General features: G+C 42.8%; 3 non-coding genes across 3 annotated transcripts; all 3 read left to right on the top strand.

Moving 5' to 3' along the window:
- The first annotated feature begins 30,456 nt into the window (after window positions 1–30,456).
- Window positions 30,457–30,651, top strand: LOC148647647 (U2 spliceosomal RNA). The gene has a single exon (XR_015927141.1). It is a non-coding gene; the product is annotated as a U2 spliceosomal RNA (small nuclear RNA).
- Window positions 30,652–34,046: 3,395 nt separating this feature from the next.
- On the top strand, window positions 34,047–34,237 carry LOC148647646 (U2 spliceosomal RNA). Its single transcript, XR_015927499.1, has one exon. It is a non-coding gene; the product is annotated as a U2 spliceosomal RNA (small nuclear RNA).
- A 12,362-nt stretch (window positions 34,238–46,599) lies between these two features.
- On the top strand, window positions 46,600–46,786 carry LOC148647645 (U2 spliceosomal RNA). Its single transcript, XR_015927168.1, has one exon. It is a non-coding gene; the product is annotated as a U2 spliceosomal RNA (small nuclear RNA).
- The last annotated feature ends 25,303 nt before the right edge of the window (window positions 46,787–72,089 follow it).

Below are 72,089 nucleotides of genomic sequence, written 5' to 3'. Positions count from 1 at the left end.
TAAGGGGGGAGTGCAGTACAAGGACAAGATTGCCTTGGTTCCCGCAGCAAAAGCCGCCTGTAATAATTTGAAACAAGCTCTCTTACAGGTGCTGAGACTGGGGTTTCCTCAGATGGATCAACCATTCCTTTGTATGTAAGTGTGGACGAAGGGTTACTGTATATGTATATAATGTATGTATTTGTTGCATGTAAGCCACAATTCTGGATGGCTATGGAGAAATAGGATTCTCTCACAACGGCAGGGACTCCAGTTAAGAATACTGGGATTGTCTCTGAACTGATTTGTAGTTTTACAGCTGCCGACAGAAGCAGCTTGAGTAAGGTATAAATAACACAATAAATAAAGAATTCCAGTAACTCAAGGTAACAACCATGCAGATGCAGATGCCAGACGAGCGGCACTGGGAGAGCGGGAGTCTAAGACCCCTGTGAAACCTCTATTGGGGAAAAGGGTGAATTCAGGTTGAGGCCTTTAATAGATGTTTAATAGTGGTTAGAACAAATGTAAAGAATGTGGGGTTGTATGATGATGGGATGTGGGCTGGCACATACCCAAGTGTATGACAAAGATGATCCCATGGTACGGACTGCCCTGCCCCTTGGATACTGATCTAGGGGCAGACTACACTGGGAAGGTGTGCCAGGCTGTAATTGCCTCACTGGGGGTAAGTTGGAAGTCACATTGCCCCCATCACCCACAGTCTGAAAGACCAACTAAGGAAATATCAACTGAAGGAACACCGTGGGTAGATGCTCTACCTGCAGTCCTGTGCGGTTTGCGGGCTGGAGCAAACGGAACTGTGAGACTGAGCCCATTTGAGATCATTACGGGCAGCCAAAGAAACTCCCTGGAGGCCAAGTTTGGCTAACGCACTGATGAATTTACTAACTCTCTTTTAAAGTGTTGTAGGTTTGTTAACTGAAGCGGTGCACAGGGCTCGTGAACAGGTGCTGGACGCTTGGGGACCTCCAGTAGAGGGGAGACACGACCGGATACCTGGCGAGTGGGTGTAGGTGAAGAAGAGATACCCTGCCAGACGTTGCAATCCTGCTGGGAGGGACCATATCAAGTGCCACCAACTACTGATTGTGCCATCTGAGTGACAGGATGAGATCACTGGATCCGCGCATCGCACTTTCACCGACCCACGGCACAAGAGACTGAGTGAACAGAAAGAAGGATGTTGTTACCATTTCTGTGTCTGATGCTTCCTAAGTCCAACAGTGTGCTTGTTAGGCCTGAAGAGCATTACTGGGGATATGGTATCAATACATTCCGGGTGTTGGCATATCTATTCAGCAAAAAAATTATAATCGGAGTTGGGTCAATATTGCTGTTCCAAGATCCTGACGATAGATCTCCACATGGCTTGTACAAAAACATCAATAACATCTTGTTGTAACTGTGGAACGCACAATGTCATGGTAATGCATGTCTGTACATCTAAAAAGGAAATATCTGCCCTGACATTGTATGTGTAAAAATAGGCAATCCTGACGTATGCCATATTTTATAAGGGAGGATTGAAGTAAGAGACAAGATGTTAAAAGGGTTAATAACTTAAGTCAGTTTTGCTTGAAAATTATACTTCTAAGCAACAGAGGTTTATGGCAGGAAAGGGGGTCAACTAATAAGGATTCCAGATGCGAGCAAGGAACCCCCTGGGGGCATAATCTTAAACTGACCATTTGGCCAGGGCCTCTTAACTGGCCAAATACCATGACCCCCCCCCCCTTACCATAACATCGAATGACTTCTGAAGCAGCAAGCAAGGACTATATAACCTAAAAGTTTGTACCGGCACATCGAACAATACTTCCGTTTTGTTGTTTCTTGCGGGAAACAAGACTTCGGTTTTATTGTTCCTTGCATGCAATAAACTCATCTGTTTTACTTCATCTCGGGATCAAGAACCTTATTCGTTCTGTTACAACAGTATGAAAAGCCATTTAGCAAAGAGGGAATGAGAAGAGTGACAAACTAGTATACTTTAGATCTTTTTTTCTGAACCAGGGAAAATCTGATCATGTTTCTCTATAACAATAATAAAAAACTTTATTTTATATATCACCTTTAAAAGTGGCATCTCAAAGCAATACAGCAAACGCGTTTTTAATTAAATGCTTTTATTCGTTCAGCAGAGAGAGAGAGACACATCCAGCAGAGAGAGAGAGACACACACACACCGGTTTTCATTGTCAAAAAGTAATTGTTTTTTTTACATTCCTCTTGTTTAACAGGAATGTTTTGTTTGTGGACAGACTGTTAGACCAGAGGAAAAGAGTGCCTCCTTCTTCGAAGCATTTTGTTGATCCAATCACGAATTCTTTTCCAGTCGCAAGAAGTAAGTGTTGAGACTTTTGCCTCTGAACCCATCGAAATTTACTGATGTGGTCCACCCCCAGTAAATTTCAAAAGTCACAAGATTTCGAAACACGAGGGCGGCATAGCAGTCGGCTCTCGCTTTCCCATCTATACCGATGCACCGCAAGTACAACCCCCCCTCTTTCTCTTGAGTGATGGGCAACAGTTGGATATCTGGGAGAATTGTTCGTCCCACTGGCATCTGTGAATTCTGCTCTGCAAACGATGCTTCCTGAGGGGAGATAGACGGTGGGCATCAGCCAATTCCTGCGCGGTGGTGAGCAGAGAGGCCGGGATGGAGTGTCCTGAGGCGGTGTGTGCTCTGTGGGGGGCAGAGCTTCCACCAGGCATTGCAACCTGCGCAGCGGGGAGAGGCATTTATCGGGAGATTAAGGTCTGTTCGGAGACAGCTGCCCTAACATTTGACTACCGGAACATACTGTCTCCTTCTGCATCTTCAGGAGTGTCTCTTAACTCCCAATCCTCCCCAGTAATGCGTCGTACTGCTCCCGCTGCTGCAGAAAAGTCTCCATACAGGTGCTGCTTCTACAGGTTGGCACCCTGGCCAGTGGCCAAGAGCAGAGACCCACGGTCTGTGGCAAAATAACATAATTCATGTAAGAAATAAAGTCACACAGTAGTATTCATCAGTTGCGGAACAGATGTCAAAAATAAACTTCTTTTTATCCGTCTTACTGCTTTCTTTTTTACTGTCCAGGTGGTAGATTTAGAAGATCGTTTCGCCCGTGCTGTGTTTTCCTGAAGAACAGCTGCGAAGAAATATTTATAATTTAATGTATAATTCAAAACGGCAATAATACCTTGTAATATGTGCTAAAATCGTGTATTTCAGATGAAGCCTGCTGTATTTGCTTACCCTTTGCTCTTTGCAAGCTGGGGCGGCAGAAGCATCTCGTCTCTTCCCGTAAAAGGTCTTGGTCTCCATACTGTACTATGGTCGCTGTAGTGCAGGCTCCCCAGTTTTTTTTGTGATGGGACCTCACCCATTCCCTTGGTGTATTTATGCTATATTCTCATGTACGGCTAGAATGTGTCCATTGTCTTCCAATGAAAGGCAGGTTCCTTTTGCCGAAGTCGGGAGACATTAGAAGCTTGCCACACCCGGACTGTTAAACCAATGCATTAGCACGTCAAAGCTATCCCATTGAGGAGCTGGGCACAATAATTGTTTTGTTCCTTGATTTTCTGATCTGCATTAATTACATCACCACCACTGGCCGTGGAGTCGTGGGGTGAGACAGGGCTGCAGCCTGATCCCAACACAGTTTAATATCTACAGTATATTAACGAATTAGCAGGAATGTTGGAACAGTCTGCGGCTTCGGGTCTTACACTACACGACACAGAAATCAAGTTCCTGCTATATGCAGATGACCTGGTCCTGCTGTCGCCCACAGAACAGGGGCTGTGGCAGAACCTGGCACTGCTGGAGCAGCACTGTCAGACCTGGGCGCTGACAGTCAATCTAGACAAGACCACAGTTATGGTTTTCCAGAAAAAAAGCCAGACCTCAGGGAAACAGGTAGAAATTCACACTTAACAACAACACATTAACACCTAACAACGGGTGCAGGGCCGAAATAGGCCAGTACGCACTATTGTTAATCATACAGAAAAGAATATAAAAGTATTGGCTTTAATAGTAGCCGTACAGAAAATTAAAGTGCCCCTTTCCATTCAGCGGGTGTCTGAGCTGCTGTGTCCTATCTTCTGACAGTCGCTGTTGTGAATGCCTGTAGAGTGTATCTTATTTTTAGTACTATATTTTTATATTTTATTCCTTCTTGATCAAACTCTAAGAGTATGTATCGGCTTGTCCCCGCCTCCTGCCCCTCTCTGTACAGTAGAGCCTCCTGTCCTGGATGGTGGAGCCCATACAGCTGTATCTGGAGAGAATCCAGGGTATCAGCTTCAACCAACTGTCCAGCCAGTACAGGAGGCTCTACTGTACACAGAGAGAGGTGGGAGGGGGGAACAAGCTGTCCAGCCATGTGGAATGCTACAGAACCCTAAACAGACAATACACACTAGCCAAATTTTGACCAAGATATCCAGACACAGTTGGATGAGCTCCACCAGCCAGGACAGGCAAATAAGATACACTCCACAGACATTCACAACAGCTACATATCATAAAACATTTGCATATATTGTTAAATTATTACTTGTTTTTCAGGAAGTTAAAAAAACACTTGAATTACTAATCCAGTCTCTCAAAATAAAATTATTTTTTAAGCAATGTAACTAACGTCGGGCAATGTGTTTTTTTTTTAATCTAACATTGACGGCCACATCTTAAATCTTGTCAGTCAATTTCTCTATTTGAATTGTGGCGATTCAAACAACTTGGGAACACAAGTGGTCTCAAAGTCATCGAGCTCACAGAGCTTCAACAACAGATGACAACTTCCTTAGTCCTTCCTTAGTCTTCCTGAAATTGTCAGATTACGAGTGAATAAAAGCATTTGATTAAAAACACATTTGTGTTTGTTTGGGAGCTATATTATGTATTTTTAATATATAAGATATAATAATGTGTTCCTGCTTACACATTGCACGACTTTAAAAGCTATAAAAACAGGTTTCGATTCATGTCTTTTTCACATTATCTGGCGAGCCTTGTTTTGTCAAAGAACCAGAGATCATCTCGCTTTCAAAGGACAGCACATACTTTGAAGAGACCGGGCAGGAGTGGATCGCAGCTGGCATACTCAGCAAATAAGAAAGCAAAGAACAGGGCAGGTGAGACGAGTATCCAGACAGTGAGTGATCAGAAAAAGGAAAAAATTGTTACAACCGGCTTTTCGACGCAATTTTTTTTAACTTGCTAATGCATCAGACACATTTCCTGGCGTATTGTGTTTTAAATAAAATAGAAGTGCTTTTCCCTGGTATTAGCTCATCGGTATGGTGTAAGTTTTATCTGTACCATACTGTATACAGGTACAGACTTCAAGCTGCACCACTGTGCTTTGGTAAGGAGACGGACTATGGCCAAAATCACTAAGACATTCTCACACCAAATAATGAAGATGAAAAGAAACGGGAAGTCAACATGAGACATTGTACAGCATTTGGCTTGGATGGACATCTCCATTTGTGAAAGCACAGTGAGCCGACATTATAAAGGGGAGAGGAGGCAAAGAGAATCTAAACCGAGGACGATTCAAAGGTAAATAACTTTCTAAAAATACTTTTCTTGCATGTACGCACATTATTTTTATAACTAACTGTTGATCTCTTTTTTTTCCAAGTCCTATTGTGGGAGCCATCGACAGACTGACGGATGAAAATAATGAGCTACAGGCAATGCAAGTTCAAAGACGGCTATGGGCTGACCTCGGTGCGCGCGTTAGTCGGACATTGATTAGAAGAGTGCGCAGAAGGCTTGGATGGAGATACAAAAAAACCAACACATGCCCCATGATAAGGGTTTAAACAAAGGAAAGACTCAAACAAGTGCTGCAATGGATTGAACAGGGGGAGGCATTTCATGATGTACTTTTCACCGACGAAACGGTGGTTCTGGAACAGTTTTCAACAATGTCATTTTGTAAAAAGGGGAGATATGTGGACAAGCCAAAGCCCAAACATCCACTGAAGGTTCACGTCTGGGGGGGTATATCTAGAAGAGGCCCGGGACCACTTCTTATTTTCTAAGGAATTATGGATCGTGAATTCTTCGAGGAAATCGTGGTGAAACAGCATGTCGCCCCATATATCAGGGAGCACTTTGGATCAAGGCACGGTCTCTTTCAAGACAACGATCAGAAACACACAGCAGCAAGGGCGAGGCTTGTAGCAGAAGGAGTGAACTGGGTGAAAAGTCCAGCCGAATCCCCAATTTAAATCTAATAGAGATGGTTTGGCATGTTCGGAAAACTGCTAAACCCAGCACAAAGCAAGAACTGATCAATGCGATCTACAAATTCTGGGAGGAAGAACTGACCAAACAAAGTTGCAACAATTTTATTAACAGGCTGTTTCGTGTTCTTCCTAGGATTGTTGACTGGGGCGGGGGACATTCGGGAATGTGAGTCTGATAAAGAATGAATAAAAGCATTTAATTAAAAACGCGTTTGCGTTTGTCTGGGTATTTACCTTGTAATCTGTGGTCCTTTTAACTGTTTTTACATCTACTGTATTGCTTTTAGATGCCATTTTTAAAGGTGATATGTAAAATAAAGTTTTTTTTATTGTTATAGAGAAACATGATCATATTTCCCTGGTTCAGAAAAAAGATCTAAAGTATACTAGTTTGTCACTCTTCTCATTCCCTCTTTGTTAAATGGCTTTTCATACTAATCTGATCAATCTAACTGCCTATTTTCTGTGCTTTCTCTATCCTGCTAGATTTGCAATTATTCTGAAAATTTTCTTTTTGAATTTACTCATTTCTAAATACCTTTTTTCACTATTAACATCTTGCAGCAACTCTGCGACAAAATATACACTTAGCTCAACCTGACAGTTTATCCTGCTACCAACATTGAAAAAAAATCTTAAGATGTCTATATTTATGTCTTTATTTAGTGGTTTCATTAGTGACAAAGGCTAAGCTTTCTTTGAAAAATGTCTTTTATGTAAACCATGTTTGCTATTAATTCATTTAGGGCTCACTGACAGAATTGCTGTTTTTTATGCATGCCAAAAAATTTCGGTGCCGTCGTCTCCACTTTAAAGGTACCCCTGTGCTGGAAGAGTTTTACCTCTGAATGTTTGCCCAGCGTACTAATATATGCACATCCCAGAAGTTAGACTCCATTGTGTAATGAAGAAATGTTAAATACTACTTCTTAGCGTAGATAAAAAAGCTTTGATTCCCATGAACAGTATCTTATACACATGTCTTTGTTGATCTCTTGAGGATCCTTGTGATATTTTGAGCTCTTGTTGAATGATAAAAGTGTCGCAGTTTAAATAAATTTCATTGTTAGAAATTATTAAATGCTCTGTTAAAAGCAAGGGAGTTTTTATATCTGTTAACCCATGTTAATGATTAACATTACTGAATGTTACTGAAACGAGTTTATGATTTAAATTCTTAACTGGAAAAAGATTGTCCCTCAGCAGTGATCAGGATTTTTAACCAGGCATTTTCTGGCGACAGCTCAAATGATGTACATGAGAGGTTAAGCTCCGTTTGCTCCACCTGGCAGTTTTACAAGATGATTCCAGATACTATTATCATAACCCGCATTGTGATGAGCCATGCCTACCACATTTTAATGCAGCATACTACACATTTTGAATGACTGGATCTGTACTCATATTTAATATTTGTGTGGGGAAATCTCTTGTCAAATATATACCTTATCTTGCAGGCGTTGGATACACAGCAATCAAATAAACCAACACCAGTAGGATATCCACCTTTAATATGAAAACCTTCTCAACAAAGGAAAAGTGTTTATTCTTCCATAACCATACCTTTTCTAATCTCTGTAACCAATTATGTTGAGATGCTCCTTGTCCCTTAAAAAATCTGTATTGAACCTTCACAGTTCTCCAGTCTCAATAGTGCATCTGTCCGTCCTTTCCATAACCCAAAAAACTTCACCATACTTATTATACTTACATACTCCCATAAATAAATATTATCTTATAATCTGTACAAAGCATTGTCAAAGGTCTCCAGTTTCTCAAGTCAGTTGTCTATCCTTTTTTAAAATGCAAGGTAAATACACCTTCACACAGGGTCCCCCATTTTTCTTTTACGAAGAATATGCCCCCATATTTTGCAACAATATCAGTCCCAACACAACCCAGAAAACCTGAAAACTCTGTAGGCAGCCCATCACTTTAAAATCACTTTACCTGAATTTATTCCTAATAGAGCCGCTCTCAGCTCCTCTAAATGAAAAGGTTTCTCAAGTCTCTTTTGTGCTCCTCTGGGATCTGCGTCATGTTTTCCAGAAAACTCCCTCAGTTCCTCATCTACTTTTTTGCTAGAAAAAAGGTCCTGGTAGAAAACAGTTGCTGCTTCCAACATTCCTTTGTTCTCCGTGACCACAACACCGTCCTTATTCTGAACTCCCTCCATCATCCTTCTCCTTTGTTTTTCCTTTATTTGACTGAAAAGAAGGTGGAGCAAGTTATTGAAATAGCTTTTAGAGCTTTTTATTATTTTTCAATACTTTTTACAAAATTTCCAAGTATGTGAGCAATACCATTCCAGGTCCTGCCTTTACAAAAATATGTTGAATTTTTATATATTTGTCTCAATTTTGTATCCAGGCTGGGATACACACAGGGCAAAATCTACAAGTATTTTCATCTTTTTTTCAGGACCACAACATGAAAAATTGATCTTTGAAGAAGAAAAAAAAATCTGTTTCTTGTTGTTTTGTCTTTTTCTTCTGCATATTTCTGTCTGGTGTGTGGAGACATGTTAGAAACGTGGTTTACATTTACTGCCCAAGGGGTAAGCTTCAATTTAAGCCCTAGACTAGATCTCTACTATCTATACAGATGCAGCCATTCAAAGTGTGCGGTACAGACACGTACCGCAGGTAAGATGACACGGGGTACCGCGGTGCGTGATTGGTTGACCGACAGGGGCACTCGTGATCCGTTGGTCTGTCGTAGAAAGACTTACTGTAAACGTCTTTACTGTGCCCGTTGTAGATATTGAATTTTACCACTGAAGGGAAATCTTAGTAGCTGAGCATAAAAAGAATAGGAGCATACTGTAATGCGTGTGAAGGCCATAAACGATATTAATTTTGGAACGTAAACATACAGTATATAGCTGGTCTCGGTACTTTAAAGAAAAAAATACACACCAGTATTCCATTTCTCCCTAAACGTTGTAAGCTTCGAAGTCTTTAACTAACGTGATACCGGAGTCAACAAGCATACTTTTTGAATTTGATTAAAAGGGAATATAATATGGAATCGCGTATCTCAAGAATTTAATAACGGTATGATTATATCCGTGTACTGCGGCAGGGCTGTGTAGGGCTGTTTCGCCTGCCTGTTCATGCGAGCTGTCTTGTAGCCTACTGGTCTAGGTGCGTGACTACCAACTGGCAGGTTGTGTGTTCAAATCCAGCTGGTGCTGGACTTTTCATTTTTATTTATTTATTTTTTAATTGCGTAACATAAACATATTACCGTATGCAAACTGTACTGTATACAGTATGTATATGTATATTTAATGTCTTAACTGTTCCCGTTTAATTGAATTTAAAAAAAATATTTAACACGAACATTAAGCTGTTTACATCTTCCGCCTGAGAACAGTCACCCGTTGCTACCCAACGCAGAATGGTGATTGGCTGACACCATCTGACACCCCTCTGATTGGAGAAAAAAGACGTGCTGGTTTGCTATACATACTGTACCAGGAAGAGGATTTCTTTCTATTCAAAACGTGTATTTTAAAAGTTTAAGAAGTAAAAACCTTACAGCGTACACAGATTTCTAAACTGATCAGGATCGTTATCTTTGTCTTATGCATAATAATGTTCACCGCTCTGTCCAGCAAATTAATAATAAACTTTATTGTATATAGCGTTTTAAACGAATAAGTAATTAGATTGCTCATAAACCTAATCACTTGCTTTTTCTTTTTATTTAGGCTCAGATTTCAACTATAGATCGTATTATTAATAACCATAATAACAACCAACCAACAAAAACAACCATATAAACATAATACCAACCAAAAACATAGATAACAACCACAATACAAAATCAAATAATCAAACCATTTTACTCTCGCAAAGTCCTCCAATTATCATAATCCCACCCCTTATGCAAAACCAAACCTTCCTCCCATCCCAGTTTATCCTGTTTATCATAAACAAAATCCACCTCAATTTTCAACATAAAGCATTACACAAAATCAATACCTCAACACTCCATACTCAACAACGATAATTCACAAACAGCCAGAACATGTAACTACACATTCCCAAACAGACCTAATTTCCATAGCCCCGCCCCTTATGCAAAACCAACATCCCTCCCCTGTTCTCTCTCTCCCCTGGCGGGGGATAAGTAAATAAACATAAACGTTATATTAAATTTATTATATTTATAATAAAATAAATTTATTATTTATTAATACGGGATAAATAAATAAACAACGGGTTTAGAAATGAGTTATTTCAAGATGAAAAAGAAAACATACACGAAACATGGTTTCATTACGACCAGAATCGGTCTTGAGATATTTTTAACTTGATTTACAGTATTTGAGAGGTATGTCTTAACACCGATACTATAGTGCTTAAGTACTGCTCACGTATATGTTTCTAGGTTTATATTATGCATTTCATACGGTCAAATTACTTTTGAGCAACTAATAAGAAGCGCGAAACGGTATGCGTTTTACTTTCGTTTTGTGCTGGGACCCGTGGATTGATTAGAGATATCAAGTACATACAAGTCATTTTTTAAATGTTGTAGTTCGTCTTGAAAAAATGTTACGAGTACATCATCTATCAACAATTACACAGGTTCTGTTTCCATATTGCGGATTTTGGTTAGGTATTATCAAATTCAGTGGCGCTGTGTGTTAGTTTACTGAGTCCCATGTCACATGGTCTGTGATTGAAACCTGTAAAACCGGTTTAATTCGTCACAGCCAGCACTCTTCAGGTGTGAGGGTCTTCTGCTCAGAATGAAACGCTAAAATGTTTGTGTGTATTCTAATGGTAGTGGGGGCAGGGTGTGTGGGAACAGGTTTGGTTGAAATTGCATTGGAGATCTATGTTCTTCACACCTGAAACATTTTCTCTGAAAGCATTTTCTTCGCAGTTTAACCGATCTTGTTACAGCATGTTACAGTTTACTATTATTAACCATATTAATTTTAAGTGCTTAATGTAAAATCTTGTAAAAATATATTTTCATTGTTCAAATATACATTAAGTCTGACTATCATATAATAAGTTAAATACAAAACTAAAGAAAAAATAGGGTTAAATATAATTCAAAATATTTTGCTAACAATGTTAACTGTTTATGAATAATAAAATGTATTAACTAAGGAGTAGGATGGCACAGTTGTTAGTATGTTTTTTGTTTTGTTTCTTTTTCATAAATACAACAGTAGTACCTGATGTCTCAGTGGCTTTCAAAATTAAATTATGCAATAAATAACCACATGTAAGACTCTGATGCTTAAAATGTTTAGGGAGAAAGTGGAATACTGGTGTGTATTTTTTCTTTAAACTACCAATACCAGCCATATACAGTCTGTAACGTAGGGATTTCTATGTCTTTATTTAGTGGTTACATTAGTGACAAAGGCTAAACTTTTAGCTTCAGTAACGTGTACATATCTCCCCTTTTTATAAAACGACATGGTTGAAAACTGTTCCAGAGCCACTGTTGTTTCACCAGTGAAAAGTACATCATGAAATGCCTCTCCCTGTTCAATCCACTGGAAAAAAGAAAAGGAGCATAAAGCTTCTGATGGTCATAAACGATATTCATTTAGGAGCAGCATCAGAGGTATGTTTTTAACTGCACTGCATTGGAGAGAATACCATAGTGTGTTTTTTTTTTTACTCCCTGGCGGAAACTGGCTTCCAGAAGAATCAGTATGGCTCAGAGATTAAATAAAACTTCACTCGCACCAAACAAATGTATATTTCTAAATATCACAACATGATCGAATTTAAGTCATTTTAATAACAATGAATAGTCACCTATGCGTTACAATATAAACATTTATATTGATTAAAATCGCGTTTAAATCACCTTTATTTAAAACCCATAAATAAAGCTGATACTGTTTAGACTTTCAATTATTTAAAACTGTATTAAAGCAGCACGATACACAATGCAACGTAAATCGCTATCTTTGTCTTCTGTGTGATAATGTTCACCTCTCTGTCCAGCAAATTTAAAATAGTAATAATAATGAACTTTATTGTATATTGCGCCTTTAAAGGTGGCTCCTCAAAGCGCTTTACAGGTTAAAAACAATACTGTTAGGCTGGGAAAACGATTTTTTTTTAAGAAATACAAAATGAGATATAATGATATGTTCCGGCTTAGACATTAACGAAGAGCATAACGCGTGTACTGTATACACTGCAAGTACAACCCCCCTCTCTGCAGGAGTGCTGGCTGTGACGAATTGAACCGGTTTCACGGGTATTTTCAAAGTAGGAGGTGAGATTTCCAGCGAAAGACACCTCCCCCCCCTCAAAAACCCAGTAAGTACAGTACTTACTAGTTAAAGGCTAGGCTCCCGACTACGGCGAAAGGAACCCTTCTTTCATTAGAAGACAATGAACATATTTTAGCCCTGAATGAATTAATAGCAAACATGGTTTACATAAAAGACATTTTTCCAAGAAAGTTTAGCCTTTGTCACTAATGAAACCACTAAATAAAGACATCAATCTAAAAATCTTAAGATTTTTAAAAGACATGACTTTGCTAAAATTTATTTGAAAATAAAAACAATTACAACCGCCAGGGGAGAGAGAGAACAGGGGAGGGATGTTGGTTTTGCATAAGGGGCGGGGCTATGGACATTAGGTCTGTTTGGGAATGTGTAGTTACATGTTCTGGCTGTTTGTGAATTATTGTTGTTGAGTATGGAGTGTTGAGGTATTGATTTTGTGTAATGCTTTATGTTGAAAATTGAGGTGGATTTTGTTTATGATAAACAGGATAAACTGGGATGGGAGGAAGGTTTGGTTTTGCATAAGGGGCGGGATTATGTTAATTGGAGGACTTTGCGAGAGTAAAATGGTTTGATTATTTGATTTTGTATTGTGGTTGTTATCTATGTTTTTGGTTGGTATTATGTTTATATGGTTGTTTTTGTTGGTTGGTTGTTATTATGGTTATTAATAATACGATCTATAGTTGAAATCTGAGCCTAAATAAAAAGAAAAAGCAAGTGATTAGGTTTATGAGCAATCTAATTACTTATTCGTTTAAAACGCTATATAAAATAAAGTTTATTATTAATTTGCTGGACAGAGCGGTGAACATTATTATGCATAAGACAAAGATAATGATCCTGATCAGTTTAGAAATCTGTGTACGCTGTAAGGTTTTTACTTCTTAAACTTTTAAAATACACGTTTTGAATAGAAAGAAATCCTCTTCCTGGTACAGTATGTATAGCAAACCAGCACGTCTTTTTTCTCCAATCAGAGGGGTGTCAGATGGTGTCAGCCAATCACCATTCTGCGTTGGGTAGCAACGGGTGACTGTTCTCAGGCGGAAGATGTAAACAGCTTAATGTTCGTGTTAAATATTTTTTTTAAATTCAATTAAACGGGAACAGTTAAGACATTAAATATACATATACATACTGTATACAGTACAGTTTGCATACGGTAATATGTTTATGTTACGCAATTAAAAAATAAATAAATAAAAATGAAAAGTCCAGCACCAGCTGGTTTTGAACACACAACCTGCCAGTTGGTAGTCATGCACCTAGACCAGTAGGCTACAAGACAGCTTGCATGAACAGGCAGGCGAAACAGCCTTACACAGTCCTGCCGCAGTACACGGATATAATCATACCGTTATTAAATTCTTTAGATACGCGATTCCATATTATATTCCCTTTTAATCAAATTCTAAAAGTATGCTTGTTGACGTATCCGGTATCACGTTAGTTAAAGACTTCGAAGCTTACAATGTTTAGGGAGAAATGGAATACCGGTGTGTATTTTTCCTTGTGATATTTTAAGCTCTAGTTGAATGATAGGTGTCGCATTTTAAATCATTTTCGTAGCTAGAAATTATGAAACACCCTGTTAAAAGCAAGGAAGTTTTTATGCCCGTTGAAGTAAAACAAAATGCCTGACAAAGTATGGCTTGGACAGATTCCAAGTGCTTGTACAAATGTGCTAAAGAAATTATACTTTGAGTATACAGCTTGTCCAAAGTCATCCATTATTAATACTATTAGTAATATCTTCAGTAAAGGCTTTGATGCATAAATATTTCTGATAAAGGTAGGTTGTGTACTTTTGTCCAACTGAGCAATCTTGCTTTCATAAAATATACCAACATTTTAATGACTGATGATTAACATGCTGTAATACACAGTTCAAAATTAAAGGCTCAAATGCTGTACATGAGAGGTTAAGCTCCCCCTGGCGGTTTTACAAGGCGACGCCGGATAGTTAGTCACGTGACACACGTGAACTGCGTGATACCGCGTGATACCGCGACATGCCCACCGGGGTATGCCGCGAAATATCTCACCCATTTTGAATGGCTGCATCTGTACTTCCAGCTATATTACAAAATGTTTGATGGAATTCATTCCAGATGGAGATTACCTCTGTGACACTAACAGGTACTAGATATTCAGTCTGTCAGTTAGTAACAGGTAATGCAGTGAGAGTATTAGTGATGCCATGTTCATTTATATCTTTGTTTTAATTTTCTAGTCTGTAAATTTGCAGCTTATTTATTAATCCTGGATGTGGGTGTTTAAGAGTCAAGAGACACTTGTCCAGCCTTCCTCTTACCCCTGCTTCTCATCTTCCTCAGTGGCAAAGCAGCCTCCCAGTGGGCAAAAGACGTATAGTATACGTCTATATAACGTATACCTTAGACGTCTAAATGTGGTCCACAATTCGTCTAGAATGAAATTCTAATATATTGTACGTCTATTGTTATACGTCAATTATACGTCTATGATTAGATGTTCATTATACGTAAATGGTTGGAGTTATATTATACGGATACATTTAGAGGACTATTATACATATATGGTTGGAGTTCCGGATAACTTTAGAGGACTATTATACGTATATGGTTAGAGGTCTATTATACGGATAACTTTAGAGGTCTATTATACGTATATGGTTAGAGGTCTATTATACATCAAAGATAGGTTTTACAGGTGTAGAAACCAGTAAATCAAGCCAATGATTTGGTTTAGAAATTTATTCTGAAAATACACATTCACACCTGAAAAATATGTATTTCAAATTATACATTGTATACAATCAATCAACAATCAACATATGGGCAATAATCATAAAAAACACAACTAGTCTTAAACTTCAACTACAAATTCTGGTAACATGGCAATATACAGTATAGTAATGACAAACACAAACTAATTACATTAACCACATTTTGATTCAAATATAAATTTTAAAATGTACAACTTCTATATTTCCAAGAAAAAAAATATAACAATGGAAGTTAAGACGATTTTTGTCCACTATTTGCAAACCCTGTCTAATTGTCCTAACAGTTAGAACCAGAAACCTATTATTTTCAGTGTCCAGATCTCCTGGCCCCCTGCCTTGCATATGCATTCTTCAAGTAACACATTGCGTGCTCCTTTATTTCTTTTTCTGTTGATGTAGGGTGGGACTTCAGCACCGCAGCTAGGAGAAAATTATATAATATTACTTCCCAAATAAATGATGATTAATATCTTCTTTAGTATAATCTAAAAAATGAACGGTTTACTAAGCTCAAAGCTGAAATAAATGTATAAAATTTGGCTTGCATCATAGCAGTTGAGCAATAAAGTCTGTCCTAATTAAAGAGTACCCAAAGTTTGAAAGTACAACATAGAATAAGAATAATTAGAGAAACGGCAAAATGATTTTGTGTCATCTTCCCCATTCACACTATTTTTATGTGCCATTTTTTGCTTATTCACGTACTATTTTAATCAAAATAATATTAAGAAAGATCTGTATGTATTCAGATAGTATTATTCATACTTACTCGTCAAAAGAGGATTGCTGAGATATTTGTGGATAAATACTTCAATCTTCTACGTTTGAAAACCGTGTCCAAAATGGTGACCAACGAATACTAGCAATGCATTGTGGTATACAGTATTACCGGAAAATATGCTGGGTTAAATATTTTCTCAACGTATGCGTTTATTAATGTTGTCGATATTATGGTTGAAATTTAACATTGATAATACATCGCGGCTATGTGCCCCCTGCTATGTGCTGATGTGCAATTTTAACGCATGCAGTTAGTAAGGATCGTACTGTTGTATGGTTTTATATATAATGACATTATGGAATAGGATGGGGACAGGCCTGGCATCACGGGGGGAGGGAGGAGTGTCGCCTCTTCAGTTTTGGGCAAAAAGATTTACCTAACTTAATTTGCGCCCTAAAAAAATAGTTGTACTTTGTCAATGGTCAGACAACACTAAATGACACTAACAGTCACTCGGACTGTTTGATGTGCAGGAGGGCTATCCGTCCAGGAACTGCACATATTAGTGTCGTTATTGAGTGTCAACATTACGATCCTGTTTGCTCAGGTGGACCGATTCCTAGCAGTAGTTTATCATTATACTTAAAATTGTTATATAACTAGGACTAGTAATAGCAGTCTGTGCTTTTTGTTGGTTTTACAACATTTTTTTCTTAACGATTCAGAACCTCCATGTAGCTGCAAAAATGAACGCTTATGGTCCTTTTCGCTCTAGGCAATACAAACCACGAGAGTAACGAAAAATGTGAAACTGAACTTCATCGCAAATACCAGATTGCTAGTCGTTATCTTCTATCATGAAGCACTAATCAATGGCATAGCTGCGAGATTTCATTTGGGTTGCTGCACCATACAGCTCCGTTTCAACCGAAATATCACCCTCCCCCCTCAGAATTTCAGACAACCCCCTACAGATTTTTCCCCGGGCACCGCGCACTGATGGGGGATGGGATGTCCAGGAAATGGTATCACAGTGTACACAGTGCACAGTGTACGAAGTAAATTATTTTCGCAGTAATTAATTCATTTATTATATTTATTACTATATTTATTATACACGTGTAAATAAATTAATTACTGCGAAAATAATTTACTTCGTACACTGTGCAGAGTGCCGTATACTCCTAGTTGCGGCACACACGATATATACAGTAAAAAGCCTCAGGCACTTTGTTAGATGTGTTTTCGACGTTATATATGCGTTTATTAATGTCATCGATTTTATGGTTGCAATTCGACGTTGATTATACGTCGCGGCGACGTATATATACGTATAGCCGTATTTTCGCAGTGAATATACGTATATTCGACGAATCAATGCCCACTGGGCTATTAGGAAAACATTTCTACAGAACTCACACACACTTTTAATTCATTTGCATAAATTAAGGAATATGAATACAAATGAGCTCTGACTGTTTCACAGTGTTATAAACCATAATCGTTTAAGAAATTTCTATGATGTATAAAATTAAAGTGTGCAGCTGCAATCAAAGAGCTACAGTATTAATAGGGATCAGAGTGGTGCAGCCAGCTTTGAGCACTGAAATAGATGTGTAAAGTGTATCTATGAGGGAAAAACCTTTACACATTAGAATATTTTCTAGAGCTGTGAAAGGTTAGTTCTATTTAATGTTCACATTCCTGTAATTAATTTTAACTTCTCCTCAATTTTAAAGATGCTTTAAATTCTTTGGTTTGAGTGCAGCCTCAGCATATACTGTATTAGACTTCCTGTGCTAAATCATTAATAATCAAGGTTTAAGAATGAACAGGTCTTTTTCAAAATCCACCAACAGAGGCTGAAATTAAACAAAAAAGGGTTTTAAACTGTAATTCCAGTAAAAGATTAAAAGATGATTGACAGGCCATCAGCTGGTCCCCATCAGAGATCAGTGACCAATGTGAGACCGTGAGCAAGACTGAGACACTACAGGCCAGAAACACTAACATGAGATTTTATAATAATTTTATAATAATTTATAATATATTTCTATTTTATAATAATTTCTATAATAATAATAATAATAATAATAATTAGAGCTTTAAATGGTCAATTTTTATCAAGTCAATAACAACAATAATAAATATTGTAATATCGCTCAGCATATGGAATCTCTCTTTGAGGGGTAGGGGTTACTAGGAGATCACAGCTGAACAAAGTTTATGTGTTAAAGAGCTTCAGCTGTGGGAGGGCTTTAAGAGCAGGCTGAGCACTTCCCTTTGTGGAGATTTAGCCTGGATGTCAGTTCTGGTCTTGGTGCAGAGCTGAGTGTGGCTCAGGACGTGAACACACTTCAATACAGCTCAGAGATCTTAGCTTCTTGCACATCTTGTATAATAAAAGACTTTCAAGCTGAATCTTTCCCAGTCCTCTCTGTTACAGCATTATATAAAAGTAGTGAGAGCAAGCAATTACTATGATGAACAGAGAGGGTGTCAGTGATTAAAATGAGCTAATTGTTTTAAAAGGTCCTCAACTGGTTCTAGAATAGTTTTATATTTTTACCAGCACAGCACACAGTGGCATTCAGACCAGTATGATCACTTTATCCAGTTTGTAGGTCTCTATTCCTTTTCAGATCAGCCCAGTGTACGGCAGGGTTAGGTGTTGCCCTGCAGCAGACTGCACAGTTATTCACACAAAAGATGCCTTATGATGTCGGACACATTCAGACACACTTTAATAAGTCTCTCTTATTCTCAAAGTGTCAGCACGAACGGTTGACAAACTGAATTTAGTGGTTGCACCGGAAGGTTTTTTTTTTGGTTACTTAAGGGTATGAGAAGTATATAGAAGTATGATTCTGTATGGTGTAATTCTGCTTCCTGTATGCAGACTTTTGCAATATTAAAAGTTATCTGCCAGGTGTTTGTCCAGTATTGAATTCCATCTACATCTTCTTAATTTCCTTTGCTGCTCGTACCGAATATTTACCATGTCGCTCAGCTCATTTGCTCTGGGGTTTGATTACAGCCTCATGCTCTTGCTGTCATGCAAATTCATTATGTTCTCTATTGCAGATCAGATGTGCAATAAAACCGGAGACAAACTAGGGCAAACAAAAAGATTTATTTTAAAATAACGCAACTTGACAGCACATACATTTACACATCATATGATGTTACACTGCATACAAAAAAATCTCAGAGGCCTACATTCTCCAGCCCTGTAACTCAAAAGCCTGTAGAGATGCAGCCACTCCTTATTACTGCATTAGTGGTACCACACAGCACTGCAGTACGGCAGGGAAGTGTGGTTCACTGGCCAAAGACGATCGATAGATGTCACTTGCGGTACGTTAGGTGTTAGTGAAACGATTACTTCATTTAGTCTTTATCTCTACTGTACATGTTTAAATCCCCTTGGAATATTAATATGGAATTTTACAAATAAAGGGAATTTTTTTGAAGCTGAAAGTAAAAATGTTAGTATAGCATAATATATACCTAAAGTAATGCAAATTTTAGCAACAAGTAATCGGGAAACAATCTAATTAAATATTGATAATAAAAAATATATTTCACACATGCTGTACTGTAGTGGCTTTAAAGCCATTTGGTCTCATAGTCTCATGCATAACATATACCTAATGTATATACAGTAGATGGTAGTGGTGGCTAAATATAAAAACTAAGCACACACAGTATTCCACCATCTCCATAAACATTTTGTGCATCAAAGTCTTCAACTCTGTAACTTACTGTGGATATTTTGGAAATGTTTGTGCTTGTTCTAACTATATAGTCTATAAACCATAAAAACTATAATGTTTTATCCTTTTCTAAGAATACATACTAAAAACGTATTTTTGTAAAAAAATGTGTAATACCGATTTGATACCAAATGATAAGTAATATTAACATTGAACCACACAACTAAAGAATTTTGGCAGTTAAAAATATCAGCAACACTTTATAATAACTTTCATTAATGAGATATTTACAAACATTATATATTGATTAAAAGATCATTAGTTCATGTATATTCACATAATTATAAATGCCATTAAATGATAATTCATGTTTTAGGTATTTTCAAATAAATAATAATAGTTTTATGTTCATGATTTGTAGTCTGTAAAACTGTCTATTTAATGGTTCTGCCTACTTTGTAACATGCAAAGTGTAAAAACCTGTGTACATTCTTTCAATCTTTACATATAATTTATTCAAAGTTGTAGATCTTTTGCAGTACCTAAAGTTGAAAAAGATCACAGAATGAGGGACAGCGTGGATGTAATTTTCATTTAGGAGGATTTTGCTGGTCTACAGCGATCTGCATGGAGTACTGACATACAGAAGACATGATGGATGGATTAATACCCCCATTCATTTCTTTTCTTTGTATAATTCAATTCAACTTTATTGTCATTAACCTTACACAGGTGCATAGTATAATGAGTGTTTCTCATTAGTCACTCAGGTTCAGTATATAAATAGGACAGAAGATAAGACAATAGACAGTAACACAATAGCAATAACAGTAACATGTAATAACATAACATTAATAACATGTAATCAAGTAATCAAAACTGTGCAAAATTCCGCAAACAGAGAAAATATAACAGGACAAAAACAGTGCAAGGTAATTCTTGGAACCGTGCAAATAGTATGGTTAAAAATAGTATGGTTAATTAATAAATATTAAATATTATTACGACCGATACAGTTTTACTGGGCTATCGAGGGGACAGTACAATTTCGGCTTAAGTGTGTGTAGTGGTGTAGGAGTACAGTCATTGTGGGTACAGGAAGACATTAGGAGAGATCATAATATGGTGGGAGGGAGTTGGGGCGTCACCAACTTGACAGCTGTGGTGAAGAAGCTATTTTGGAGTCTAGTTGTGTGCGACTGGAGTGACCAGAACCTTCTGCCAGATGGTAGGGGAACAAACAAGTTATGACTGGGGTGAATGGGGTCAGACATAATTTTGGTGGCTTTTTTCAGACTCCTGGTGTTGTATATTTCCTGGATGGATGGTAAGGCACTGCAGGTGATGTGTTGGGCAGCTTTGACCACCCGCTGTAGTGCCTTACGGTCGGATGCGGTGCAGTTGCCGTACCAGACTGTGATGCAGCTGGTCAGTATGCTCTCCACCGTATACATGTAGAAGTTGGTGAGGATCTGTGGATGTAGGTGTATTTTCTTTAGCCTTCTCAGGAAGAACAGCCACTGTTGTGCCTTCTTGATGAGACTGGAGGTGTTCAGTGTCCATGTAAGGTCCTTAGAGATGTGAACACCTAGGAATTTGAAGTTATTCACCATCTCCACCGCAGACCCTTCTACGTAGATGGGGGAGTGAACTTTTCCTTGTCTTCTGAAGTCAACAATCAGCTCTTTGGTTTCGCTGATGTTGAAACATAGGTTGTTGGTTCGGCACCAGTCTGCGAGTTGTTTTATCTCCTCCCTGTAGGCAGTCTCATCATTGTCAGTGATCAGGCCCACGACTGTGGTATCGTCAGCATACTTGATGATGGTGTTTGTACTGAACTTGGCAGTACAGTTGTGGGTGAACAGGGAGTAAACCAGCGGGCTGAGCACACAGCCTTGAGGGGCACCAGTGTTAAGGGTGAGTGTGTTGGAGGTGAGGTTGCCAATCCTGACAGTCTGGGGTCTGCTGGTGAGGAAGTCTAGGATCCAGCTGCAGAGGGTTGTATCTAAACCTAGAGCCCTGAGTTTCGTAAAAAGTTTTAGGGGTATGATGGTGTTAAATGCTGAGCTAAAGTCAATGAACAGCATTCTTGTATAGGTGTTCCTTTTATCCAGGTGGGTTAGTGTGGTGTGTAAAGCTATAGAGATTGCATCCTCTGTGGAGCGGTTTGTGCGATAGGCAAACTGGAGAGGATCCAGTGTTTTTGGAATGCTGGCTTTAATGTGTGGAATAAGTAGTTTTTCAAAGCACTTCATTATAATGGGGGTGAGTGCAATAGGGCGGTAGTCGTTCAGGTATCTGGGGGCTGATTTTTTCAGTACTGGCACATTTGCTGATGTAGCTAGTGACTGCTGATGCATACATGTCAATATCGGTGTGGGATCCATGGGAGGCTGCATCTTTGAACACACTCCAGTCTGTGCACTCAAAACAGTCCTGAAGCATTGATTCTGCCTCTTTGGTCCATGTTTTTACAGTTATAACTGGAGCCTTGGTGCGTTTGAGAAGTAGGCTGTAGGCTGGGAGTAGGAACAGGGAGATGTGGTCAGATTGTCCAAGAGGGGGGTGAAGTACTGCTTAGTAAGCACCATGTACATTAGTATAAACAAGGTCAAGTGTGTTGTTTGCACTGGTGGGGCAGTCAATGTGTTGGTTGTAGCTAGGCAGGACTGATTTCAGCTTTGTATAATGATTTGTATAATGTTAGTATGCCCAGAGGGGTTGGGCAGCCAGTTGCCCTTGGACTCCTAGAGGTTTATTTTTCTCCTTACTAAGGAGTTTTTGGTTACTCTCCTCCATTGTCTTCTGGCCTTTCTTTGATTGCATTTTTATTTGTGTTTTACAGAGTGTGAGTATAACCGTCATGCTGAAAAATAGCTGGAATAAATCTAGAGGGCTGTATTTTTGGGAAGTGGCCAGCTGACCGCCTGGTGTCCGTGTTCGACTGAAATGAAACTTTTCAGGTCTCATCACATCCTGTTCAGCTTCCGTCTTCCACCTGTCCTCTGTCTCTTCAACTGGGGGGTGTTTTATTCTTTCTAAACCGAACAGGTCTTGTGGGCTGGTGTGTGGTGCTTCTGGAAGGAGGGGTGGGAATCTTTCACCCTCTCTTTGACTGAGGAACCTCAGCACCTGTTGCACTGTTGGGTGGTTCTTCAGTGTCCTCACTGAAAGAAAATGGAAACAAATATTGAAACTAGGAATGAGTTTCATTATTTTATTACTGGCAACAGCCTTTGTTGCTAGGTGACAAAGTTAGGGCAATAGGATCGCACTCCACATGTGTAATGATTGAGCTCCAGACCAAGGCATTGGAGAATGAGCAAACTTTGCCTGGCTGTAATTGCAGACGAGTCTGTTTATTCACACTTTAGTGCCAGGTGACCAAAAACCTCATAAAAATGCATAGAAATATGAAAACACACAAGCAATAGTGATTTCTAAAATCATACATCTAAGACGTTTATGAAGACTGTGAAACGCAAAAAAACAGGAATTTCGGTTGTTTGCAAATAGCGACCAAGGAAACATAAAAGCTTTTAACTCAAAACTATAATAGCCAACTTTATTCCTGTGGAATTTGACTTATCTCTGAAATTTCAAATAGTATGACTTACAGACCCAATATCATGGTTGGAGGACTGGGGTTTCATTTTTATTGGTTAATATATCATATGAATCAGTTTCTGCTTGTATTGTCTTGTATGGGTTTTGGTGGATTTTGTAAAGAAGTGGTTGAAATTGTTGTACACGGGTTGAGCAATCATGAGAATGCTTGGTGTCCTTTGTTGCTATTATTGTATGAATTATATGTGGAATCTTTGGTTTATTCTTTATTGGTATTTCTTGGCAAGGTGCAGGTTTTGAAGTTGGGTGCGCTGCCAATGTTTTAAGCTATCACGTTCTCATTTCAATGGCTATTGACCCATTTGGCGTTTGATTTTATACGAGGGGGTGGAGGACTGTGGGTACATGAGGAGGGAAGTGATGTATAAGGCTGTTGGGGATGGGGGTAGGGGTGTGCCTGACATTCCCTGAAACTGGATTGCCTGCTCTTTACTGTATTATGTAGGACTTTGGATAGTAGTTGTTGTGTGAGGTTTGTATTTTCTCATTTAGTTTAGGGCATAGATGAGGGGAGACTGAGTGGTCCAATTTAATGTTGCATGCTGAGAAAGCCCTGGTGCATTATTTTGGGCTTGAACTTGAGGAAGAAGTGTTCGATGTGTACGAATAAGGCTGTATGTGGCGATCACAGGGAATTGTATGACTTGTATGTCTTGGCAGAGCATGGTGGCTTGATTGTGAAGGTGGAATATAATGCGGGATTGTGCATATTTAGTTTTTGGATAACGGTTTGAAGGATCTCATTAAGTGGATGGTAGCCTGTGCTGGAGGTTTTATATAGGCATAAGTTATTTTTTAGTTTTTGTTAGAGGAACTATGCTGTGGAGACTTTGAGGCATGCATTTTAGGATTGTGTTTTTGTCCATCTATTGTTTTGTCATGTGATTTTGGTGAGGATGAAGGTGGGATGTCAGCCAATGTTACTTGAAGCAGGCTTTGTGGGATGCTAGGCCCAATATGGCTTCTTGGCCGTTTGGCCAAGATAAAATTAATGTGGCTTGAACACAATTCTCTTTCCCGAGGTCTGGAATGCGATTGAAGAGTGCCTGAGCTGAGAGTGCCTGAGCTGGTCTCAATTTGGGTTGAGCCCATCAGGTTAAGACCAAGCAGCAACAGCTGAGCTGGGTGGGAACCAGCAATTTCTTCCTTCCTAGAGGTAAGTGTGTGTGTGTTCTTGCATGCAATACTTACAACTTCCTAAGTCTCGAAGACATAGCATGACTTGCACCTGGCAAAACATGGTGGTTTGATTCTGAAAATAGATTATAGAGTGTGGGGATTATATGCACCATAGGTGTGTTAATAACAGTTTGAATGATCTCAATCAGTGGATGGTTCATGAGAAGTTACCTGTGGAGGAGGTTTTATGTACGCATAAGTTATCTCGACCTTGGGAGCCTGTGGAGACGTTGAGGCATGCTTTTAGGGATTTATCTATTGATTTGGTGGGGTGTTTTAGCTTTGTGGGAAGCTAGGATGACTTGGTGAAGCAGTGGGTTGGGTGTAGGGGGAGGTGCAGTGTAGGGTGTAACAGGATGTACATTAGGTTGTAGGGTTTCTTTGTGGTTGGATGGTTTTATTTTTGTTCTGTTAATTGATTGTTTGGAATAAACGTTTTTTTTAATCTGTTCACAGTATTTCTTCTCGGCCTTTTGGCCAAGATCCTGAGAGTACGTGGCTTGACCGCGGCTCGACGGCTTGCCTGGGGTCGTGAAAGGCGTGGAGGGAGAGTCGGTGGAAGACTACGGGAGAAGACGTTTGCAACATCGAAGAAGGCACTACCGAGGAGTCGGATTTCTGGACATCGGAGGGAGCAGCGGCAGGAAGAAGACCAGAGCCACTGGAATCTCCCTGGGTTGAGCCCAGGGGGTGAAGGTGGGGCTCCCCGATAACGATGACGAGGGGTGAGATGCCTTCTATTGCGGCGGCCGTGCGCCCGATGTCCCGTGAGGGGCAAATGAGGGACACGGTGCGCTTCGTTCTTAAAAATCGAGACGAGAGAGGGGAGTGGATGATTCGAGGAAGGTTTGAGAAGGAAATTGTGGACAAGGTTTTGGAAGTTAAGAAGATTGATGTTTATGGCTATTCAGGATTTCCCGGGGAAGTGTATTTTTGATCTGACAGTTACATCAGGGGAAGAATGTACTAGAGTCTGGTGCAAGGCGCAACTATTGAAGGAGCGGGAGCCATTGTGCCATTTCTACGTGGAACCCTTGTTTGCACGAGAATTACGACCTTTGGTAGTCCACATGTTCAACCCTCATGTGCCGGAAGCGGACATTGTCACCTTTTTACAAAGGTGACATGGATATTCATGGGGAGGGACAGAAGATTAAAGATGAAGAAGGTTATTGGACTTGCAAGCGTTGGTATATGGTGCATTTCCGTGCAAGCGATGTGGAGGTGGGCGGCGTTATGAGCCCCCCGGCTAATTTTAACATTGGGCCAAATAGAGGCTACGTGCTTTACCCCGGGCAGCCGAGAACTTGCCACAGGTGTGGACAACTAGGGCATATCTCAGTAGACTGCACTACTGAGATGTGCAGAGGATGTGGGAGAGCAGGGCATGTGGCAGCAGGTTGCAAGAATCCTTTAGTCTGTAATCTGTGTGGAGAACAAGGCCACACCTACAGAATGTGTCCTAAGAAGGCTAGGAGTTTTGCTTCTGTTGTTTCTGAAAAGGAATTTACGAGTGCAGTTTCCGCGACATCAGTAGTCAAGGGAGGCGAGACAGGAATAGGAGACGATACTCACCGGGAGGATCCTCGGAAGGCGACAGACCAAGATCCTGGGGAGGGCCCATCTACACGGAGGGAAGCGTGAGAACAGCAGGCCCCGGACGGAAGATTGAGCCACGAACATCAAGAACTTTTTACGGCTCTTTTGCCTCCTGTTTCAGCTGTTGCGGATTTGGAAGAGGAGGGACTTTCGACATCCGGATGGACGATCGTGGAAAAAAAGAGGAAACGTAAAAGAAAGGGGAGGCATGCACCAGGAGAGGACAGTCCCAGGAATGAGGAGAAGAGGTCTAAGGAAACCTTCTCAACATCAGGGGAGGAAGGGCCGTTATCGTCAGATATGGAGTATGAAGATCCTAAAATATTGAATGTAGAGGAGGTGGAGTCCGGCTCAGAAGAGGCGCCAGATGGAGAGAAGGGCCTGAGGAGGAAAGGGGAAGAGTCTGAGGTGATTGTGGGAACTGAGTTCAGTCAAGAGATGGAAGACTTGCACGCAGGGGTGGCTGGGATTCAGGAAGAAGTTTTAGAGAGGGATGAAGCAGCAGAACCCGATCCTCCACAAGAGGCAGAAGGGAAACCGCCGGATCCATCTTTAGAGGATCATGAAGGAGTACCACCCCAGGAAGAAAGTCAGGGAGACCCTGAAGGACCCAGTGATTCGGACGAGAGTGGGACTCTACCGCTTAGTGGTGTTCCTGGGGAGAGTGAGGCCTCCCCTCTCGGCCTGGAGGGTATTTTTCATCTGCCGAAGGGAGTGGGGTGGAGAGTCCAGCCTTTCGGGAGTTCCTAGATGCTTGACTTGATTTCTGATTCTTACAGTTCTGAACACTTGTAAGATTGTCTCCAGTAATACACAGGAACTGAGAAATGATGTAAAAAGGCTGGCTGTGTTTACGTATTTATCAGATCTTAACCCTAGCCTTTGCTTTGTACAGGAAGCACACTTGGGGGGTCCCGCTGATGTTCATAAATTTTACCAGGAGTGGAAGAAAGGTCCGTCCTGGTGGAGTACACTCATCAGGGTTAGGTATTTTATGCGGGGACCCTAGTTTTCAAGCCACTGAGGTAGCTTCCGTCGTGCCCGGTCGCCTTTTAGTGGTTGATGGGTGCTGGGGGAAAGCCAGGATGAGGGTTGCCGGGATTTACGCGCCGGCCGAGAGGGCTTTACAGTCCATCTTTTTGAAAGAACTTGAGCCATGGTTGTATACTAACAGGAGGATTTTATTGGGAGGGGATTTTAATATAGACATTTCTGACCTACAAGGGGGGGGTGCATGTCGCTTGAGGGAGTGTATACGGCAGTTTAAATTAAAGGATTGTTTTACTGATTTCAAACAGGGTCCTAGTAATTTTACATGGGAAAACAGCAGGGGCCACAGACGTCGTTTAGACTACATTTTTACCTCTCTGGACTTTAAAATTCAGGACCTGCAAACCACACCAGTATGGTTTTTAGACCATTTGGTTTTAACTGTGTCTTTTGAACCAGTGGGTTTTAATTGCAGGGCCAGTTACTGGAAATTGAATGTGTCTGTCTTAGACGATGCTGCTTATCGCATTTTAATTTCAGATTTTATTGACAGTTTTAAGAACAAGGTTTTAGATTATACATCTAAAACCGTTTGGTGGAAAGCGTGTAAGTGCATCGTGGCCCAACTCACGATTGACTTCTGTAGGAGAAAGAGATACGAGGAACGCAAGGTGCTTGTCACATTGCAAAAAGAACTAGAGGCCGTGTATATTGAATACAACTCCGGAGGCACCTTTCAGGCGGATAAGGCCGCCAGTTTAAAAACAAGGCTAAGAGAGGCTTGGATTAGAGGCCTCTTTAGTGAGATCAGGACTGAGGAAAGGTGCCTCACAGATGATATAAAGGAGATAGAGGTTTCTGTCACCAATTATTATAAGAAGTTATTTGGGGAGGAAACAGTAAGTCGAGAGGGGTGGGACGATCTGTTGGATGGTGTTGAGTGTCTGTCGGAGGTATCCAAGCTGGAGGAGAGTCTTACGATTGTTGAATTGAAAGAAGCAATGCAGGGCTTAAAAAGGGGTAGTGCCCCTGGGGTTGATGGCTTGCCTATTGAGTTTTACTTTACCTTTTGGGAGCAGTTGGAACCCCTGTTACTGGAAGTTTTCCGTGAAATTCTTGCTGGAAACGGGTTGGGTAGCACTATGAAGAGAGGCATCATCACTTTGATTTGCAAAAAAGGGGATAGAAGGGACCTAGACAATTGGAGGCCCATCCAATTGCTCTGCTGTGATTATAAGATCTTAGCTAGAGTACTAGGGTGCCTGTTGAAGAAGGTGATGGGGGCAATGGTGGGTGTGGACCAAACACGTGGGTCCAGCGCGGAGTGAGGCAGGGTTGTCCCCTTTCTCCTCTGCTATATGTCTTATACATTGAGCCACTTCTAAGGAAAATACGGTATGACAGACTGATTGAGGGCGTTCTAGTGCCGGGGAGTAATGGTTTGGTAGTTAAAGTCGCCGCTTATGCAGATGACATATCTTTGTTTTTAAGCTCGGATTTTAGTCTACACAGAGTCTTATCCATTTTCCATGATTTTACGGTGGGGACAGGTGGCTTTTTAAACATCAACAAATGCACCATTAAATATTTTGGGGTATGGAAGGGCCGGAAGGACGGATTTGGTGGGATACTAGTTGTAGAAGGACCTGTTAAGGTACTGGGGATCCATTTCCAATTTACAAATTCTGCAGCAATAAATTGGGAAATCTGCCTTCATAAGATGCATCAGAAGCTGGGCCTGTGGAGACAAAGACCCCTCTCCTTTGTGGGTAAAGTATTAATAATTAAAGTCGACATTCTGCCCCTGTTGTTGTACTTGGCAGAGGTTTTCCTGCTGCCAGTGCATTTCCGGAGAGAGGTTGTGAGAACTGTTTTTAATTTCATTTGGAATGGGAAATATGAATACATCAGAAGAGTAGATATGTATAGGGCTGTAGAAGAAGGGGGCAGGGGGGTCTCGGATATCCCCCTGAAACTAGACTGCCTTTTTGTTGCCCGATTGGGCATTTTATTGCACACCCCTGTGTCCCACCCTTGTCAGTATTTTGTATTGCTATGGTTGTCCCAGACGATGAGGCACTTAGTGCCTTGGTCCAATACAACCCCAAAGGCAGAACAACTGCCTTGGCATTACAAGCACGCTCTAGATTGGATTAAGAAGCATCCGGAGGCCAGAGTTGGGAAAATGGTTATGGACCATAGGTGTATGTATAGAACATTTAGAAAAGACGAGGGTTATGCCGTGCTGGGTGTAACAACTGAGATATGGATGCGATTTCAACCCAAGGGATTAGACAATCGACACAAGGACTTAAATTGGTTGGGAGTTTGGAGCAGGCTGCCAGTTATAATAATAATATAATAATGTTTCTTTATTAGCCCTATACAATTTCTTGCATTAGGAATGCATCTTTTCGCATACCCCAGCTTTGCACAGACACAGACACAGAGACAGGGAGAGAAGCTTGGGGTCAGAGCGCAGGGTCTGCCATTGTACGGCGCCCCTGGAGCAGTTGGGGTTAAGGGCCTTGCTCAGGGGCCCAACGGAGTAGGATTCCTCTGCCGGCCGCGGGATTTGAACTGGCAACCTTCCGGTCACAGGCGCAGATCCTTAGCCACAGAGCCACCCTCCGCCATAGTTAGAGAGACTATGTGCAAGCATGGTCTGTCGCAGCAGCCTTTGTGCCCCAGACAAGGCTGTAAGGAGGTTGAATCGATTAAGCATGCCTTTTGGGAGTGCAGGTTTGCAACGGAGGTGTGGAGTCAGTGCGCCCCCTTGTGTTTTTTGACCACCCAGGAGTTTGTCCTTACTTTTGGTTTAATTATGAAGGGACTGCCACGAATTAAGAGGTGGAGCGCTAACTTCTTGTTTTGGTTTATGATTAGTTTAATTAAGTATCATATTTGGTCATCCAGGGAAGAGGCAGCTAAGCACAACGTTTTTGTTACAAGTAGGGTGGTGGTAGAGAGGATCAGAGTGGATATACGCAGGCGGCTTAAAATGGATGTGGTTCGCTGGGGTTTTTCGGCAGCAAAAGAACGATGGAAGGGGTTGTTTTCTGTGTATTAAGGGCCTATTGCTGAAGGATTGACCTTGGGATTTGCATTGGTTGGTTTAAAAAAGGAATCCAATATGTTTATATACGTATCCAATCTATATTTTCAATGTCGAATTGTTTGCAGAAGGGTGAACTTGTGATGGGGGCGGGTTATGTTTGCATATGGGGTGGGATTATGCTAAGAAGGTGACACTGGGAGGAGAAAGTGTTGATTAAGCCAAGAAAGGGATTGTTTTTTGTTTCTGTTTTTAAATTTGAGAATTTTTGCATTTTTGTAATTAAAAAAAATCTGTTCTTATCAGTTTAATATCTGATACGTCCCCCATCGGGGGATCACATATTAAACGGATATTAAACGGATTTTTGGAACAGGGAGCTGGATCAGGAGCTTGCTCCGTCCTCTCCACGCATCGGCCCGGTATTGCAGCGCCTCCGGGAGCGGTGCACCACCTTCTCTCGGCGGTGAAAAGACAGACGTAGCTAGCGAGCAAGCAAGCAAGCGAGGTGGACTGGAGCTCCTTCTTCTCGGGTCTCGTCTCTCGTCCATCTGTGTGTCTCTGTGTCTCTCTCTCTCTCCCCCTCCCCGTCTCCGTTCCCGTGCTCCCTCTGTGCACTTTCCCGCGTCTCGACTCTCTCGGCAAGCAGGCCGGCCCCCTTTTCGGCTCCCGTGCGTTTTCCCTCCAAAAAACTGTGCGCCAGCGGAACGCCCACGCGTCAGTCCGCGCCTTTAGGGGGCATTGCTTCTCGACCTTTTGGCTAAGATCAAAGTTCAAGTGGCATGACCGCAGCTCCGAGATCTTAGTTCAAGGGGTCGGGCTAGTGACGAAGACGACGACCAAGAAAAGGAGGAAGAACCGAAGACAAAGAAACAGCCACTGGTGGAATCGCTCCAGGTGAAGCCTGGGGGGTGAAGCCAGGGCTGCCGAGAAGGAAGACCAGACGTCGGGCGGTGAGGAGCCTCCTTCGGGAGTGTTTTCCTTATTTTTTTTCCGCGTCAGGATGGACTATTTTTGGAGGTCTAGTCAGCCGGTCAATTTGACTGGGCTGCCGAATACGATTAGGTTTAAGCTGAGGGAGGATTTGAATTTGGAGTTTCCTGATAGGATTTCTTTCATAGAGTCAGTGTTGTGCAAGGGACTTGATCTTTCAGTTAAGGACTTACTTTGTGTTCAAGGATATACCACTTCTAAATCGGTGGAAGTTACTTTTGCAGAGGAATCCTTTTATTTTTCAGTTTTGCGGCGTTGCAGAGAGAGGGAGAAAGTTGTTCCCCTCATACATTATGACATTGAAGGTATCTGGGCTAAAGCACGTCGGGTGATCACGGTGCACGTTTATAACCCCTTGTGAGGAATGATTATATTTTTTTGTTTCTGAGCTGCTATGTGGACAGTTTCTGACTGCACCAGGGTTTTGGACAGGTTGGGAGCGTGGACAGGTCGAAGGCAGTTCGCCGTGATTCTTCGGCCTGATCCCACCTCCTTGGATGGCTTCAAGCACCCTCCTGCATCTTTTGCCTTTGGGTCTGATCGGGGCTACCTCTTTTACGCGGGCCAGCCCAAAACCTGCAGAAGGTGTCTAGAGACTAGCCACACAGCAGACACATGTTCGCAGATAAGATGCCGTAATTGCAATGAACTTGGGCATCTAATGAAAGACTGCAAAAAAGGGGCTATGTGCACTTTTTGTGGTGAAGAGGGCCATGTGTGGAAGAACTGTTACACCCGGACCTTTGACAGAGTCCAGGCAATGAAGACCAACTATGCGAACATAATCGTCGACGGGGAGGTGGAAGACACTTCCGAGGCCGTGGAGGACGCTGTCAAAGAGACGACCGGCACGGCAGATGAAGGGACTTCACTGCAGGAGCCTGGAGGATCTGAGGACGTCAGTCCGGCACCATCTGGAGGCGTGGGAGAGGATCTCCCGGTTGCCTCCGGGCCTGTGGCTGATGGACCTCGGGGCCAAGTGCAAGGTAAGAGGCCGGTTCCCACAGACCCCGCTGCAGACCAGGCTCCCACTGAGGGCAGTGGGGGAGAGCAGCTGGAGTCTAGAAAGAGAAAGAAAAAGGAGATGGAGAAGGAAAGAAGGAGGAGAAAGGGAAGAGGGCAGCAAGAAGAGGCAGGAGCAGGAGACAATCTTTCGGTGGATGATGATGAATCTAAGAGAGCTGGCACCGCTCTCGAGATGGAAACTGAGCAGGGAGGGCCTGATGGGTCTGATGTTGACACTCCTCCTGGCACCAGCTACCAGTGGTCAGAGTGCAGTGGAGGCCAGGTACTGTCTCCAGGACTGCTGCCGGACTCCCTCTTCTCACCGTTGCAAAGTCCTGACTATTACGGCTTGGACTTCTTAATGGACAAACTTCAGAACGAGGTGCCTTTTGCAGGATCCCCGGGTGCTGACAACACTAACATGTACACATGACTCACCGTCTGCTCGGCGAATGTCAGGGGCTTGAGAAAGCACCTTAAGAGATTGGCAATCTTTCAATCTTTACGCAGCCTTCGGTGTTCAGTTTTTTTTCCTACAGGAAGCTCATGTGTGAGACAGTGTGGACTCTAAAAATTTTTCCATTGACTGGCATTGTGGTCAGTCAGTATAGGGAATTAGGAGTGCGCATTCTGCAGGGGTGGGTATCTTACTAAATGACAACAGCCTGTGTGTGGTGAATAGTTTTGTTGGGATACCGGGGAGGGTGTTGGTGCTAGATGCTGATAGGTATGACAAGAAATATAGGTTCATATGTATTTATGCTCCCTCGCAGAGATTAGAGAGGAAAGATTTCTTTGCCTCTCTCGAACCTTTGTGTATTACTAACCGTTTTGTTTTTCTTCGTGGTGATTGTAATGTTGACTTGGACACTGACACTGATTTCAGTGCCACCGCCTTGCGGGATTTGGTGAAGCACTTTTGTTTGGCAGATGGCTTCAGATCCCTTTTTCCCAGGGTTTCTGGGGCAACATGGAGGAATAGCCGAGGGTGTGTGAGATGGCTGGATTATGTGTTTTTGGAGAGCTCTCTAGCCGTGGTAGATGCAGGTATTGTCCCCTCTTTCCTTACTGATCATGACATGCTTTGGGTAAAGGTAAATGATGGTAACCCTTCCTTCGGGCCTGGGTATTAGAAACTAAACGTGTCCATACTGGGAGATGCTAAGTTTTGCTCTGCAGTAAGAGCCCTGATCCAAAGTTGGTTTGATCTGAAACCACTCTATCCGAGTCTGAGAGCATGGTGGGATTACCTCAAGGTAAAGATCAAGACCTTCACCATAGCTTATTGTAAACATAAAAGCAGTCTGAGGAAGAGAGAGCACCGCAGACTGCAGCGTAATTTAGAAGAGTATTATGTTCAGTTTAACAAAGGGAAGGATTTGGTGTAGCGGGTGCGGCTCAGGCAAGAGCCAGGCTGAAAGATTTTTACATTGAAGCAGCGAGGAAGTACCTGATCGGCCTCCAAGATAGGTATACAGAAGAGACAGAGACATGTTCTGCTTACTTCTTTAGCCAGGTGAAGCAGCAGCAGAAATAGAGGGCAATCTCCGAGTTATATGCGGCCGATGGAAAGCTGGTGAGATCACCCAAAGGTTTAATTGACACGGTTGAGTCTTTTTATACTCTGCTGTTTCAGAAGCGTGTGACGAGGTCGGCACCTTCAGCTTTCTGTAGTGGTCTTACCAAGGTGCCAGAGGCTGGAGACTTGTCCGGTCCAGTCTCTTTATCAGAGATGGAGGTAGCCCTTAAAGGTATGAAAAGTGGGAAAGTGCCAGGGATTGATGGATTGTCTAAAGAATTGCGCTACTGTGCGCCAGCGGAACGCCCGCGCGTTGGTCCGCTCCTTTAGGGGCATCGCTTCTCGGCCTTTTGGCTAAGATCAAGTGTTGTATCTGTTCTTATCAGTTTAATATCTGATACGTCCCCCATCGGGGGACCACATATTAAACGGATTTTTGGAACAGGGAGCTGGATCAGGAGCTTGCTCCGTCCTCTCCACGCATCGGCCCGGTATTGCAGCGCCTCCGGGAGCGGTGCACCACCTTCTCTCAGCGGTGAAAAGACAGACGTAGCTAGCTAGCGAGCGAGCAAGCAAGCGAGGTGGACTGGAGCTCTTCTTCTCCGGTCTCGTCTCTCGTCCATCTGTGTGTCTCTGTGTCTGTCTCTCTCTCCCCCTCCCCATCTCCGTCTCCGTTCCCGTGCTCCCTCTGTGCGCTTTCCCGCGTCTCGACTCTCTGGGCAAGCAGGCCGGCCCCCTTTTCGGCTCCCGTGCGTTTTCTCTCCAAAAAACTTAGGTTTTTCCCAGGGAGGCAGGCGTGGCTTGCTTGCGTGTGCGTGTGCGTGTGTTCGTCCCCGTCCCTGCAGACGGGCCCCTTTCGACAGCTGGGCATTTTCCCTCCAAAAAACGTAGTATATCCACCTTATCTTTCTTTTTTTTCGGCAGGCAGGCAGGCGTGTGTGCGTGCGCGCGTCCCCGTCCCTCCCTCCCGAGAGAGAGCTGCCCCTTGCTCCTGCCTGCAGGTGCTGGCGCTCCGCTTTCGCTTGCAGCTGGCTGGGCACAGCTGCTGCCAGTGGGAGGGGCCTAAGCTAAGGAGGCTGGGCGGCTGGCGCCCCCTGCGGCTGCGGTCGTTGTCGGGCCGTTGACAGAAGATCAAAGAGCAGGGCCCCCGCCCGGGACTGGCAGGAAGGCAGGCAGGCAGGCAAGAGAGAGGGGGAGCAGAGTCCGGCGGCAGGCCTCTGGCTGCAGGGAGGCCAGCAGCTGCGCAGGTCCCGGGCTCCAGAGGAGTCGGCCTGCGCCACTGTACGCCCGCGGAACGCCCGCGTGTCAGTCCGCACCTTTAGGGGCATCGCTTCTCGGCCTTTTGGCTAGGATCAAGTGTGTGGCCTGTCCGCAGCTTTGATTCTAGTCAGAAGAAAGAGAGAGGAGGGATCGTCCCCAGGAGTTTTTTCCTGTTTTTTTTTCTTATTTGGCGGAGCTTTCTGGCCAGGACCTTTGCTACTATGGATGGAGCTGCGAGATCTCGAGAGGGGAGAGTCCGGCATTTTGTGAGGTTGGTGCTGCGGAACGAGGGAACGAAGAAGGATTTGGATTCCAGGGACGTCTTCGAGGAGGAGGTGGTGCAGACAGCCCTACAGCTACGACCAGAGGACGTCTACTGCTTACAGGATTTCCCTGGTAAGATCTTTGATTTGTCACTAATTTCGGAGGATTTAGTTCAGAAGGTTTGGAGTACTGCAAATGGGAAACAGACTGCGAAGCCTTTTTCGGACTATATTATTGAGCCCTTGTTTGACATTAACCGTAGCCATGTTCAACCTGTACGTGCCGGAGGAGGATATCGTTTGTTATTTAAAGCACTTTGTGGATATACAAGGTGTGGGAGAGAAGATAATGGATAAGAAGAGGTATTGGACAGGGCAAAGGCGCTACAGGGTGCAATTTCGGGCAGACGTGAAAGCTCCCAATGGTCTTCTGCACCCCCCAGTGTCCCTTCTGATAGGTTCTAACAGGGGTTATTGCTATTATTATGGACAGCCCGCCGTGTGTCCGCGTTGTGGAAAGCCAGGCCATAACGTGGTCAATTGCCATGATGTGGTGTGTTGGAAATGTGAGGGTGTGGGGCACTCGGCTGCGCACTGTACTGAAGATGTTAAATGTAATTTGTGTGGAGGTGTGGGGCATATGTTCAGGGATTGCTCCCAGAGGAAGAAGAGTTTTGCGGCGGTCTTACAGGATGCAGGATCAGTTTCACGTGCTCCTGAAGACGGTTATCAAGGTGGATTGAAGGAGGAGGGTAGCATGGATACGGAGGCTAGTACAGAGGCTGGAAGGGGAGAGGCTCAGAAAGACATCATTGCTGAAACATTGCAAGAGTCTGAACTCACTGTAAGTGGAGTGAAAGACGTAGGAACAGGGGGCCCATCTGGCTTGGAGGTGATGAAGGCGGCGGTTGGAGGAATAAGCTGGGCTGATAAGGTGGAAGAAACAGAGTCAGAACAGCTTATGACAAAACACAAAGGTAAAAGGAAGAATTTGGAGCCGGAAGAAGTCTCTAGTAGGAAGGCAGGACGGAGTACAGAGGAGATGGAGATGGAACCAGAAACAGACAGCTCAGTACCCATCGGAACAGATATACACAAAGAGATTACAATCTCCATACCTAATTTCCAAGATGTGCTGGCGGCGTCCTCCTGCTCTCCAGGGCCAAACGTAACTGTAGATGAAGCGCCTTTGCGAGAGGAAGTTTGTTAGGTAGAACGCCTGTGGAAGTCTGGTTTGAAGCGGGAATACCTTCCAAGTTTGTTAGGCTATGCAGATGGGACATGGAAACAGACTCTGTGACATGGCCCGAATTTTTTGACGGGTCTGTCTTTGGTGGAGTTGTTGTATTGTTTTCTTGTTTTGTGGAAGCAGTGTTTGTTTTAAAGTTCACGAAATGGCAACATTTGGATCCCGCAAGAATGCTGTGCGTTTTGAGCTTTTGGATGACCTCTTCATGGATCGTATGCAGTTCAGCAGAAAAGTGTTGCAGAAGGAACTTGGCTTTGAACCTCGGCACTTGGATTTCATCTTCGCTCTCCCAGGTCAGAAAGCATTTGAGGTTGTTTTTGCTACCTATTCTCTGTTTGAACAATGTGTGGATGTGTTTGAGGCAAAAAGAGGGAAAGTTCCTGCCCTAGAGAAGATCAACTTGCAGCCTCTGACACAGAGAGAGAGGAAAACGGTGCATGTTGTTATGTTCTCGGAACTGGCAAAGACGGAGGACATTCACACCTGGCTTAACCAGTACTGCACCGTCCACCATGGAACTGAGGTTAGAGATGTTGACGGTATAAAAACAGGAGCAAGGAAATTCGAGGTTCGCTTGCTACCGGACAATGTAAATGGAGGCTTAAGGCACCTGCCCTCTACAATCCGGCTGGGCGCCTGCAATGGCTATGTTTTTTATGTGGGACAACCAAAGGTGTGTCGGCGCTGTGGTGCTGTGGGACACCTGGCATCGTCCTGCACTGTGAAATGCTGCAAGACCTGTGGCAAACAGGGACATTTAGCCTCTGACTGTTCAATGCTGCCAAAGTGCAATTTATGTGGCTCGGAAGGACACGTTTTTAAGAACTGCCCTCACGCCTATGCCAATAAACTCAAAATGAGAAAGGATGAGGCAGTGCTTGTTTCAGCCAAACTGGCCCGAAAAGCCAAAGCAAACAACAAGTCAAACAAAGAACCCTTGTTGGACAAAGAGTCTCAGCCTCCAGCCAGGATCAGTCCTGCTGTGGCTCCGGGGCCGGTGGAAGAGAAATCCACTACGCCCCCACAACCACAGACTGCACCAGACAAGCACGAGGGTTTGAAAACCCCCGAGAACAGCGAGGACCCCTCCCCGACTCCTGCTCCTCAGAACGAGGGCCAGTGTGGGGCCCCCCGGTGGAGCGGGTCCAGCGAGGATACCCAGGATTCAGCGGAGCTGCTTTTCTCAGACTCTGCAAGTGCTACAGATGCCCTCCTCTCCTCCATCCAGTCCATCACGGAGGATCTGCAGCAGCTGGTGGGTGAGGGGGAAGAGGAGACTGGTGCATCGGCTGCACCCCTTTCCCCTCAGTGCTCCCAGGAGCTGGACTTGAGGAAAAGGAAAAATGACTCTGTTTTCTCCCCGAGCGAGGAGGAAGGAGAGCATGGCGATGGGGACAGCTGGAACCCCTCCACCCCTCCCTCTACCCCCTTCCTTGAAATGGACTCCGTGAATGCTTTTACTGCTGCCACCCTGATGAAGGCTCATTCAGAGGATGGCTGGCAGGAAATTGGTAAGAAGAAAAAGATAAAGAAGAAGGTAACAGGTGAGACAGAAGAGAAATGTGTTTTGTAAAGACTGGTTCCACTTTCTTATGTAATATGGCTCTAAACATAATTTCTCTTAACACCAGAGGTATCAATGACAGAGTTAAATGCCAGTCTGTCTTTGATTACCTCCAGCAGAGAGAGGGAGATGTGTTGATGTTGCAGGAGTGTGCTTTAGCCTATCAAGAGAGGTATAAAAGCTTTGAAGATAGGTGGGATAAAGGGCCTTCTGTTTGGTCAGGGGACAATAACAACAGAGCCTCTGGCGTGGCCATTCTTTTCAAAGGATGGGCATTCAAATTGAAATGTATTCAGAGGGTCATAGATGGCAGGTTGCTGTGTGTGGATGTGGAATGGGGGACCGTTAACCTGCGGCTAATCAATGTGTATTGTCCTACTGACGTGGGAGGAAGGGTGGAGCTACTCAAGGCACTCTTTCCCCTATTTTTATGTAGCACAGACGTGATAGTGGGAGGGGATTTTAATTGTATCTTAGAGCACACAGACAGGCAGTCTAGCTCTCTGATAAAATTGGATTCCAGCTCACTGGCCCTATAAAACTTAGTTCAAGACTTTAAACTCTCAGACACATATAGATGTATATATCCCACAACAGCAGGATATACATAGTCAGGGAGGAATAGCAGCTCCAGAATTGACTATTGCTTTGTCTCAGAGAGAGTGAAAGTTGTTGGGGTCACTCTTCAGCCTGTCTTCTTCTCAGATCATCAGGCTTTAGGGTGTAGAGTGGAACTCCAGGGCGGGACTGTCTTTGGCCCAGGCCTCTGGAAACTCAACACAAAGCTGCTAGACTCAACACAAAGCTAACGAGGGGGTAGTATCCCGCTACAAGGAGAAACTATCACAGTGGCTGTCCTTGCAGTGTCTGTACGGGTCAGTAGGAGAGTGGTGGGAGGAGGTGAAGGTGAGGACAAAGGCCTTTTTCATGGCTGAGGGAAGGAAGGCTGCTGCCAGACGGAGAGGAGTGCTAGCCAGGAAACAGAGGCAGCTGCAGCGTCTCTACACGATGCTGCACAGTGGCTTCGATGCGCTCGAGGATATCACCCTTTTAAAAAAGGACATCCGGAGCATAGCCGAAGAAAGTAGTCGAGGAGTGCTTTTAAGAAGCAGAGTGCAGTTCTTGGAAGAAAATGAGAAGTGTACTCGCTTCTTTTTCAGGAAAGTGGTAGGCCCCAAGTCTGTCATGGTAAGTGTAGTTGATGAGGAGGGACGAGAGAGAACAGAGCCGAGTGCTATTCTCTCCTGCACCGAGGCCTTCTACTCAAGACTGTACAGCTCTACAGAGGTAAAGGATGAAGAAATTCATTTTTTTACCTCAAAGCTAGAAAACAGTTTGAGTGAAGAAGATAGGGAAGTACTTGAGAGGGATTTGACAGTAGAAGAGCTGAGACAGGCTATGGAGATCTTACAGAAAGAGAAAACTCCGGGTGCTGACGGGCTCCCTAAAGAATTTTATTGCACCTTTTGGGATCTGCTTCAGGATCCGCTACTGCTCCTATTCGAGGAAAGCTATAAGACAGAATTGCTGCCTGACTCCTTAAGAGAAGGCACTATCTCTCTCTTGTTAAAGAAAGGAGCAAAGAATGACATAAAGAACTGGAGACCCCTCAGCCTGTTAGGCGTGGACACTAAGATCCTGTCCAAAGCCCTTTTCCTGCGCCTACAAAATGTAGTGGCCTCACTGGTAGGGAAAGAACAGACTTGTGGGATAGCAGGACGCCTGATGAGCGACAACCTGGCCTTGTTGAGGGATGTCTGTCTGTACTCAGAGGATCGCTCCCTCCCTCTGTGCATTTTAGGTGTAGACCTAGAAAAGGCCTTTGACCGCCTAAACCGGCAGTACTTAACATCGGTACTTGAGCACATGAAGTTTGGCCCCATCATGAGAAAGTGGATTAACCTGCTGTACACAGGTAGCAACAGCAGAGTAATGGTTAATGGCAATAGATCACGCCCCTTTGAAGTCTGTTCAGGGATGAGGCAGGGCTGCCCATTATCCCCCTTGTTATTCGTTTTTGCTATGGAGCCCTTAGCCTGTGCCTTGCGCCAGGATCAGGCCATTAATAAGATACCAGTGCCTGGAAGTGGGGGAGGAGAGGTAAAGACATCTCTATACATGGATGACGTCACCCTGCTCCTCTCTGACAATGCCTCAATTAGCAGAGCTCTGCAGTGCTGTGATCGGTTCTCTTTGGCTTCCTCTGCAAAAATTAACAAATCTAAGAGTGAGATTTTTTATCAGAACTGGAGGGAGCCAAAAGAAGGACATGATCTCAGGCTGCAAGAGAAGAGAATTAAGGTCCTGGGGGTGTATTTTGGAGAAGAGATGGGAACAGTGAATTGGCAGAACAAATTGCCAATCTTAAACAAAAAACTGATGCAATGGAAGGACCGAGACCTCACCATGACAGGGAAGGTGCTGGTCATCAAAGCCGAGCTCTTGCCTGTCTTGAATTTTCTGGCTTCTACCTTCCCAATCCCACACCGTGTTGCGGCGGTGCCGAGGAGATTGATGTTTCAATTTCTATGGGGTGGGAAGCAGGAAAGACTCAGAAGGGAAATAATGTACAGGCCGCTACCCTCAGGGGGGAAGTCTGTCCCAGATATTGCTACGAAGCTGCTGTGCATTTTCCTGGCCTCTGTGCTGAGAGGCTTTGCAACAGCACCTGCAGCGAGTACCTGGACTTATTTTTCCAGGCTCTGGGTAGGTAGGGAGGTGTTCAGAGTGTGGGGTGTCAGACCCAAGCTGGACGTCCCACTCTCTGACACATGCCCTGCAATTTATGGGACAGTTAAAAGTTTTCTAAGATCTCACCCAATTGGCCATATTCCCCTCCGAGATGTCAGCGTCCAAAAACTGGAAGATTTCGTTGCACCCCAGAACAATAGGCAGACCCCTGTGGGCATTTTAACATCAGCCCAAACAAGGAAGGTGTGGAAACACACATCCTCTAAATTTCTGTGCAGCATTCACAGAGATTTAGCCTGCAGTGTCGTCCACCAGTGCTTACCGGTACGAACTTTCTTGTACCATAGGGGCCTCACCCCCAGCCCTTGCTGCGTTAGGGTGGGCTGTGGCGAGGAGGAGACTGTGACCCATCTCCTGTGGTCCTGCTTTTTTGCTAAGGCCTTCTGGGCACAGTTTGAAGATTGGTTGCAGGCTCTCTCGCCCCAATTTACCCTGACCGCTGCTTTCGTCATATACGGCATCTCTCCTGTCAAACTTCCTCCTGACGTGTTTGACAGGATCTGGGCCGTGGTGAACAGTGGGAAAGACGCCCTGTGGAGAGTGAGGAACACGGGGCTGTTCAAAGGCATCGAGATCCCAGTCAAGGCAGCAGGTAGCCTGGCCCTGTTCATCACCCGAGAGAACTATTACCTCAGAGATCTGTGGAGAGAAGGGAGGGAGGAAGCAGAAAATCTGTGGGAAATAGAGAGCATAGGTCAATATCTCAAGAAACTGTGAAAAACATTATCATGTTTAAGTAAAGAATGTGATTTGCACCAGAAAAAAAGAAAATTGTTGCTATGTAACTGTTACCGTGTCAAAATGTAATGAGATGTGATCATATATACTGTTTTAAGTATGTATATTAATGTAAAGCTTTCTGATTTGTGATGTCCTGTATTTTCTTGTGAAAAGAAAATAAAGTTCTTAAAAATCGAGTGTGTCTGTATTACCCTTTTGGCATTCTGACCATGACCTCGTAAGGGTTGAAATAACTGGTTTAGGCTCCAATTTTGGTAAGGGGTGTTGGAAGCTAAACATTGAGATATTAGAAGATGCGGCTTACAGGAATTTAATAAAAGGGAAACTGGAGAGGTTGTGGGCAGAAAGAGGTGAGCAGTCTTCCTCTTTAAGGTGGTGGGATTTGGTTAAACGACAGATCCAGAGAGTCACAAGGGAATATTGTATGGAGAGGCAGGTGCAGGAAAAACAGGAAGGAAGATTACTGCAGGAGCGTTTGAATCTGTTATATGAGAACTGCAACAAGGGTATGGCTGTGGATTTCACACAGAAGAGCGACTGAGGAATGTGTTGTACCTTCAAATAAGGAAAAATTGGCGATTTATGAATGTACCGGATTGGAGAAGGAAAATCGTCGGGTGACTGTTGTGCATATGTTTGATCCCTTCGTCCCGGACAGGGATGTAAGCACCTTTTTGGCACGATATGTCACGGTGATAGGAGAGCCCGTGAAGATCAGGGACACCAAGAATGTTTGGGGTGGGAAGCACCGATATCAGGTCCTTCTCTTAGAGTCACCACGGTCTGAAGATGGATTTGCGCATCCTCTGGGGACCTTTTCAATTGGTACAGGTAGGGGGTATCTGTATTATACCGGCTTTTTGTCGCAAGTGTCGTCAGAATGGGCATGAAGCACATGAATGTAAAACTCAAGAGTGCACAAGATGTCGGTCTCGGGATCACCCCACCCGGCAGTGCCCCGTAAAGGAGTGCTCTCTGTGTGGGATGGTAGACCATCTATATCGGGCCTGTGTCCACAGGAAACCAGAGTTTTACAAGGCTTTTTATGGTTGTGAGAAATTAGCAGGTGAAGACAGTGGAGAAGACAGTGGAGAAGAGGAGGGGCCGCAACGCCACGCACGGTCTGGAGAGGGAGCCACCCGTGGGAAAAGGTATCAGAAGGTCTTGGCGCAGGTCAGGGAGGCTGGTCAGGAGCTTGACTCTACAGGAAGGGCAGTAGGAGCGGGGGACGGTCAAACACAGAGTTACGCTAGTGTCGTGAGAGATGGGCAGCCAGGGCTGCTGGGTGCAGGGAAAGGACTGCCACTGGTTTTGGCACGGAAGGACGGAGCAGAGGAGGGAAGCATGACGCCTCTTCCACGAAAGGTGCTCCAGAAACGGCAGAGGGTAGGAAAAGGAGAACAGGGTTCAACGGTGGGGAAGAAGAAGCCGAAGGCGGGGAAACATCGGAGGAAGAAAATACCGGAAGTGAAGGGGTCCGGCGTGGAGTCTGGCGCGGAGTTCGGCGAAGAGTCGAGTAAGGAGCTGGACAAGGAGCCGGGTAAGGAGTCTATGGAGTTGTTCAACGAGGAGTCGGACAGAGAGCCGGATAAAGAGCCAGACGAGGAGATGGTGGAGGCTACAGAGGTTACTGAACATACGGGACTGGGTAAAGGCGATGACGAACTGGAGGTGGAGGGATCCGGAACATCTCTGCCCCCTGGACAGGGGGACAGACCACCTTTGTCTGTGCTTCAAGACCAGTCAGTGGAGGGCAGCCCTATGACATTTTATCAACCGGGAACATCAGTCCAGGTGGCTATGGAGTTGAGTCCGATGAGTATGATGGAGGCCTACGAATCCTTCAAATCCCCTGGGGATGGAAGTACTCCAGGCCAGGTGGCGATCATGAGCTCTTCGGAGCTCAGTAGCGGAGAGGGTACGGAAGGAAACCCTCTAGAGCCGCCATGAACATCACAATGGTAACCGCCAATGTGAGAGGTCTGCGGAACTTGGAGAAGAGGTTGGCGGTTTTCCGAGACCTGAGTCAGAGGCAGTTCCACATCTGCTTCCTGCAAGAGGTTCATCTGAAGGATGCAGAAGATGTCGTCGATTTTAAAAAAGCATGGTCCAGGGGACAATCGTGGTGGTGTGTGTGGGGGATAAACTCCTCTGGTGTCGGTATTCTGTGTGGTAACCCAGATTTTGTCACCCAGGTGGTCAGCCCTGTGATTCCAGGGCGCCTGCTGGTGGTGGATGGAGTATGTAGAGGGATTAAACTGAGATTTATTGGCGTCTACGCACCAGCAGACAGGCGTCTGCAGGGCTCCTTCCTACGGGATTTGGAGCCCTTGATGTGCACCAACAGGGAGCTGATCATCGGAGGCAACTTTAATATCGATTTGGGGGACACACAGGGTGAAGGGGTGCACCTGCTCCCGACCCTGATTGCCGATTTTAAACTGACGGATGGTTTTCATGGAGTCGCACACCACACCTGGAGTAACGGGAGAGGCCTTCTGCGGCGCTTGGACTACATCTTTACCACCACAAAAGGGACAACTCTGAGCAGGCAGGTGATCCCCACCTGGTTTACAGATCACCTTGTGTTAGTGGCTGCCTTTGGTGTTGATGAACCTCGGCATCGTGCCAGTTATTGGAAACTGAATCGGCAAGTCCTTCAGGAGGCGAAATACCAGAGGCAGATTAAAGCAGTGCTTGAAGATTATGGAAGGAGAAGGAAATTTTTCAGGTCGGCCGTGCACTGGTGGGAATCCTACAAGCGTGCGTTTGTCGTGACATCGAAGAAATACTGTAAGATCCGGCGCAGCTTGGAGGAGCACCAGTTTGCAAGGCTCCAGAGGGAGCTGGAAACGCTGCACACAAGGTTTAACCGGGGGGGTACCTTTGACGAGGTAAGAGCGCATCAGATTCGGGACCTGTTCAGAGACAAGTGGCTACAGTGGGCCAAAGGCTTCCTTTTTCGACTGAGGGGTATCTGGAGGGAGGGGGCGGAGCGCTGCTCACCTCAGTTTTTCAGCTCCGTTAAGTGCCAACAGGAGAAGAACCTTTTTGTCAGAATTAGGAGGGAGGATGGCACTGTAGTCACAGACACAGCCGGGATGCTGGAGCGTGCCACAGGATTCTACGCATCATTGTTCTCGGAGAAGCCGGAGAAGAACAGGCTTTTGTCTGGTGTGGAGAAGGTGGTAGGTAACACCGCTGCCCTGGAGGGGGCAGTGTCCGGAGCAGAGCTTAGGGCAGCAGTATTCAGACTGAAGAAGGGCACTGTTCCCGGGATTGACGGCCTACCGACAGAATTTTACAGGACCTTTTGGGGGCAGCTGGAATCCATCCTCGAGCAAGTCCTCAATGAGGTCCTGGATCATGGTGAATTGGGATATACCATGAAGATTGGTGTGGTGATGCTCATCTTCAAGAAGGGGGACAAGACAGACTTGAGTAATTGGAGAAGGTTTGCCTGACACGTTCGTGACCTGGGTCAGGATGCTGTACAAGAACGTGGAATCCTGGGTGTGTCTTAATGGCATGGTAGGTGAAGGCGTCCCAGTTAAGTGTGGTGTGCGACAGGGCTGCCCTCTTTCCCCGCTCCTATATGTAATTTATATAGAGCTCCTGCTGGACCAGCTGCGAAGGGATCCAGAGGTGGTCTGGATCAAGGTGCCAGGTGGAGGAGGACAGGAGGCGAAGATTGCTGCATATGCAGACGACATCACACTCTTCCTGGGAATGGAGCGGAGCCTGGGAAGAGTGCTAAGTATTGTGGAGGAATTTTCTAGCGGCACCTGCGCTCTCTTGAATAGAACCAAGAGCATTGTGAAGCTTTTCAGGACTTGGCCATGCGGTGTGAGAACAACATACGGGCTGACGCAGACATCGGACCCAGTAAAGGTCTTGGGGGTTCTGTTTCACACAGAAGACCCCTCAGGGCTGAACTGGGGAGCCAGGTTTCGGGAAGTTAATCAGAAGCTGGGCCTCTGGCAGAAGAGGTCCCTCACTTGGGTGGGTAAAGCGCTGGTGCTGAAAATTGAGATTCTGCCTCTGTTACTCCACCTGGCAGGATTTACCCCCTGCCTGTCCGGAGTCGGAAGGAGCTGGTCCGGATGATTTTTGCCTTTGTGTGGGGGAACACCTATGAGCGCCTGAAGAGGACGGAAATGTACAAGCCGATCAGCGATGGAGGAAGAGGAATCCCTGACCTCCCGGTAAAGCTGGACTGTGTCTTTGTCTCGTCTCTCTGCCCGATTTTGAACACCAATCCACTGCACCTGTGCAGTCGTTTTGTAGGTTTGTGGTTTGCAGCAATTATGCGGCTCCTGAAGGAATGGACACACACAACCCCGAAAGCCGAGCGTCTTCCGCTGTATTATCGTCATGCAGTGCAGTGGCTGAGGATGCACCAAGAAGCACAGCAGGGAACGGTACCTTTGGACCATCGGCTACTGTATAAGCTGGTGAAAACGGTGGACAGGCCAGCAATTCTTGGTGTATCTACTACAATCTGGCAGCAGATCCAGCCCAGGGATTTGGACAACAGGCTAAAGGATCTGAATTAGCTCGGCGTATGGGGTCGGTTATCGGTCAGGGCCGTCATGTACGCTCACGGCTTGTCCAAGAAGAGCCAACACCCACGACGAGGCTGTACAGGTGAGGAGACAGTCCGGCATGTCTTTTGGGAATGCCGTTTCGCGTAGAGAGTTTGGGGCAAGCAGGAAGGTTTTATCGCAAGCCGGCCTGGACACCACCCCGATCTGGGATACCATCATGAAGGGCATAGACAGAGCCCCTGCATGGAACAGGGAGTTTCTGATCTTATCGCTGATCAGTTTGGTCAAGCTCTACATGTGGGAGGCCAGAGATGACCTGGTGAAACATGGAGTGGAAGCACCGGCCATCAGGCCGCTCCAGAAGGTTAGAGCGGACATCGGAAGGAGAATCCGGTGGGACATTTATCGTTGGGGTTTTTCTGCGGCGAAAGAACGTTGGAAGAACTTGATCACATGGTGTTGAGGATTTTTGGGGGGATCTGTTTGTTGGACTGTAAATGGGTGGGGTGATTTTTAATTTTCTGTCCTGTTTTACTTATAAAAAAAATCTGTTCTTATTGTTTAATATCTGATACGTCCCCCATCCGGGGACCACATATTAAACTGATTTTTGGAACAGGGAGCTGGATCAGGAGCTTGCTCCGTCCTCTCCACGCATCGGCCCGGTATTGCAGCGCCTCCGGGAGCGGTGCACTACCTTCTCTCAGCGGTGAAAAGACAGACGTCTCCTGTCTCCTGTCTCCTGTCTCCTGTCTCCTGTCTCCTGTCTCCTGTCTCCTGTCTCCTGTCTCCTGTCTCCTGTCTCCTGTCTCCGTTCCCATGCTCCCTCTGTGCACTTTCCCGCGTCTCGACTCTCTCGGCAAGCAGGCCGGCCCCCTTTTCGGCTCCCGTGCATTTTCCCTCCAAAAAACTTCGTTTTTTCATCCTTTTTCCAGGGAGGCAGGCAGGCGAGCAAGCAGGCAGGCAAAAGAGGGGGAGAGCGGAGTCCGGGTGGCCGGCAGCCGCGTGCGGACCGGGCTCATGAGGCGTCGGCCTGCGCCACTGCGCGCCAGCCGCGTGCCCGCCCAAGGCCGGCGTCGGGCATCGTTTCTCAGCCTTTTGGCTGCGATCCTTAGTACAGATGCAGCCATTCAAAATGCGCGGTAAAAACCTGCGGTACGGTAACCTACCCACAAGCCACCGCGGGGCACCGGAGCATACCGCAGGGCAAGTGATTGGCTGGCCAAAATGACCGACAGGGGCACTCGTGGTGCATTGGTTGGTAGTGCAAAGATTGAATCATTTAATGTCTTTACTGTGCACATTTTAATCCGCTTAGTTTTGAATATTTATATGGATTTTACCACTAAAGGGAAATTTTAGTAGCTGAGCATAAAAAGAAGAGGAGCATAACGCATCTGAAGGTCATAAACGATATTAATTTAAAACATTACTGTATGTATGTAAACTGTACTGTGTATGGCTGGTCTTGGTAGTTTAAAGAAAAAATACACACCAGTCTTCCATTTCTCCCTAAACATTTTAAGCATGAAAGTTTTATGAAACGGTACCCAAATATGCGATTGCTGTATAGAATGAATTTTAATTAAAAAAAAAAATTTAACACGAACATTAAGCTGTTTACGTCTTCCGCCTGAGAACAGTCACCCGTTGCTACCCAACGCAGAATGGTGATTGGCTGACACCATCTGACACCCCTCTGATTGGAGAAAAAAGACGTGCTGGTTTGCTATACCAGGAAGAGAATTTCTTTCAATTCTAAACGTGTATTTTAAAAGTTTAAGAAGTAAAAACCTTACAGCGTACACAGATTTCTAAACTGATCAGGATCGTTATCTTTGTCTTATGCATAATAATGTTCACCGCTCTGTCCAGCAAATTAATAATAAACTTTATTTTATATAGCGTTTTAAACGAATAAGTAATTAGATTGCTCATAAACCTAATCACTTGCTTTTTCTTTTTATTTAGGCTCAGATTACAACTATAGATCGAATTATTAATAACCATAATAACAACCAACCAACAAAAACAACCATATAAACATAATGGTGGTGCTGGACCTTCCAGTTTTATTTATTTATTTTTTAATCGCGTAACATAAACATATTACCGTATGCAAACTGTACTGTATACAATATGTACATGTATATTTAATGTCTTAACTGTGCCCGTTTAAGTATTGAATATTCATATCTAATTTTACCACTGAAGGGAAATCTTAACATAAACATACAGTATATGGCTGGTCTCGGTACTTTAAAGAAAAAAATACACACCGGTATTCCATTTCTCCCTAAACATTGTAAGCTTCGAAGTCTTTAACTAACGTGATACCGGAGTCAACAAGCATACTTTTAGAATTTGATTAAAAGGGAATATAATATGGAATCGCGTATCTCAAGAAATTAATAACGATATAATTATATTCATGTTGCAAAAGAACTGCAACGGACATAAAAACTCCCTTGCATGGTTTCATTACGACCAGAATCGGTCTTGAGATATTTTTAACTTGATTTACAGTATTTGAGAGGTATGTCTTAACACCGATACTACAGTGCTTAAGTACTGCTCACGTATATGTTTCTAGGTTTATATTATGCATTTCATACGGTCAAATTACTTTTGAGCAATAAGAAGCGAGAAACGGTATGCGTTTTACTTTCGTTTTGTGCTGGGACCCGTGGATTGATTAGAGATATCAAGTACATACAAGTCATTTTTTAAATGTTGTAGTTCGTCTTGAAAAAATGTTACGAGTACATCATCTATCAACAATTACACAGGTTCTGTTTCCATATTGCGGATTTTGGTTACGTAATATTATTTTCTAGATTTCACGTTGTGAATATGATGGGATGTCTGATGGGATGTTTCTAAAAATCCACCCTCTGTAAAACGTCTTCTCTAGTTGTCCTGCATATGTATTCGCTAATGAAGCTGTGTGTTCTGAGCCTAGATCTCTACATTTCTGTATGAACCAGCTTAGAGGGCTAAAGACAGCTTGTGTTTAAATTGAGTGTAAGGCAATTTATGCTTCTAAAGTCATGGTCAGCATTTATCTTTGTACTGTGTTGTAAACTTGTTCTGTGCCAAGTCACATTATTTTATAGCGTTTTTAAAGCGTTATCAAATACGGTGTTACTGTAGTTTACTGAGTCCCATGTCACATGGTCTGTGATTGAAACCTGTAAAACCGGTTTAATTCGTCACAGCCAGCACTCTTCAGGTGTGAGGGTCTTCTGCTCAGAATGAAACGCTAAAATGTTTGTGTATATTCTAATGGTAGTGGGGGCGGGGTGTGTGGGAATAAGTTTGGTTGAAACATTTTCTCTGAAAGCATTTTCTTCTTGTAACCGATCTTGTTACAGCATGTTACAGTTTACTATTATTAACCATATTAATTTTAAGTGCTTAATGTAAAATCTTGTAAAAATATATTTTCATTGTTCAAATATACATTAAGTCTGACTATCATATAATAAGTTAAATACAAAACTAAAGAAAAAATAGGGTTAAATATAATTCAAAATATTTTGCTAACAATGTTAACTGTTTATGAATAATAAAATGTATTAACTAAGGAGTAGGATGGCACAGTTGTTAGTATGTTTTTTGTTTTTTTTTAACCCAATCTCCGGGAAACCATTAGTACGATGGTGAATCGGAGATTCTCAACCCTTGCTGCGTACGACTGGAAAAGAATTCGTGATCGGATCAACGAAATGCTTCGTAGGAGGAGGCAGTCTTTTCCTCTTGTCTAACAGTCTGTCCACAAACAAAACATTCCTGTTAGACAAGAGGAATTGAAAAAAAAACAATGTTGTCAATGAAAACCGGTGTGTGTGTCTCTCCCTGCTGGATGTCCCTCTCACAAACTGCTGAATGAATAAAATAATTTTATTGAAAACGAGTTTGCGATTGTCTGGTCTTTAAATTCTGTAGATACGCGATTCCATATTATATTCCCTTTTAATCAAATTCTAAAAGTATGCTTGTTGACTCCGGTATCGCGTTAGTTAAAGACTTCGATGCTTAAAATGTTTAGGGAGAAATGGAATACTGGTGTGTATGTTTTCTTTAAAGTACCGAGACCAGCCATATACTGTATGTTTAAGTTCCAAAATTAATATCGTTTATGGGCTTCACACGCGTTGCAGTATGCTCAGGCACTAAGTAAAAGGAGATGCTTCGTATTGCTTGACTAATTTTAAAAACTAAGTTATAAATATAAAAATTGCAGGCGCTGCTCTGGTGCGTCGGCTCCTACACAGTGCCTGTCTGCCGTAAGCGTTACAATATACATACAGTACCCAACACTGCTTGTACCCATCTGTCATGTAAATAAAACACCTTGAATTGAATTGAATTGAGGGGAGAAGGGGGGGATACTAAAGCCAATACTGGCTCAATGGGCTTTGACGTGCTAATGCGTTAACGGTCCGGGTGTGGCAGGCTTCCAATGTCAACTCGACTCGATTAGAAGACAATGAACGTATTTTAGCCCTAAATGAATTAATAGCAAACATGGTTTACATAAAATACATTTTTCCAGGAAAGTTTATAATAATACGATCTATAGTTGAAATCTGAGCCTACTTTAAAAATAAAGGAAAAGCATTTTCAGAGAGCAATCACGCTGTGTTTATGAAGAAAAAGTGATTAGGTTTATGAGCAATCTAATTACCTATTCGCTTAAAATGCTATATAAAATAAAGTTTATTTAGAGATGAATGATCAGTGTCGCAGTTTAAATAATGTGAGTCAGGAAACTAACACAGCGCCACCGGATTTAATAACGCAATAAAAACGCTATAAAATAATGTGACACAGTACAGCACAGTACAACAATACTGACCATGACTTTAGAAGCATAAATTACCTTACACTCAATTTAAACACAAGCTGTCTTTCTGTATGAACCTCTAAGCTGGTTCATACAGAAAATGTAGAAATGCATTAGCCTGATCATGATTAAAAAACACATAATTAAACACGCGTTTGCGATTTAAATCAGAACACGATTTAAATCAATATAAATGTTTATATTGTAACGCATACTGTCCCGCCTCCATTTCTCTATAAAAATTTACTGTTGCACACACACACACAATAGAAGCAGGAACCACTGTCAGAAGGGAAGATATATTCAAAATATCGCAAATATCGATCATGTTGCGATATTTTGAAATATAAAAGTCAATTGATTGTCCATAATATCGCTTACCTATTTTTTCGAAGAAATGTTTGTTAAAATAAAAGTCCAGCACCAGCTGGATTCGAACACACAACCTACCAGTTGGAAGTCACGCACCTAGACCAGTAGGCTACAAGACAGCTCGCATGTTCAGGTAGGCGAAACAGCCTTACACAGTCCTGCCGCAGTACACGGATATAATCATACCGTTATTAAATTCTTTAGATACGCGATTCCATATTATATTCCCTTTTAATCAAATTCTAAAAGTATGCTTGTTGACTCCGGTATCACGTTAGTTAAAGACTTCGAAGCTTACAATGTTTAGGGAGAAATGGAATACCGGTGTGTATTTTTCCTTGTGATATTTTAAGCTCTAGTTGAATGATAGGTGTCGCATTTTAAATCATTTTCGTAGCTAGAAATTATGAAACGCCCTGTTAAAAGCAAGGAAGTTTTTATGCCCCGTTGAAGTAAAACAAAATGCCTGACAAAGTATGGCTTGGACAGATTCCAAGTGCTTGTACAAATGTGCTAAAGAAATTATACTTTGAGTATACAGCTTGTCCAAAGTCATCCATTATTAATACTATTAGTAATATCTTCAGTAAAGGCTTTGATGCATAAATATTTCTGATAAAGGTAGGTTGTGTACTTCTGTCCAACTGAGCAATCTTGCTTTCATAATATATACCAACATTTTAATGACTGATGATTAACATGCTGTAATACACAGTTCAAAATTAAAGGCTCAAATGCTGTACATGAGAGGTTAAGCTCCCCCTGGCAGTTTTACAAGGCGACGCCGGATAGTTAGTCACGTGACACACGTGAAATGCGTGATACCGCGTGATACTGTGACACGCCCACCGGGGTATGCCGCGAAATACCTCACCCATTTTGAATGGCTGCATCTGTAGCAGGTAGTATCACTGTATTCCACTTTCTTTGTAAACAGGGAAAAAGAGATTCTCAACGCGACGCTGTGTCACTGTGTAAAAAGAAAACGTTTTGAACACCCTATATTGTAATGAGCTGCTGAGCTGAGAATAGGAGTTCCTGCTGTCAGAGGGGGTAGAAAGTGCCCATGGTCATTTAATTAGTATTTCAGGTGGGTAGCTGCGTCAGCATGCGTAGGCTGCAAAGGAACGAGTAATAGGTTTATTCCAGGCTGAAAAAAAGAAGATGGAATAAACCTATTACGTGTTCCTTTGCATTTAATTAGCATTACAATTTGCACTTGTAATTTGCACAGTGCCTTTACTTCCATCCATTTCTAATCTCTTTATCCAGTACAGAAGTTTTGGAGCCTTTCCCAGTAAGCGACGGACACAAGGCAGAATACACCCTGGACATAGCGCCAGTCCATCACAGGACAGACAGCCAGTCTAAATCTAACCTCAGAACCTTTCTTTTCAGAAGACTTAGTGTCTGTATCTGCTTCATTTTCTAATTTTGGTAGCACCTCTAACTGCTTGTCTTTCTTATATGTATTTACTTTGTAATCTGTGGTCCTTTTATCTGTTTTTATATCTACTGTATTGCTTTGAGATGCCACTTTTAAAGGTGATATATAAAATAAAGTTTTTTATTATTGTTATAGAGAAACATGATCAGTTTTCCCTGGTTCAGATAAAAAGATCTAAAGCATACTAGTTTGTCACTCTTCTCATTCCCTTTGCTAAATAACTTTTCATACTAATCTGATCAATCTAACTGCCTGTTTTCTGTGCTTTCTCTATCCTGCTAGATTTGCAATTATTCTGAAAATTTTCTTCTTGAAATAACTCATTTCTAAATACCTTTTTTCACTGTTAACATCTTGCAGCAACTCTGCGACAAAATATACACTTAGCAAAGTTCATCCTGCTACCAACATTGAATAAAAAAAATCTTATGATTTCTATATTTATGTCTTTATTTAGTGGTTTCATTAGTGACAAAGGCTAAACTTTCTTGGAAAAATGTATTTTATGTGTTGCGGAAAAAACTGACTTGCTTTAACAAAGTATGTTTACAAATCCTTTCACCTGGCAATCTACCTGAATGCCCAACTATCTGAGAAGCCCTCCGTGAAACCATGGTTGCTATTAATTCATTTAGGGCTCATTGACAGAATTGCTGTTTTTTATGCATGCTAATTTTCTGATTCCTCACTCTGTTTCATGTTTATAGATAAGACTTTATTGATCGCAAAGTGAAATTGATGTACATGTTCATGTACATGATGAACATGTTTGCATGTTCTTTTGTAACAAACACCTTTTTGTGATTTTTTTGTATATCTAAGCAAGTGTTCCTGCATCCCTCTTCTGCACTATAGTCATGGCTTTTTTTCTGTTTGTTTATTTCAAAGCAACACCTGCTCCATTTCTAAAACTTTTTGCCCATGTGCATTTTTGTGCACTTTAACATCCTGAATTTTCATTTGCATTAATTTGTAGAATGAATTTGAGTTTTAGCCTTAAGTTTTCACTATCTTTTGTTTCTTGTCCTACAACTGTTATTATTGATCACAGAATTATTGTACTTGACATGACTTCATTCAGCCTTTCCTGAATGTCTATGACAGGCAGAGAGAGTGCTGTTTCTGGTGCAATCTTTTGCAGCTGACATTTCACTGTTTTAAACGAACAAGAAATTAGATTATAAATCAGTTATTCTATATAAACACAGCGTAATTGCCCTCCGAAAATCTTCTTTTTCTTGTTCGTTTTAGAGACCTTGATCGAAACTGATTTTAGATGTCAGAAAGGATTTATTTTCTCTGTATTTCCTACATTGCTTTGTCGAGATTTTAACTTTATATCTAACTTTATATCTAGGCTCAGATTTCAACTATAAATCGTACAGTAATTAATAACAGTAAATACTGATGTTTTGCGCCCTCTTACCACAAAAATATGTTTTGTAGTTGGGATTAACTTTATTTCGTACGCGTATCTACTCCGGTTCGGACACCGAACAGTTCAAGATGGCGGCAAATCAGACACCCGGGGGGGGGGGGGGGGGGGGGGCGTCTTCTCGCCTCCATAACTAAAATGCCAAATAGGAGTGGCTTAAGCGACATACACAGTCCTGTAACTGACAGTTTGAGGTAGCCTATCGTGTAAATTTCGCTTTGTTGCTGATAGGTTAAGCTTTCGAAACTCTGCCCCAAAGTCATGTGACTGATTTTTCGCCCTGTTTCGTTGGTTAAACGCAATGATCACAAGCACCACCATGGTAACTGGGATGTGTAGTTCTTAATTCCGTTTGAATTATAACTGTACGTACTGTCTTCATATTTGGCCAGGGCTTTAAAGAGAAGGTGCACCAAAAAATTTCGGTGCCGTCGTCTCCGCTTTAAAGGTACCCCCGTGCTGGAAGAATTTGACCTCAGAACGTTTGCCCAGCGTACTGTTAAACCAATGCATTAGCATGTTAAAGCGATTCTATTGAGGGAGTAGCCCAGCTACCACTTAACACTGTACTTCCTACTTTGAATACCTGTGAAACCGGTTTAATTCGTCACAGCCAGCACTCCGGGAGAGAGGGGGTTGAGTAGTGGAAGCAGGCGAGATTTCCAGCGAAAGACACCTCCCCCTCAAAAACCGAGTAAGCAATAATGCTTTAAGTTGAAAATCGAGGTAGATTTTGAGGATGATAAAGAGGGTAAACTGGGATGGGAGGAGGGTTTGGTTTTGCATAAGGGGCAGAAGATTTCCCTTCTGCTTTGTGTAAGGATGGTATCAAAAGCAATCTTAAGTGGTGAGAAAGCTGTGCTCAATGTATTTAAGGGACTTAAAAGTAAAAGGAGATGCTTCATATTGCTTGACTAATTTTAAAAACTAAGTTATAAATGCAGACGCTCCCTCGGTGCGCTGCTCTGGTACGCCGGCTCTTACACAGTGCCTGTCGGCCGTAAGCGTTACAATATACATACCCAACACTGCTTGTACCCATCTGTCATGCAAATAAAACACCTTGAATTGAATTGAGGGGAGAGGGGGGGAATACTAAAGCCAATACTGGCTCAATACCCTCAATGGGCTTTGACGTGCTAATGCGTTGGTTTAACAGTCCGGGTGTGGCAAGCTTCCAATGTCAACTCGACTCGATTGGAAGACAATGAACGTATTTTAGCCCTAAATGAATTAATAGCAAACATGGTTTACATAAAATACATTTTTCCAAGAAAGTTTATAATAATACGATCTTTAGTTGAAATCTGAGCCTACTGTAAATATAAAGGAAAAGCATTTTCAGAGAGCAATCACGCTGTGTTTATGTTGAAAAAGCGATTAGGTTTATGAGCAATCTAATTACCTATTCGCTTAAAACGCTATATAAAATAAAGTTTATTTAGAGATGAATGATCAGTGTCGCAGTTTAAATAATTTTTGTAGGAGGGCTTGGACAGATTCCAAGTGTATTTTTGCAATTTACGTTGCATTGTCCAATGTTCTGTTGTAATACAGGCTAGAATACAGTTACAGTAGTCTAAGCTTTATCAGCCTATTTAAAATAATTTTTTGGAATCCCTGGCGGAACACACTCCATAGGAATCAGCGCTTTTATACAGTATATCGCCTTTAAACACATATATTTAAACACGCGTTTACGATTTAAATCAAAACGCGATTCAAATCAATATAAATGTATATTTTGTAACGCATAGGTGACTATTCAATGTTATTAAAAAGACTTAAATTCGATCATGTCGTGATATTTAGAAATATAAATTTGTTTGGTGCGAGTGAGGTTTTATTTAATCTCTGACCAAGGGAAACGTTTCATTTTTTCAAAGAAATGTTTGTTAAAAAATAAAGTCATAGTTCCATGGGATTCAATCACAGACCATGTGACATGGGAGTCAGGAAACTAACACACAGCGCCACCGGATTTAATAAAGCAATAAAAACGCTATAAAATAATGTGACTAGGCACAGAAAAAGTTTACAGCACAGTACAATAATAAATGCTGACCATGACTTTAGAAGCATAAATTACCTTACACTCAATTTAAACACAAGCTGTCTTTCTGTATGAACCTCTAAGCTGGTTCATACAGAAAATGTAGAAATGCATTAGCCTGATTATGATTAAAAAACACATAATTAAACACGCGTTTGCGATTTAAATCAGAACACGATTTAAATCAATATAAATGTTTATATTGTAACGCATACTGTCCAGCCTCCATTTCTCTATAAAAATTTACTCTGTTGCACACACACACACACAATAGAAGCAGGAACCGCTGTCAGAAGGGAAGAAGGTGACTATTCATTGTTATCAAAAATGACTTAGAATTGATCATGTTGCGATATTTTGAAATATAAAAGTCAATTGATTGTCCATAATATCGCTATTCTATTTTTTCGAAGAAATGTTTGTTAAAAGAAAAGTCCAGCACCAGCTAGATTCAAACACACAACCTGTGCGTTGTTAGTCACGCACCTAGACCAGTAGGCTACAAGACAACTCGCATGAACAGGGAGGCGAAACAGCCTTACACAGCCCTGTCGCAGTACACAAATATAATCATACCGTTATTAAATTCTTTAGATACGCGATTCCATATTATATTCCCTATTAATCAAATTCTAAAAGTATGCTTGTTGACTCCGGTATCACGTTAGTTAAAGACTTCGAAGCTTAAAATGTTTAGGGAGAAATGGAATACTGGTGTGTATTTTTTTCTTTAAAGTACCAAGACCAGCTATATACTGTATGTTTATGTTCCAAAATTAATATCGTTTATGGCCTTCACACGCGTTGCAGTATGCTCCTATTCTTTTTATGCTCAGCTACTAAGATTTCCCTTCAGTGGTAAAATTAGATATGAATATTCAATACTTAAACGGGCACAGTTAAGACATTAAATATACATATACATACTGTATACAGTACAGTTTGCATACGGTAATATGTTTATGTTCCTAAATCAATCTCTTTTATGAGCATGTGAAAGGCATGGTGAATCACTGTACTTTGCATGATTGGAAACAAATGCGTGATTGCGAAATGCTGTGGTGTTACTTTTACAAAGACGGTCAATGAAAAAAAGAATGTTGACCAGGGCAATACTTTGAGTTTACACTTACAGCTTGTCCAAGGTCATTCATTATTAATACTATTAGTAATATCTTCATTAAAGACTGATGGCCACAGCTCAAACATGAGAGGTTGAGCTTTATTAGCTCCACCTTGCGGAAATTCCGGATACTATTATTTTGCTTGTCGTATTATAGGAGAATTTACGGTAACCAGCGGTATTTACCGGTAACTCGCGGTATTTACCGGTAGCTTGCGGTAGACTGCGTACAGCGTACCGGAAAATAATGCGGTATCGCCCGCGCATTTTGAATGGCTGCATCTGTAGGTTCAACAGCTGTCAAACGATCAGCTTCATCAGTACACACCAACACCGGTGAGTAATTACGACAATGTTTTGAATAAAGCTTTACTGTCACGATCCCTAACCCCTCCTCTTAAGGGAGCTCCAGCCCTTCCTCGTTCCCTCCCATTGTTTGCACTTGATCCCTATTCCCGTTCCCCCTTAAAAGCCAGACGCGGACCTCACTCCTGGTTCCTCATTGATTTCCACATCATGAGAGCCCGGGGTCTTGCTGCGTCTGGCTCCGTTATGCTTTTAACTTTCTGTTCCTAGTTCCTGGTTCCCCTCGCCGGTTCCGACCCGGTTCGTGTTTTAACTCCCTGGATGGAACCCCTGGCCTTGGACTCTACTCTTTGTCTCGGATTACTCTTTTGGATTTCCTACATGGATTGTTCGCCTGGACTCACTTCCCCTGGACACCTGCACTGTATGGACACGCCCCCCGTCACCAGACCCTTTTCCTGCATGACTATTTTTCCCCTTCCCCTGTCTTCACTATTCTGGATCGTGTCGCCCGCATAGGGCCCGGAAATAACTATTCGTTACATTTACGACCATGTGAGTCTTAAAGATACCCCGTCACTTTCTCCTTATCATCACGGGAGCTATCTATTCGCAGACGCTGGTGAAGGGACAAGTCGGTACACATCTAAAAAAACACGTTTGGGATTTTCAATACCTCATCAAAATCTTGTGGAAACCCAGGCAGATATCCATTTAATATTGCCAAAACGCCTGTGAGAAAAGGTTTTAACATACACATTTAAAGGTGTCTATAATTTATTAACAAAAATTCAGACAGTTTTCTGTTTTTGGTAATTTGTGGTATTTCTCCAATGTCATTTTCCCCGTCCGTGCAGAAGCCGACCCAACAAAAAATAAAGTACACCCTCGTGAAAGACGGTTAGAGACTTCAAAGACTGCAAACGAAACAACAAGCTCAAGACAATCCATGTTTCCAAAACCGATCCAAGCTTTCGCTACTAACCTCTTAGACATAATTTCTACAGAGGATGCAACTCTAAACTCAGGATTTCAAAACCTGATAATGCTAATTCATGGTTCATTGGCAAAGATCCCCTGTGGTAAATGACTAAGCATGCGGCCTAAAAAGTTGTTAAAAGACCAGCCTCTTACTAACATCAAGCGTTTGTATGTTAATAAAATAATTATACTGGCAAAAGCATGTTTGTTGAGGTGTAAAAGATTCAGAGAGAGGCATCAGATTTCCCAAGGTCAGCCCGAACCACACAATGAGAATGCTGGGGTAGAAAATAATGTAATGGTCAGGGGTGTTGTAGTAGAACCTGATAACAATAACTCTGAAAATCGAGAACCTGGTGTGATGAACGATGTGAATCAGGTTGGTGGCGGTGGTTGTTTCAAAAACTATTTTTTCATATTGCACAATGGCAAGGGTTATGACAATTACTTAGTAATCAGACAGTTGCTAGATGAAAGGATGGATGTTAAACCAATTAATCAGGGTGGTAAAATAATGTGCATGACCGTAAAAGCTCTGAACATCAGATTTATCGATTCTCTAAACTTACTCCCTATAAAATTAAGCAAATTGCCGTGCCATGGGATTCCCAGGGGCTAAGGGGCATTTTCCACACTTGATGAACACTTCAGAAAACCAAAAATATGTAGGACTGTTGCCGCCGCCAGAACTTTACGGTGTTAACTACATGCTTCCGAGCAAGAAAGCCGAGTTTTTGGATTGGTATGAAGAATGCAAGGGAACTGTTTAACTTACAGACTGCACTGAAACACTGCTGCCAACAAGATGTTGCAATTCTAAGAGAAGGCTGTGTCGCTTCAGGGACGAGGTCATGAACATGACCAGACAGGCGCATGTGACTGAGTCGGGGGCTGCTTGCATTGTGTGCATTGACCCCTTTCAGTTTGTGATGATCGCTAGTGTGTGCATGGCCATGTTCAGACTTGTGTTTTTACAGGAAGAGATGATTGCGTTGCTACCCCATAACAATTACCACAACCAACAAAAAAGATTTTCTACACCCAGCATTCAATGGTTTCCCAGTGGGCATTGATTCGTCGAATATACGTATATTCACGGCGAAAATACGGCTATACGTATATATACGTCGCCTCGACGTATAATCAACATCGAATTGCAACCGTAAAATCGACGACATTAATAAACGCATATTAACGTCGAAAACACATCTAACACAGTGCCTGAGGCTTTTTACTGCATGTATCGTGTGTGCCGCAACTAGGAGTATACGGCACTCTGCACAGTGTACGAAGTAAATTATTTTCGCAGTAATTAATTTATTATATTTACTATATTTATTATACACGTGTAAATTAATTACTGCGAAAATAATTATAATAAGTTCAGAGACATGCTTGTTGAAAATGGAGACTTGAAGAAATTTCTCACAGCTGCTCAGTTACCAGAGCCCCTGCAACTGCACGATTCTCTTTTTGGGGGGAGAACAAACGCCATTTGTTTGCATTACACAGCGAAACCTGGTGAAAAAACTCATTACTATGATTTCACCAGTCTGTATCCGTTTGTGAGCAAAAGTAAAAAATACCCACTGAGTCACCCCAGAATAATTTCGGTTTAGCGAAGGTGAAAGTTTACCCACCCAGACGCTTGTACTTTCCTGTTCTTCCACACAAAATTGACAAAAAACTGTTTTTCACGCTGTGTCGTATGTGCGCCGAAACAAAACAGACCACTCCCTGTGAGAACAGTGATGAAGATTGTGCTTTGACTGGTGTTTGGTGCACTCCAGAATTACGGATGGCCTTAGATCTGGGGTATAGGGTGGGTGAAATTTATGAATTTTGGCATTGAGAAGTCCTCACATGATCTTTTTTCCGACTACATCAAGCTGCATCTGAAAGGAAAACAAGAAGCTACAGGGTTTCCAGAGTGGTGTACCAATGCCGGGAAACAACAAAGATATATCAGCGAATATTATGAAAAAGAGGGTGTCTGACTGGACCCCAGCAACATTAAAAAGAATCCGGCCAAATGACAGCTCTCAAAAATTGCCTTGAACAGTTCATGGGGCAAGTACGAGCAAAGACCCAATTTACCACAGACCACAATTGTGAGAAACCCTGATGAATTGTTCAGGTACTTATTTGTGCCTTATCATGAGGCGTCAGCCCATGAGTTTATCGATGTAAACACAGCCTGTGTTACGTGGAAACACACTAAAGACCACTATACAGGCCATTCAAACACCAACATTTTCATTGCTAGCTTTACAACCACCTATGCCCGCTTATACACGCTGTTAAATGCTTTGCAAAGACTGATTTCTGTATCACAACACAGACTCCGTTATCTTTGTGAGCCGTGAGGGAGAGTGGAATCCAGAACTGGGTGACTACTTGGGGGAGTTGACCAATGAAATCGATGCTGGTCAACACATCACAGAGTTTGTATCAACAGGACCCAAGTCATACGTGTACAAGCTGTCTGGAGGGAAAGCCTGTTTAAAGGTGAAAGGTATTATGCTCAATTTGAACAATTGCAAAAAAAAATAACTTTGAGAGTCTGAGGGACTTGGTTTTTTACTTTGGCACTTACCCTTATGATGAGTGCTGGGAATTTAAACACATTTCTATTCAACAGCCGATGATCATGCGCGTTAAAAAGGACTGGCGTATCGAGACCCGGACTTTAAAGAAAACCCAGAAAGTGGTGTACGACAAGCAGGTTCTGTGCAGGAAAATTTTACATCATTGCCATACAGACATCAATACGATGGATGTCAGGTTAAAGCACCCTTTTTTATGCATTTTGTCCAGACCTTCGAATTGCGGTAACAGTTATTTTAGAAAACAACTCTTGGAGAATGTTGATACCGTTATAACTCATAAGCCCAAAAACGTTGTCTGGTGTTACAGCTGTTGGCAACCTCTATACGCTGAGTTGCTTGTGAAATTTCCATACATTCAGTTTATAGAAGGACTACCGACCTCGTTTTCCGCCGATCAGTTACTACCACCTGATAGAGTTAATTTGATTATAGTTGATGATTTGATGGAGTCTGCGTGTGAAAATGATGAGATAGAAAAAGCTTTTACCAAATACGTACACCACAGAAACCTTAGCATTATGTATCTTGTCCAAAATGTGTTTTGTCAAGCCGGAAAAGTAGAACCATCGCACTAAATACAAAGTACATGGTGCTGTTTAAAAACCCTAGAGATAAAATACAGATTATAACCCTGTCCCGGCAGATGTACCCCGGTAAAGCCACAATTTTGGAAGTGTTCGATGATGCTTTCAGTTACTTGTTGGTGGATTTAAATGCAGACACCCCAGATGACTATCACTTGTGAACAGGTCTTTTCCCCCTAGATGTGCCCGCGGCTTATGTATTTAAAAAATCTAAAAGTCGGTGATCTTGCAACCATTGACTCAGTCAAAAAGAAACATTCGGTCCGTCGACATGTCTTCATGCATTCTGAGAAACCTGACTCTCTTACATTTTCTGGTAAATTCCAGCCCCAATCAGCGGAAAGCTATTCTCTGTGAGGCTTCAAATGATCTTGTACAGGCAATAGCTAAAATCACCTTGAACACCTTGAAAGGGAACATGCCGTTATCTTTTAAGCAGTTTGGGACCCTGAAGAGAAAGCATAAGCTTATAAAGACTTTGAGTTGAAAGGGTCTTTCTCTTAAAAGAAAGAGACTCTTGGTGAACCAGTTCGGCGGTTTTATCGGGACCCTGTTGAGTATTGTAGTACCGTTGATTATGGGACTTCTACAACGCCAATAATGGAGCACTCTGAAAAAATGTACTTGGTACCTCAGAAACAGCTCGATCGACTCCGAGAGCGGTCTGGCAACAAAAGCGATGTGAGAATAACAACCCGCAGGTTGGATGATGAAATGAGAGACATTCTTCAGAACTCACATCTGACTGAATATGAAAAAGTGAAATTGTATAGTCAGGTGTTACAATGGTATTTGACATTAGTACGCCAGGAGGCCTCTGAAAAGGGGACTTTAACTGTTGTACTTCCCGAAAATGCACCCAGCGATCTTAAACCACAGTCATCGACCAAAGCTGACTTATATGTCTATTTTATATTTAAGACAGTGTGTCTCAGCGGTTCCAGAAAAAATGCCGAGATACTGTTAAAGACCATGGGACACAATGAACCATTAATAGCCTGGAATGAAAAAGGAGAATTTGTGTACAAGGGGGCACCCGTTGAGGGATCTCACATGATTGATCTTGTGAGAGGTCTCACGTAGCAGCAACCAGTTGCGGTCAGTAAGAAGCCAAAAGGTTGAGATGTATTTATGGAGGCTATGGCCAAAATCAACATTTCCACCAACGCTGGAAACCGAGAGCTACTTGAAAAACTCAAGTCTACCCCATTGGGGTGTGCAGCATCTGTCAAAACTTTAAAAACCACTTTTAATGTTGACTTTGTAACATTTTATGAGATGAATGTCTTCTCTTAGTCGTTCTTTTATCAGGTTTCGGCAGCCCCCGACGATGAACTGATGACGTCTGTCTTTTTCTCTTGACGCCACTACAGATGTATGCTAGACCCGAACCTTCCTGTTCATGTGCTGCCGCTTTAGATGTGACCGCACTTGTAACGTTGCTAACCACGTCTTTGGTGATGTTTTTAGCTACCGATGCCATATGCGGCTTAGCTATTTCAAACCCTCGTTTCAGAAAAGGCACGGCTTTTCTAAATAGTGCTCTGAAAATACCCCCTATACCAACGCCGTACTTAAATGGTAGCCCCGAAAATCCTGGTAATCCATAACCTGCCTGTTGTTTGTAGTAGTGTGTATACAAAGAAGGATCCCCTTAGCTCTTGATGACCGTCATCCTTTTAGATGTTTGTCGGTTTCACAGGCCTGAAATGCAGCTTGATGATGACCTTACCAAATGCAAATGACACGTGCTCGTTTTGATGCGTCTTTATTTCAATAGTGATGGTGCTAAAATGGTTGATGGTCGTAATGGGGCTTGTCATGCAATACTGTGAGGAACTCACCATCCATGCCTTTGAAGGGCACAAATTTCTTTTCTACGCAAACACACATCATTTGAGGTTTGGGTTGCATGTTAATATTTTTAAGGTTTAAAGACTTTACTTTCATGGTACATGGAAAATCATTTCAAACTTTTGAAAAGCTGTTGAGAATTTGTCATTAAAAATAAGCGTATGTATTTTAATTCAAGGCGATTACTTTTCACTCTCGATAAAACACCTGATTTTGGGGCGGAGGGATATGGTGGGGCGTTCTAATACATCACAACCAATTGAAAAATGTCTTGAGCTATGTAGGTGCGGTTATGAACTTGGTGCTTATTCTTAAATGACCCAACTTGACGGTCGTGAAGCGTGTCACTTGAGCTGTCAGACCCCGATATTGACTGCTGCGAAGATGGCTTCTTTGAGTGGTGAAACATCGGATTCCTCTGCTATGCAAAGTGAAGAGGTAGGCTGCTAAAATTTTCCGATAGTGGAATTGTTGTTTCAATCTGCACTTAGTGTATGTCATTTTCAACACTTGGTCTTCTTTTTAGCAAAAGCTGACCCCGCACTCTGTGGTGTGTAACAGTGGCTGTCATGTGAACTCTGACAGTGATTCAGGTGTTGGTTAACTGTCAACGACTGACGATGAAGAGTCACTACAAATGGTAAATATTCAACTGCGGCGAGTGCGGAGGAAATGAAAAACTCTAACACAAAAGAGGCATTAAAATAGTAAATATTTTAGGGAAAAAGCATGCTCATTTATTTTGTTAAGCCTTTAATAGAATATTGAAGAGGTCGACGCATCAATCTTCAAACTACCCTTGAGCTTGAATGTTTCATGTCTATGCATGTGTGTTTGCCAAAATGTTAATAATGATGATGCTCAACCTAGTTTAGCTAACGCTGACCCTAATGAGCCCAATGCTATGGCTCAGATTGTAAAGGCGGTGGTATGTTGCATCTTCAACCACTGTTTAAAGGGGGTTCTGGTTAATGAATGCGCGGCCTGTTTGATTAATCACCCCGGTCAGCAGGGTCACACATGTCTGGTTGTCGGGTACACAGATGGGTACGAAGATGTGTCAATTGTCGCTTTGGAAATTTATAAGTCTCTCAGTTTAGCCCAAATTTTAGTGGCTGTTCTGTACATCGCCAGCGGCCTGGGTACATAAACCATTACGGATGATACTGAGCGGGGTATAAAGCACTTGCTAAGAAATATAATTGACAACCAATCGCCATACGAATATGCACACTCTGTACTTGAAAATGTAGATGGAAAAATACTAGACGTGACTTTTGATGCATTGCAAAAGAAACATTATACTTAATTTTACAGAAGAGAAAAAAGATCTATGTAAAACCAGGACTGTGAAATACTCGCAATGTGAATAGAGTTTTCACTCTTTTTTACAGACACGGGTGAGCCATCGTGCGAAGAATGAAGAATTTCGAATGTATACGTCAGAATTTTTACAAAGAGTGCTTTACACTCTTCTTTCTAAAAAGTTTGATATGAAAATCAGTTAACCGGAAGCTAATGTCCTTAAATTTGTTAAAGAGATAGATGTGTATGTAAAGAACATGAGTGAAATAACTGTGCTTCTGATGTTTTCAGATCAGAAACTGAAGCCTGGAGGATTCAGTGGTGTGTATTCCAAAATACAACGTATTTTACATAGAACCTGTGGTAACACCATCCCTCTGATTACTCAGGCAAAGTTATTTGCTCTGTTAGACAGTCGCCCAGTGCAGTGTTCAAGGCTGTAGAAATGGCGAGTGAAAGGGCGTTATAAATGCTTTTTCAGATGCTGCAAAGTTTCTGAGCAATGTTGGGGTTATAGCTACATGTACCAAACTAATTTTCCGCACCAACATTTAATTGGTGATTTCAAACATCTGTAACTGAGTCTGTAACATGTGTAAAAAGTTCAAAAGTGTATGCTGAGATGTTTCTCTATTTGAAAACCTACTGATGAAATAAAGTGGTTCACATTTCACATGCTATTTGTCCTGCGAGTTCTTTGCGTGACACTTCACTCGGTCAATGTGTGTGTGCTAGCGCACTTGGTTTTTTGAGACATGCTATCATGGTCAACCACTCTGCCACCCGGCGGCGGCTGGTGCCACTCACACCCCGGGAACTCGCACCCCTCACCAGACTCCCCACACCGCCGTAACTCCCCAATTCCCTAAGGTTATAATAGAGTGCGCTCAACCCTGCGGCAGACATGATCGCCTTCCAACCCTCGTCGCTAATACGTGCTTTCATACACTTATTTATAAATCGAGGGGTATGCGGTGGCGGGCATTTGAACCCTGAGGCTCAGGACCGCTTGGTGAGGGAAGGCGGGAAAATAACAAACATAACACCAGACCATTGGCTCGGGTGGAGGGCGGGACATCCGCCTATAACAACACAACATTGGATGCGAAGGGGGCGGGGCATCCCCCACCACGGCCTCCCATTGGCTGAAAAAGGGGGTGTGGTACCTGTCAAAAGGTTTGACGAAAGGTGTCATCAAACTGTTGGAGACAGTGTGGAAACCAAGGTAATCATTGGCATATATTCTGGAACTGCCCTAAAATAAGGCTTTTCTGGAAGGAATTACATAAGGCCCTGGAAACTATATTTGAAAGGAATGTATCCTTTACATTTGAGGCTTTATATTTTGGTAAACTGGATTTTGATTGGAAGGGAACTGATGAATATTTGTTTGGAATCCTTATATCAGCAGGGAAAAAAGCTATGACAAGGAAGTGGCTTCTCACAAATATACCAACAATGAATGATTGGACTGAATTAATAAAGGAAATATATATATAATGGAAAAAATAACATTTTCACTAAAATTACAAATGAATTAATTTGTCAAATATTGGTCTAGATGGGTTCAGCAAATTAAACCTTAATGGTCAGATGCATACATCTTCCTTCTTTTGAATGCATATAGTTTTGTTAAAAAGTTATATAATTGTAAAAAACTAGGGGAACAAACAGGAATTTGTGCCTGTGATGTAAGGCTGAATAATGGTTGTTCATATGTAAAATGGTTTTGTTTTGTTCTCTAAAATTAAAAATTAAAAAAGAAAAATAGACTAAAGGAGATTTACATGAAGCAAGCAAAAGATTTCTTGTTTCAACTACGGACACAATTTATTAAGGGGGCAGAAGACGGCTTGGCTGAGTGTTTTAGATCAGTGATCAGTGAAAGTACGCCAGCAGCACAAGGCCTTTAAGGGCCCAAAAGGGAAGTAGTAAAAACAACAAAGAATGTTGGAGATGGCTACTAATTTCTAAAAGAGTTATTTCAATGTGGAAAGAGTGGATAAAGTTTTGAGGGGTGAGTTACTAGACTTGGTAGGATGTAACAGAACTGAAGCAGACATACACTCTTTATGCCATCCTCTGAAACCCTGGTTTCCCTGCCTTTTGGCAATTGATTGAACCAGTATTACAATTTTGGGAAGACACGGATTGTGGGAGTCAATGAAGGTAGGCATTTTACCCCTTTATTTAAGAAGGGAGATTCCATGGATCTGAAAAATTCAGCTACCGATTACAAGGTGTTAGCACAGGTCTCGGACAGCCATGCAACACATAGCTACTGTAGGCATAGAAGGTCCTTGGAAAGGAAACTGATGGGTCAGTAACAAAGGATATGTCAGAAATGGCGGGGTTTGCCTTGGATTTTTATAAGAAGCTGTTTTCTGAGAAAACAGTGGATACAAGTCTATGGGATGAGTGGTTGTTACATATGGAAAGGAGGACTGACAGTGCTTCAGTTTTGGACGGAAGTCTGATGGTTATAGAAGTGAGGGAGGCAATGGCTGGACTGCAGAGGGGAACTTCCCAGGAATTGATGACCATTTAGTTTTTTGTAACCTTCTGGGAAAGACTGCAGCCAATGCTCATGGAGGTTTTCAAGGAGGTTCTGAAGATTGAGGAGTTAGGGATGTCCATGACCGTAATTTATGAAGTAGATCTGGAAAACTGGAGGCCAATTCAACTGCTTTGTACTGACTATAGGGTGTTGGGCAGGCGGCTGAGGAAGGTCATGCCAGATATAGTCAGCAGGGACCAGACTTGTAGCGTGGAAGGGAGAAAGCCAGTTTGGAACCTCCAGCTCATCAGAGAATGAGTAGAGGACTGAGGGCTGGAACAAATACTTGTTGGTTTAGACCAGAACAAAGCCTTCGATAGAGTTCACCATTCCTTCCTCTGGGAGGTGCTGAAGAGATTGGGGTTGAATGAGACCTTTATACATTGGATCACGGTCTTATACAAATGGGGTAAAATTCCAGGGTATGTATCAACGGAAGGATGGGGACCGATTTTCTGGTCAGCTGTGGGGTGAGGCAGGGGTGCCCCTGCCCCCCCTACTTTATGTATTATACACGGAACCCTTCCTTCCCCGGATTCGTAACAAGCCCTGGGTGAAAGGTGTGGAGGTTCCAGGTAGCAATGGGGTTCAGGTGAAGATAGCGGCATACACCGACAACTTCTTGTTGTTCCTCACCACCGACAGGAGTCTTTGTCAGGTGTTGAATATAGCAGATAACTTGGCAGCTGGAATGGGCTGGAACGGGTGCTCTGCTCAACAAAAGTAAACGTACGGTGAAGTATTTTGGCAGATGGAAGAACAGGCAGGATGTAGTTAGAGGCCTCACATTAGTAACGGGCCCCATGAAGATCTTGGGAGTCATGTTTCATACCCTTGACTCTGCCACAATTAATTGGGAATTAAAGATCAGTAAGGTTAACCAGAGATTAGGAGTAGATTTTTTACCTACATTGGGAAGGTCCTGGTGGTAAAGGTGGATGTGTTGCCGTTGCTCCTCCACTTGGCCTTTGTATTTCCGCTGCCTCCCAGGTTTAGGAGAGACCTGGTGAAAGCCATCTTCCGCTTCATTTGGGGCGAAGTATATGAGTACATCAAGAAAGCGGACATGTACAGGCCAGTGGAATAGGGGGTTAGGGTGGTTTCTAACCTGCTGGTGAAGTTAGACTCAGTGTTCATATCTAGGCTGTGTAAGATTCTGCACAGGAATCCGGACCATCTGTGTGTTCATTTTGTACATCTGTGGTTTTCAGCCACAATGGAACACCTGCAGGTCTGGTCCAACACAACGCCTAAAGCAAAAAACCAGCCGTGGTATTATATGCACACTGTACAATGGCTAAAAATGTACCCTGGTACCTGGACCACAAGGCACTCTACAGGTTAGTTATGGCAAAAGAGGATTCAGCCGTGGTGGGGGTCACTGATGAGGTGTGGAGGCAAATTCAGCCTGTAGGCCTGGACAACTTAATTGGGTTATGGTGTGGAAGAGACTGCCTATTAGGGAGACCCTACATAGACACGGTCTCTCCAGGCAAGATAAGTGTCCACGGCCTGACTGCTCAGAGACCGAGTCAGTTTCACACGTTTTGTAATTTTGCTCAGAAGGTGTGGGGTCAGTGTAAGGTGCTTTTTGTTGATGGGCCAAGTAGTTTTGCTCCATGTAAGTAAGGAATTTTGTGTTGTAGCTGCTGGTCAGCCTTGTGAAGTTCCACATCTGGGCTTCCCGTAAGGTTAATCCTTCAGTCTGGTTTCTCCTATGACCCCCCTCTCACTTTATGTCACCAAGTGAGGAGAGTACTGCAGGGAGTCCGGATTTCAAAGAGATTCTGGGGTACAAGTTTGAGTCTTAACATTTGTGACTAATGGATGTTCAGGAACTGAGGGGTAATGCCAAAAGATTAGCGGTGTACAGCTTTCTGTCGGATCTAAACCCAAGCTTCTGCTTTCTGCAAGAAGTCCATTTAGGAGGTCCAGAAGATGCGGATAGGTCTGGCAGGAATGGAAAAGAGGGGCATTCTGGTGAAGCATGGGCAGGTACACCCGTCTCGGCATCTTATTTGGGGACCCGGGGTTTCAGTCAACTGAGGTGGTTTCTGTTGTGCCAGGTCTTTTAGTTGTAGTTGGGTGTTGGTGGAAAGTTAGGGCGCATGTTCTGGCGGAGAGAGCTCTACAGGCTGTGTTTTTAAAAGACCTTGAACCTTTTTACAAAGGGAGAGACTGTGTTAGGGGGCGATTTTAACATCAATTTATCCGATGCACAAGGTGGGGGAATGTGCGGTTTGAGAGATTTGATACATAGGTTTAATTTGATAGATTGTTTTAAGGATTTTAACCAGGGTTTTAGAAATTTTACTTGGAAGAATGGCAGAGGCCACCACAGGGATTTGGATTATGTCTTCACTACCTTAAAAGTGAAGGCTCAGTTATGCCGCTATGATACTCAGACCATGCGGTATTATCTGCGTCTTCGAATCGGTGAGACCAAAGTTCCAGGTCAACTACTGGAAGTTAAACGTGTCAGTCTTGGAGGAAGCAGGCTATTGCACGCTAATCTCAGATTTTACTGATAGTTTTAAGAACCAACTTTTTTGCGTCAAAAATTGAGTGGTGGGAGATGTGCAAGCAGTCCATCGCACGACTAAACATTGGATATTGTAAGAGGAGAAGGCATGAGGAAAGAGTGGTACTGGCCACCCAGCAACGTGAGCTGGAGACTTTGAATGTAAAACTTAATCTTGGTGGTTCCTTCCGTGCAGAGAAAGCTGTTGAAATAATGACCAGGTTAAGGGAGGCCTGGTTAGGGAAGGCCAAGAACTTCCTTTTCTGGCTCAGAGTAATGGCTTTAGAAAACGAGGAAAAGTGCACTGCTCAGTTTTTCAGTTCTGTCAGGGCGAGGCAAGAGAAAGCATATTTTATGGAGATGAGAACAGTGGATGGGAACATTACAAGCGACATGATTGAGATGGTACCATGTACAACAAAATTTTATACTGAGCTTTTTTCTGAAAAAGCAGTTTGTCAGGACGGTTGGGACACCCTGTTGGATGGCATTGGAGGTCTAACAGAGGTGTCAGAATTAGAAGAAATCACTTCAGCTGAACTGAAGGAGGAGATGCAAGGTTTAAAGAGAGGTACAGTCCCAGGGGTGGACGGCCTTCCAATTAAATTTTACTGCAAATTTTGGGAGCAATTGGGACCAATTCTATTAGAGGTTTTGGGAGAGATACTTGGTGGGAAAGGATTAGGTGAAAGGGCATTGTCACCTTAATATATAAGAAAGGTGAAAAGAGTGACCTAGTCAACTGGAGATCCATCCAGCTTTTATGTTCCGATTATAAGATCCCTGCTAGAGTGTTGGGAAGGCAGTTGCGGAAGGTGATGGGAGCTCTGGTAGGAGTAGACCAAACATGGGGTAGAAGGCAGGAAAATCAGGTGGAATTTGCAGTTGATCAGGGATGTGGTGGAGTTGGTGGAAGATAGAGGCCTCCCCCTCATGTTGGTTGACTGGGATCAGAACAAGGCCTTTGACCGGGTTCATCATGGCTTCCTGTGGGAAGTTTTAAACCGAATGGGATGTGATGGGATATTTCTAGGCTGGTTGCAAGCACTTTATAAAGGGGTAGAGTCCAGGGTTTGCATCAACGGTAGGCTAGGGGAGAGAATAACCATTTAGTGTGGAGTGAGACAAGGATGCCCCCTTTCTCCCATGTTGTACGTCGTAGACATCAAACCTCTCCTTTGGAGGTAGTTTCTGTTGTACCCAGTCGTCTTTTAGTTGTGGACGGGTACTGGTGGAAGGTAAGGGTGCGTGTGATCTGAGTGTATGTTCCAGCCGAGAGGGCTTTGCAGGCCACCTTTTAAAAGATTTCGAGCCGTGGTTTTATATGAATAGAGAGATTGTGTTGGGTGGCGATTTTAATATTGACACAAACGTTTAATCTGAGAGATTGTTTTAAGGATTTTAATCAAGGTGTAAGAAATTTTACATGGAAGAACAGTAGAGGCCACTATAGATGTTTGGACTACATCTTTACTACCTTAAAATTTAAGATTAAAGATCTGCAAGTCACGCCGGTATGGTACTCAGACCATATGATTTTATCGGCATCCTTTGAATCAGCGGGTCCAAGCTCCCAGGCCAGTTACTGGAAGCTAAATGTGTCAGTCCTAGAGGAAGCAGGCTACCGCATGCTAATCTCGGATTTTATCGATAGTTTTAAGAATCAACCTTTAAACACTGCATTGAAAACCGAGTGGTGGGAGTCGTCCAAAACAGTCTGTTGCACGGCTAACCATCAGATACTCTAAAAAGAGAAGGCATGAGGAAAGAGAGGTATTTGCCACCCTACAGCGCGAACTGGAGGCTCTGTATGTAGAATTCAATCGTGGGGGCTCCTTTCCCGCAGAGAAAGCCACTGAACTAAAGACTAAGTTAAGGGAAGACTGGTTAGGGAAGGCTAAGAACTTCCTTTTCCGGCTTAAAGGAATAGGTCTAGAAAAGGAGGAAAAGTGCACTGCTCAGTTTTTGGCTCTGTCAGAGTGAGGCAGGAGAAGGCTCATCTTATG

This window comes from Lepisosteus platostomus, chromosome 15, assembly GCF_059453375.1.
Source record: "Lepisosteus platostomus isolate fLepPlt1 chromosome 15, fLepPlt1.hap1, whole genome shotgun sequence".
Lineage (NCBI taxonomy): Eukaryota > Metazoa > Chordata > Actinopteri > Semionotiformes > Lepisosteidae > Lepisosteus > Lepisosteus platostomus.
This window is presented reverse-complemented; position numbering and strand designations above follow the sequence as displayed.